Source organism: Porites lutea, chromosome 13 (assembly GCF_958299795.1).
Source record: "Porites lutea chromosome 13, jaPorLute2.1, whole genome shotgun sequence".
Classification (NCBI taxonomy): domain Eukaryota; kingdom Metazoa; phylum Cnidaria; class Anthozoa; order Scleractinia; family Poritidae; genus Porites; species Porites lutea.
In genome coordinates, this window is record NC_133213.1 from 11,313,038 (window position 1) to 11,370,018 (window position 56,981).

General features: G+C 40.2%; 3 protein-coding genes across 4 annotated transcripts in view; all 3 read left to right on the plus strand.

The window, feature by feature from the left end:
* Positions 1-6,414, plus strand: part of LOC140923206 (uncharacterized) — a 25,746-nt gene extending 19,332 nt beyond the window's left edge. Inside the window, exons 2-3 of the mRNA XM_073373287.1 lie at positions 4,702-4,914; positions 6,121-6,414. Coding sequence (XP_073229388.1) covers positions 4,702-4,914; positions 6,121-6,278 — 371 coding nt within the window. The 3' untranslated portion in view covers positions 6,279-6,414. The remainder of the gene's footprint in view (positions 1-4,701; positions 4,915-6,120) is intronic.
* Positions 6,415-29,501: 23,087 nt separating this feature from the next.
* On the plus strand, positions 29,502-43,463 carry LOC140923223 (uncharacterized). 2 transcript variants are annotated; one of them, XM_073373306.1, is made up of 4 exons: positions 29,502-29,523; positions 35,043-35,150; positions 41,751-41,963; positions 43,170-43,463. In XM_073373306.1, the coding sequence occupies exons 2-4, from the start codon at positions 35,090-35,092 to the stop codon at positions 43,325-43,327; spliced, it is 432 nt and encodes a 143-aa protein (XP_073229407.1). In that variant the 5' UTR covers positions 29,502-29,523; positions 35,043-35,089; the 3' UTR covers positions 43,328-43,463. The 2 variants fall into 2 exon arrangements, with proteins under 2 accessions (XP_073229407.1, XP_073229406.1); XM_073373305.1 differs by lacking the exon at positions 29,502-29,523 and adding an exon at positions 33,901-34,038.
* Positions 43,464-47,485: 4,022 nt separating this feature from the next.
* Positions 47,486-49,754, plus strand: LOC140922365 (uncharacterized). The gene is made up of 3 exons (XM_073372355.1): positions 47,486-48,216; positions 48,342-48,376; positions 48,583-49,754. The coding sequence occupies exons 1-3, from the start codon at positions 47,486-47,488 to the stop codon at positions 49,752-49,754; spliced, it is 1,938 nt and encodes a 645-aa protein (XP_073228456.1).
* The last annotated feature ends 7,227 nt before the right edge of the window (positions 49,755-56,981 follow it).

The following is a 56,981-nucleotide window of genomic DNA, read 5'->3' on the forward strand; positions in this document are numbered from 1 at the left end:
ATACATAATTTCCCGTGGGCCTGTTCTTGCCACTGCATAACATAATGTGTCCCCCCTTCGAGTGTGCACGTGAAATAAGATGACCCGCCCTCAACCACAGAAACAGTTTTAATACAACTTAAATAAAACTTACCGAAATATTTAAAGCAAATAGCGAGTAGCCCTCCTCCCAGATCTAGTAGTTGTCAATGTGATCTGAGTATCATCCCCTTCCTCACCATCATCCTCTGAACTCGAGCCAATCTCGGCAAGGACATAGTCTGTTTGAACGCTTTCATCATCAGAAGATAAGTATTCCTCTTCATTTTCACTACTGCAGAGTGGACTTCCCTCTTCCTGTGTAAAACCGTATCTGTTGTTGAATAATGTGCCTTTTAACCTCCATTAGCTTAGCATGCTTGTTTGACGCAGTGCGGAGCCCGTGATGCTTCAAGTATTTATCGATAACTGCTATTATCTGCTTACTAAGGGAGCCATCTTTAAACATCGCATTTCAAGTATACTCTCAGTTTGTCTTGCCTGCCTCAGCTGACTTTTTAACCAGTCTTTCCAAACACTTCAGTTATAATAGCACACAAGCCATGATCTCTATGAAGTAAATGACCACGGAAGGAAGCTTCTCCAGGAGAGCTATTAAAGAAGCCACATTAAAGCCCATAAGCATCCTCAAAGGAAATGAAACCAATTGCTTTTCTCGAATGCTTACTTTGTGCAAGCAACTGATTTAAGATGTAAATCAAGCCATTCAATATCTTGCCCAGTAACTTGCTATTAGTACATGAGCAAACCCTCTAGCTTGTCCAAGTTGTTGCCCACTTTACACGATTCGAGAAAACCGTGAAGGTGTTTTCCTACACAAGACTCGAATCTTGCTTTGCTTCTTGATTCAGAGAACGAAAAGCTGCACTCTTGTCCAGTTGATATAAACCTGAATTCCTGTTCACAATGTTCATCCTTCTCTGACTTGTTGCCATTGATCTCGATATCCGCCATGTTTTATAGTTCCATGCTTTGAACCACTGAATGACTGGAACTTTTGTTCCCAGTACTCCTGGGATTCTTGTGTAAATCCAAAATGGCGGATGAAACGCAGGCTAATGAACACTCGTTGCAAGGATTCCTAGAATTTGCCTATTTACAGCATTTCCAAGGTAGCCTTTGCAGGGAAGGGGTTGTTGATTCCTTCAGTGGTGTTTCTTTTTTGTGGAAAGGAAATTGAAAGGCACAAAAATACATGGCCCCTCAGATATGGTTGCACAATTCTATGCAGCCCGCTATTTTCTGGTGCACAAAAAGGTATGACCCCCACCCCATTTGCACCAGCCCACAACCAGACTATTTTATTTTAAGAATGATCATTTCTTTATTATTTGAACCATTTCGTAATTCATCACGAGACCATTTGCATTTTGTCTGTGCTATTTGACATGATTGCATTTTTGTGGTAACGGCCGCCTATAACTTAGGCTTCGTTCCACAGTGCGAATACTGTAAAAGTACAGTGTTACATTGTGTGGGGGTAAAACGATCATTAAATTTGGAGGAAAAAGTGAATAGAAGTCAATGAAACCTACGCTGCAGTCAATTGTTTTTGTCCTTAATGCGCACACTGAATTTCGTGAAATATGCTCAAATTCTCCCTCCATACAATAAATAAACAACGTAAGTCGCAAGATGAGATCTCAGCCGTCATCGTTTCCCTTACAGCACGGCTCTTTCCCCAAAATTCGAACACCAAGGGAAGATAAACACGCTAGGCTCGTAGAAATAGGACTGCCCTTGATATAGAAACCAATAAAGCTTCCCCAGCTAGCGAAAGAGATCCAGCAGACTTTGTGAATCTGGAAGAACAGAATCCAAACAAGGCCGCTACCATAATAGAGAGATTATGAATCACGTTTACGCCAAACGGCAAACGTGAATTTGTGCCACGTGACCAAGTTTTCCCCTCATTTTTCGTTTAATGTTTATTGCTTCTACACAAAATAAGTAGTTTTATGCCAGTTTTGTCCACGAGAATCGTTCTGGACTGTTTTTATCTCCTTATTTTCTTTTCTGAGAAATTTTCAACTGACGTTTGCCGTATGCCGTAAACGTGAATCTTAATCTCTCTAATGTATTTCACAGATCACCGCGTGGCCAAGCAAACGAGGCTTGGGTTGGGCACTGTACGAAATCAAATCCACCCAGGGGTCCTTGGGGTGGCCTTCTGGACGTCACGAGCCCAGAGTTAATCTCCCCCGCACCCTGGAAAAATTTACTCGAGGAATATACACCTTAGTCAATCTGAAAACACTACTGGGCCTGGGTCACCTGCGATTAACCCTAGAAAATGGAATCCTCAGAAGCCCTATCTCGCATTGTTTTTATGCCAGCGCAAAAGCTACTCGCGGCGTTATGGTGTGAACATTGCCTCAGAATTTACGGTTACGGAGCACCCTGTCCTCAATTTATACTTCGACAAAACGTCGTTAGTTAGCCTAAATGAATGTTCTACTCAAGGGGGAGGGGGGGGGGGAAAGGAGGTGTCTCCAAGGAAATCTGTGGTACAGTCCGCCTGCCAGTATGACGTCACGTCTCGCGTCAGTAACTTTCAAAATGGCGAGCAAATCTTCATCGAAAAGACGGATAAAAATTTCGATTTTATCACGGAAATGCTGTTCCGATTTCTTGGATTTGGAGGTTTTAAGGTTGCCATTGTCTTAGAAAACTAGACTTAAGTACTTTTTTGGAATGAAATGTCCAGTGGTGTAATGAATTTTAAAGATTCCTTTCTATCGTCGAGCAAATTTAAGGAGCAATCATACCGACCAGTCACACTTTTGAGGGCCAGTGCACAGCAAGATTGAGGAGTTTAGACACAGCAATAGGAGATTCATCAAAGGATGTATTATACTTTACATTGTGCGTATTTTCAGCTCTTCAGAGCTAGTGGAACCCCATATCATTCTTCTCAAAGTTCGCTTAGCTGTAGCGTTGAAAGAGGAAGGTAAATGACAGGCATTTGTGAGAGACTGTGAGCATGGAATCTTGTTGCTTTATCGCATTTTAATACTGTATTGGGCATACACCTGTAATTTTGTAATTTAATCCCAAAAACCAATAAAAGGTTTCGTTTAATTATTTTTTGGGGCAAACCCAGTGGAGATTTTAGGGTAATGATATTGATTAGTTAAGACGATGTACAAAAGGCAAGCTAGGTTAACTTTCGCCAGTGGGTCACTGGTGGGTGTTGGATGTAAATTAGCCGGTACATTTTGTGGTGTACTGTGTGTTGTTTGTCATGATGTCAACTAACATTGAAAAAAATTCAGCTGTTTCAGAGGAGGGTCATGTCTTGACAGCTTATGGTTTTTTTCTGGTCGTAAGCTTGGCCAGTATATTGCAGATCAAAAGCTTTTGAAATCCCTTTTCCGAAATAAAACTCGGGACTTGAGCTTAAAATATACATTGATCCAAGTGCATGACCGGCACGGTCAGCAGTAAGAATAAAGCAAAAAAGGCCAATAGGAAAAATAGTGTTAAAATAAAAACGGTTCAAAGAAACAGAAAACAGCATCACCGGGAGTCGAACCCGGTTACTCTGCACGTTCAAGCAACTCCTTGACCACTTTACCATAGTGACACACATGATTTGCAAAATTAATTTTGTCACATCAAAACAATTTTTCTCTGCCATAGACGCTGTTTGAAGCTGGTGGAGCTGTATTTATCATGAGTTCAAATATACATTTGAGTAAAATTAGCTTAAGCGCGTTTTTCAAAGTCATTTCGCATTATTTCGGGTTCAACGGGCCGGGTTCGAACTAGCTTTACTGAATTTGGTGGAGAATTAGGAGATGAACAGAGGCCCGCACTCGAAAGATTGATATGAAGTTAGGCCCGTTTAATTAACAAAAGAATAGATGAAATATAAACATGTGTGATCTTTGAATGGAACCTCCTATTCTGGAGACTAGACCTTGCCTATTTTAGAGCAAAAAAAAAGATGACCTTGCCGGTCCCGTGAAATAGATGGCGATCCCGCAACACGGCCCGCAAAACAAATGAACAAAATTACACAATCACGGACACAAAATATCAAAACGGTTTACACAAGCAGATTATAGCAACACCAAAGCTCACGCACATTCAATCGAATAAGCGATATATAGCGATATTTGCTAGCTTCTTAGCTTTTCCTCGACCTCGCTCGTCCAAATAACTGTCGTATCCCTTGCTAATTTGCACAAGCGACCCGAGGCTCTTGCCCGTTACTATGTGACGTCATACTGGTAGGTGGAGTGGGTCAAGAAACTTAGGAGGAAAGCAATAGTTACCTCCCCTCCCCCCCCCCGCCCCCCCACCCTGGTTCTACTCGATACAAAAATCCTTAATGACTATGCCAGAAATTGAAATATTTCCTGGTCATATTTACCAATAATTTTATTGACTGAAATTTTCGCACTGATGAAGATCTATTTCTTAGTAATGAATGGACATCATTGTACAGTTGTGCTACCTTCAAAAACACTACAACCGCAGTCCCACTTTTCCCAAAGACCAGGAAGTATACATCTTACATTAGATACACAAGCAACGAGTCTTTTTTCTTTTTCCCTTTCTTGTATTTTATTTCCGAGCTAACACACTATGAAAATCAAAGGATACTTCTTTCACGACTGCCAAAAAATAATGATCCACGGTTTTATTTATTTCCAGTGTCTGGTATTGAGTGTCCAGTGTGTACCAATGTCCCGGGATTAGGAGCAGGCAGTTGCGACAGTGGCAAAGTCGCCAATGTTACCTGCCCCGATGGATTGAATCAGTGTATGAGCTTGAAAGGGAAGCTGATGAGTCCTGACTCTACTCGGGACATCAAACTAAAGAACTGTTCCAACAAAGTTTTGTGTGACTCAGCCAGCGACTACAACGGTAAGAACATAACAGCAACGAATTTGCCCCGCCCTTCCCAGCCCCCATCCGAGGGAGACTCCCATGTTCATTTATACGTCGGGGATGCGGGGCGTTTATGGTGTAAATCGTTCAGATTTTGGTCTCGGTTGGTGTGAGTGTTTTGGAGGTAGACGCCATTTTTTTGCCCATACAGATCTAGCTTATGGTGTGTAGGTATATAAAAATGTTTAAAAAAAATACACAAAGAAAAATCAAAACGCCGTCGTGCTGTATCGAAGACAGCATCAATTTCAACATCTTTCTTCGAATTATATTTAACTACAGCTGTTAGCTGGTTTGGAAATTTGGTTCCCTGCATTGCAATTGGTACAACCATGCCCAGATTAGTCTCTGATAAATAGGGGTTACAGCAAGACAAGGTCAAGCGTAGATGCCATTAATAAATCGATTATTTGAAAAATGAATCAGTTAGTCGTTGCCGCAACTACTATCAAGTTCAAATCTGCATTCCTGCATGCGTAATGAGCAGTAAAAATTTTCTTTTCTGTACCGTAAAATTCAGAAAATAAGCCCCGAAGCTTATATCTTTTAAAGGCCCCTTTTGAGAAGCTTATTTTTGGAGGGGCTTATCCACGGAGGGAAAAATCGATAGGGCTAGTCTTATAGTTGGAAGTAAATGTACTATTAATTGCTTTTTTTTACTTTGTATTTGAGGGCAATTTTCCAAGTACAAGCCCCCGGGGGGCTTATATTTGGAAGGGCGATTTAACGGAGGGTTTTTTGCGTTACCGGTTTACCGGTTTGGGGGGCTTATATTTGGAGGGGCTTATACATTGATGGGCTTGTTTTCGGATTTCACGTTATTTGGTCAGACTGAAAATCCTTGAATGGATAAAATTGCTTCGAAGACATTTACATCAAATTCGTGGAAACTGAACCAGAGGAAATTTCATAACTAACTCGAGTGTCAATTCACTGCTCATTACGCGTAAAAGGATGCAGTGATGAATCTGAAATCCTAGACTACTATTCAATTTTCTAATGATAATTATAAACGGTTTCAATTTTTGAATAATAAAATCATAAATGGATCTTGGGGGGTACGCTTGACTTTGAATTGCTTGACTGTTATAAATTCTAATCTTCCAAACAGGATCCCCATACTTCTCATATGGGTGTCACCTCCTTTATCTCAACAGAATAACTCCTCTCCTTCTTTTTCAGCGTGTAAGCTTCTTAACGTGTCGGGTGTTCTTCTTTCATGTTCGCTTACCTGTACCAAACCGGATACCACACCGGACACCAGTGGAGTGAAAGGACTGGAACCGAGTGCATTTTTGGGCGCCATATTTTTGTTGGCCCTAATCCTCAATGTTTTCTAACGATTTCACTCAATTTTTTTTTCTTTTTTAGTGTTAACCATGATTTAGTTTGAAAGTTGAAGCCGAAAGTTTTTGCACTCGTGTTAACGAGTTTGGAAGAAGAGTTTTGACTCAATAAAGTACATTGTGAACAAACCGTAGTATTTCCCTTTTATGAGTCTTAAACGTTCTTTCTTTAACCTTTGAAGAAATAGAATATCTTAACTGGACAGAGAATATCGCGGTGTCTTGAGGATCGCCATTACAGTTGACTCTCGATAACTCGAACCCTCGCTAACTCGAACCTTGAGCTAACTCGAACCAAAGTCGATTTCCCCTGGATTTTCTTCATAGCGGAGCTCCGCGAGCGGCGAAGCGCCGAGCGTGGGCGGACTCCCATAGCTAAGGAAATGTGGTAATCTACCCATCCGAGAAAATTTGGTAATCACCTGACCGTACACCGACCGACTGCCCGCCCACCCGACCGTCCGTCCGCACTACAGGCATACCAATGTAAAATAACTCAATCAACAGGTATGGCAACCCAAATGCAACTCAAGGTTTTATTGGGAAGGAAATCACATGGCCGCCGGGACTTTAAGAACGAAAAAACAACAGCAAAGTCGTGTCTTTTTCGGCGTTATAATTTTATGTTTACACTAACGTGGATAACAAAGAATAAGAGCTTGAGCGAGTTATTGAAAACAAAGGAGACGAATTTCGTAAAAGGAAAAACACGGAAATTCAAAGCGGCGGTGAGAAAATAAGAAATGCTAGCAGCCAGCAAGGTAAAAATGAGCGGCAGTGAAAATAAAAGCGAACATGAACACAGGAAACAGAATATTGGGTAAGCACATACGACAATTCCTCCATAAAAATAATGTGTAACTAGGAAGTTTGACGTTTTAGTCGTACAAAACAGCGTTGTAGTCGTGCAAAACAACGGCCAAAAAAAAAAACCGGCAAAAAAGCGTGCTGCACGTACAAATCTATCAGTCTTGAAGCCATTTTCATTGTCGTCCCCGTTTAGCATTACAGGATTTAATTTTTGTTTACACGTATTATTAACCAGAGCCTAGGTTTTAGTCCTGGTTAAATATATATGTTACATTTACTGTAACGTACTTTACCCTCATTCTACCCTCGATAACTCGAACAATGTTTTAAGCACGTGACAAGTCCAAAAAAAAAAGTGTACTGAACTCCCAGACACACTGAAAAACAAAACAAGAAGAAACAATCAAAGCAAGAATTATTTCGTGTTAATTCTTTGCTTTTACTTTTTTGTCGCTCCAGTTCAAAATCAGTGTTTATGTCAGTATAATATATAGATTTAGCCAGGGCTAAAAGCGAAGCTCACGTTAAGAAATCAATAATTTAAATAAAACAATAAACATTAATCAGTTAACTTTAACGTACATTCATGAAACTTTTGAGGGAAAGTGATTCCTTAGAAAAGAATAATTTGACAGTCCAAGTGTGAAACACATTTTACATCGAGTTAATAGTCTTATATGTACACCGAAAAATAGCAATCTTCTTCGATCACAGTAGATTAGGCCTATAAAACAAATTCTTCCCAAAGAAAAGAAGTTAAACCCAGTCACTCATCTACACTGCCTTTATTTTATAAGGTTAACTCATAGTCTCTCCAACCACTCTGTTGGAGAGACTATGGAGATAATGGATATCCCCGAAACATAATTTTATGCAACACACGAGAGTCCTCGCAATTTACACGTTGCATTCCTCTGTCTAAAAGGAAGGCCAAAATAATAAAAAATCAGGCCGGTCTTTTTGTGTTTCGAAAACGATTTGTGTTCTACAGGTTTACTTTACCAGTAAATCTTGGCGACAAATCTGGTGGTGTGTAAACCAATCTTTTAAATATACCTTTTATCAGTGTTTTTATACATATGGCCTGAAGAAAACAGTGCTATGCCTGTGTGCCTGTTTTTTCGCATACAGACCTCGAACAGAATTTATTTTTCCTTGCCCTATTTAAACCTATAATTCTGCAGTTTTTCACAGTTTTGCGAGACAAATTGCGCTCATTCAACACCCAGTACGATCGAAGCACGCGCCTCCTTTGAGCAAAAAGTCATAGAATTGACCACATTATAAAACGTTTTCATGAAGAGAATTTTCCATAATACTGGGACTGTTTAGTCGGAAAAATCTGCTCCTATGTGATATATAGGGCAATTATTATGGGCTTTTAGTGAAAACGATAAAAAAAATTCCCAAAATCACCTATACGGCCTGCTGGACGGGCTCTCGAGGCCCTGCCAGGGTAAATTCCGACAAGCAACATGGCCCAAAAAGTAGCGACAGCGCGTAAAATGAAATCGTCACAAGAGACAACCTCCCTCGGCCAAATTGCGACAGTCACGGCAAAACCGACAATAAGCGACAAGCATTTACAAACACCGACACGAGACGTTTTAAAATTCAGGCGGGCAACATGCCCCCTCCCCCTCCAAAAAAATATTAGAGTCTCATGTCTTATTGCTCAGACACGGTGCCTTACTAATGTGAATGAACATTAATAGAGCTAAGCTTCAACATGATAGAGAACTTACTATGTTTAGGTTTTATTTTCCTTTATTTATGGTTTTGTTATGTGTTACGCGGCATTTTGAGTAGTCTTGCGTGCGATGTTTTGTTGTTTTATTAAGGCCGGTTTACACGCTACGATTTGTCGGCCCGATCTGTCGGCCCGACAGTGTCGGAGCGCAAATCGTACGTGTATTTTGACACCCGATTTACGGCCGATTCGTGAAAACGAAAATCGGCCCGATTCAGAAAATCTGTTGCAGTGCAACAGATTTTTGTGTAGTCGGGCCGACACTTTCAAAGAAGCCGACATGTCGATCAAAATTTTGAGCAGAGAGCATGCGTATAAATCAGAAGCAATCAAAATGGCGGACAAGAAGACTCCGAAGAGGCCAAAGTCGCGCAGTTTCCAAGAGGAAGAAATCTCCCTTCTGATAAGTGAATGGTTTAAATATCCGTGTCTATTTGACAAGGGGAGTAAAGATTACAAAGACAAGAATAAAAGAGAGATTGCGAGAACTCATATAGCCAGATCACTGAATGAACAACTTGGATTTGACAAAGAGGTCGACAGCACCAAAGCAATCACCTTCAGTTCTGCCATAAGTTGGTGAAATGCCCCGGCTTCAGTTCGATGCCAATTTTTCACCCAAGCACATCGTGTTTTTCTTTTTCGTCTCTTTTTGTTTCTTAATAATGCTGCAGCGAGTAACAGCAGTGACGTTGTTGCTGCTGCTAATGATGAATAAAGCGCCCATAAATTGTGATAGTCAGCCATTTTTTTTCCTGAGAGCAACATTCAGTGCGCATGCGGATTAAAAACACCGCTTTAAGAAAGAACGAGGGCTACAAAACATTCTTCAAGTCGGGCCTTTGGATCGGGTGTTAAAATACACGTACGATTTGCGCTCCGACACTGTCGGGCCGACAAATCGTAGCGTGTAAACCGGCCTTTATATGTTCGACTGAAAACAACCCGTGCAGCGATTACATTGAGAAAGAGACTACTAACAATCATTAAAATAAGTATAACTCGGTGAAACATGTACAGAGACAACAATTTTCATTCATGACGATAAGTTTTGTGAGTAAGTGTCTATGAAATTTATGAGCGTAAGCTCATAAACTTCAAAAACCTTGCAGATTTAAGCCGGCTTCCGGGTGTTTACTTCAAGATGAACCGCAAGGCAACAATATAGCTCAGAGCTTTCTTTTTATAGCCAAAAGCATAACTAAATATATTGTATTCTTCGGAACGTTTACTTTGTATTTGTGGTCAGAAAATGTTAAGACTTTTTAAAAATCTGTAAGGTCATGTCAAACCTGATGCTATTGTAGGTCAGTTCATTGTCATGTAGTTTGACAGCTGTCAATTGATTGAACTTCATTAGAATGGCGAATTTTCGAATAAAAGGACTGTTGACTGCGAGTGTTAGAAAGACATCTCAGTCTGGCAGATCGTGTTTTTGAGCCGTCGTTGTTAGTGATCTGATAGTGGTCTTCACGAGTTCCATTTTGACAGCTGTCAATTGACCTTAATTTGGCTAGCGCGTATAACTTTAAACTTCTGGCAGCCTACCGACAGCCCTGGCCGGTCAAAGCGAAGTTTCATTTCATTTTCATTTTTATGTTTGTGTGACATATCAGCTTATATGTAGAGGAAAACGACTGGTCTTTCATCTGAGCCCGCGAGATGGTCATGTGATTACTGTCAGCGGAAGTCTGATTTTGACAGCTGTCAATTCATCCTTATACGGATGGCTTACAAAGTGTTAATTTCTCCAAGATGTGACATTTGACATCAGCTTATATAAAGTGTGTGTACGGGTGGGCGTACGCTACGTCATAACCAAATTTTCTCGGATGGATAGTTTACCAAATTTTCTTACCCATGGTGCTCCGCAGGCGCGCGCTTCGCGCGTGCGAGAGCTCCGCTAATAATAGAAACAGAAAACGGCGAATTCAAACTCCTTCAAAACCGCTCAGGCAAAAGGACGACTATATACCACAGGTAAGGTAATTCAACGTTAATTTAACATCGATTTAAATACATACTTAACGATATATCGCTATGGGTGAGGCAAACGGTAAATCCAGTACATTTTACTGTAAAATAACGGCGGTTACACACACAGATTGTGTGGGAGCCCTGTGGAGTAAATCATTCCGCATTACATTGAACCATTTGCGTATGACTTGAACCATTTGTAAATGTTTCCACGAGTTCTTATTTTAACAAACCATTACGCCATAGTGCAGCCGACCGTTCGTTATCATCCTCGTTCATTTCGCACATCGTATATATATATATTGATGGATTATAATTTAAACAAACTGATTCTTGTTTGGCCGTATCGTTTTAACGTCTACCAGTCAACAGCTTCTCATCTGACCAAATGGTTTGTAGTTTAGTTGAACCATTTCACACAAAACAACCAGACTATTTTAGGGACCGGTCATTTAATAGAAGGGGGTTGGGCTAATGCATTTTAATTTTCCTATACATAATTTCCCGTGGGCCTGTTTTTGCCAATTACTACGAAAAATTGTATTGCGTGACGTGCCTTTCTAGAAGCTTCGCGAGAGTTCATAGTTTGTTCATTTTAGGATCTTGTGTAAGCGTTTTTAAAGCGGTATATTTTGTAACTCTATAATTAGACTATTTAGAAAGTTATAGAATCTTATTGTGGAAGTATATAAGTAGGCTAGTCCGAGTTAAGTTTTAACTAGTTTTTACAAGCGAAGAGAGTTTGACGTTAGTCGTGTTTAGTCAAGTGTGACGGAAGAAGTGTTTTTTCAAGTTGGCGGAGGCCGTGTAAGTTTAACGAGTTAAGTGCTGTTGTGGAGTTTCACTTCGCGGAAACTACGTTCATTTTTGGAATAAATCTTCTTGCTTCTTATTGCTGTTCCGACAACCCTGCGTTCAGTTTAGTTTGCAAGCTACCCGTCCTCTAAAAGATTACCCGCGTAACATTGGGGGCCTGTCTTGGGAGAGGAATTCAATTGTTTTCCGAGTGCGGTAACCAGGAAAGGACAGTTTAAGAAGAAGGAGCATACAGAGAAGTAAGAAGAACTGCTACAGGGAAGTGTATCGAGTGTGTTTACTGTGAACTACTGCTGTGAAAATGGATAAGTTTATAAAGATTGGAGTAAAATTCGGATTGGCGGGAGAAAAACTGCTCGAGTTTGTGCGAGAGAAACTGAAGTTAGAAGAGGAAAAAGAAGAAAAACGTAGACAATTGGAAGAGGAAAAGGAAGAAAAGCATAGGCAGTTAGAGGAAGAAAAGGAAGAGAGACGTCTTATACTCGAGGAAGACAGAAGAAAGGAAAAAGAAGAGAAAGAGGAAAGGCGTAGAAGAGAAGACCAAGAAAGAGAAACTAGGCGGCAAGAACACGATCTGAGAACATTAGAGCTGGAAGCGGAACTGTTGAAACAGAGAGAGGCTATTGAAGCTGCTAAGACAGAGCATGAACTAGAGCTCGCTCGTCTAGGACAAGGCCGTAACGATATCGAACGTGCTGACGTGAGAGAGGATAGGGCCAAGGCACCCAAGCTTCCCTCATTTGTTGATGGCAAGGACGACTTGGATGCTTACCTACAACGATTTGAGAGATTCGCAACAACAGCTAAATGGGAGAAGACAGGATGGGCTTCGAAACTTAGTGCTCTTTTGCCTGGACGTGCCCTAGAGGTTTATTCGCGATTATCTGAGGAAGCAGCCCAAGATTATGACCGAGTGAAGTTAGCTTTGATGAAGAGATATGACCTTACAGAGGACGGCTATCGTCGTAAATTTAGAGCATCAGAGCCGGAAGTTGACGAGAGTCCGGAGCAGTTTATAGTGAGACTGGATAGATACTTGTCGCGTTGATTAGAACTGTCGAACACTGAACGATCTTTTGAAGGCCTGAAAGATTTAATTGTGAAAGAACAGTTTATTGACTCTTGTCCAAAAGATTCAGCAATTCACCTTCGTGAAAGAGCCCCGGAAACGCTTGTTCAGATAGCGAAGATTGCCGCGATTATCTGAGGAAGCAGCCCAAGATTATGACCGAGTGAAGTTAGCTTTGATGAAGAGATATGACCTTACAGAGGACGGCTATCGTCGTAAATTTAGAGCATCAGAGCCGGAAGTTGACGAGAGTCCGGAGCAGTTTATAGTGAGACTGGATAGATACTTGTCGCGTTGCTTAGAACTGTCGAACACTGAACGATCTTTTGAAGGCCTGAAAGATTTAATTGTGAAAGAACAGTTTATTGACTCTTGTCCAAAAGATTCAGCAATTCACCTTCGTGAAAGAGCCCCGGAAACGCTTGTTCAGATAGCGAAGATTGCCGATCAGTACTTAGAAGCACACGGAAAGCATCTGTTTAGCTCTGCGAGCAAGAAGCCACAAGTACAACCCAAGGCGGAGGAAACAAAGACCACACAAAGTGACACAACAGCCCTCCAGTGTTATAAGTGTAATGCCCGCGGACACAAAGCTATTAACTGCCCAACTCTAGCTAAAAGGTGTTTCCTATGTGGCAAGCGAGGTCATGAAGCGAGGAACTGTCGATCAGGTGGACGAAAGTCAGGAGGCCAAGGTAAGGATGGCAACCCTGTGCAACGTGGTCAAGTTAATGCTGGCTGTTTGGTTAAGTCTCCCGATCTTAACGCTACCCCCGAGGAAGTCAAGTCGTGTATTCAAAATGACCAGCTTCTGTTAGCCTGTGGCAAGAAAGTCCCGTTGCTGAGTAATGCATGTGTTGAACCCTTAACTGGAGTAAGAAGTAAGATGCCTGTTGTAAAGGGCAGAGTTGGAGAGAAGACTGTCGACGTTTTAAGAGATACTGGTTGCAGCGGAGTAGTAGTCAAGAAGGACCTTGTCGGCAAGGATCAGTTCACCGGAGACTTTAACGTTATGTTGCTTATTGACAACACAGCAAGGAAGGTGCCTATAGCAAGAATTTATGTTGATACGCCTTATCTTAAGGACCATGTGGCAGCGCAGTGCCTTTCAGATTCTATCTACGACCTAATTATTGGCAACGTACCTGATTCCAGGGATGCACAAAATCCATACCCCAGTTGGCAAGACGCCTGTGCAGTAACTACAAGAAGTCAAGCTAAGCAAAAGGATGAACGCATGGCCTTGAAGGTGCCTAGTAGCAGTGAGAGTCCTATAGTGGATAGAGAGAAGCTCAAGCAGATGCAGCGCGAAGATGAGAGTCTGAACAAGTACTGGCATCGAGACGATGTGTTAGCAAAGGGTCAGGCGGAGATTTCATTTGAAGACTGTAGAGTACTGTACCGTCTGTCCAAGCACCCTTATGTGAATGGTGGTAAACCGCTTAAACAAGTCATGGTACCTGAAAAGTTGAGACCCCCAATATTGGAAGGAGCTTACGGATAGATCATGGGCGGTCACATGGGCATCAAGAAAACAACAGACAAGATCCAGAGTGCGTTTTATTGGCCTGGAATTCAAGGTGACGTAACTCGATTTTGCAAGTCCTGTGACGTTTGTCAGAAGACTGTAAGTAAGAGATCAGTGCCGAAGGTACCCTTAGAGAAGATGCCGCTGATTGAAAAGCGCTTTAAGAGAGTAGCAATAGATCTTGTTGGGCCTATCAGTCCTCCGAGTGAAGACGGACACAGGTACATACTGACGCTGGTACATTTTTCGACTTGCTACCTTGAGGTCGACCACTAAAGAACATTGATACGTAGCAGAGGCATTGGTAGATATCTTCAGCCGTCTAGGTGTACCCGAAGAAATCCTGAGTGATCTGGGTACACTGTTTTTTTCTGATTGCATGAGAGAAGTCACCCGACTGCTAAGCATTAAACATCTTGCAACAACACCCTATCTCCCGATATGTAACGGTTTGCCAGAGAAGTTCAACGGAACGATGAAGTCTATGCTGAAGAGACTGTTTAGTGAGCAGCCAAGACAGTAGCATCGCTACATAAACCCACTGTTGTTTGCTTATCGTGAAGTCCCCAAGAGTCCACTGGTTTTCGCCGTTCGAGCTTTTACATGGAAAAGTTGTTAGAGGACCACCGACTATACTCAAAAAGCTGTGGACAAAAGAAGTTGAGGAGCCTGAAGTAAAGAACAGTTACCAGTACGTTTTCGAGTTGCGAGAGAAGTTAGAAGATACCCTTAAGCTCGCCCACAGTGAATTGGAGAAAGGTCAGCAGAAAGGAAAGCACTATTACGGCCGCAAGTCTAAAGATAGGAAGTTTCAACCCGGTGAGAAAGTGCTTGTGCCGCTACCTACCGACCATAACAAGTTACTTATGCAGTGGAAAGGTCCCTTTGAAGTTAGTTCAGTAGTAGGTCTCAATGACTACAAAGTGAAGTAAAAAGGAAGGAGAAAGTTTACCACGCTAACCTACTTAAAAAGTATTTTGAGCGAGAGGAGACTACAGTCGAAGGAGAAGTAGCTGTTGGAGCAGGCGCTACGAGTATAGACGATGCTGTCGACTGTGCAGCTAAAGTTAATGAAGTAGAGGAAGAAGAGGTTGACTTCTTAGAGCTTGGTGGATATGTAGCCAAGGAGTCAGTCGAGGATGTTACAACTGGACCGAATCTTACGGACGAGTAACGGACTGAATTTACGGATCTGGCTAAACAGTTCACGAATTTGTTTACTGAAGCACCAGGTACCACAGATCTTGTTCAGCGTCATATTAAACTTACCTCAGACGAGCCAGTTAGATCAAGACCTTACCCTGTGCCTTACAGCATGAAAGAATCACTGAGAAAAGATATTGCTGACATGATCAAAATGGGAGTTATTAGAGAGTCCAGTTCTCCGTATGCGTTACCTGTTGTAGTGTGCGTTGATTATCGGAAATTAAATAAACTAACTGTATTTGATCCTGAGCCTATGCCAACTGCTGAACACTTGTTCCAGAAGCTTAGCGGAGACAAATTCTGACCTTAGCAAGGGATATTGGCAGTATAACTATACCAGAGGAGGACATACCGAAAATTGCGTTTGTAACACCTGACGGGTCGTACGAGTTCTTGAAGATGCCGTTTGGAATGATTAACTCGGCGGCAACACTGAAGCTTGCAATGAAGAAATTGATAGCAGATCTAGATGATGTCGACTTCTACTGGGATGATATATTGGTTCACACCCGTACGTGGGAAGAACATGTTAGAGCCCTCAGAGACCTGTTTTCGCGCCTTGCACAATGCAAGCAGGGTTGACTATTAGATCTACAAAGTGCTTATTCGGAGTAAACAGTGTGGATTTCCTAGGCCATGGACTGGAGCAAGGAGTGATTGGTCTACATCAGGATAACGTGGAGAAAATTAAAGATGCCCCAAGGCCAAACACAAAGAAACAGGTGCAGTCATTTATGGGTCTAGCAGGATACTACAGAGATTTCATTCCCAACTTCGCGGCGATCGCAGCGCCCTTATCTGATCTCACACGGAAAGGCCAACCCAACAAAGTAGAGTGGAGTGAAGCACAAGAAAAAGCATACCAAAAAATCAAGTCTTACCTAACAAGTGAACCTATTCTACGTCTCCCCGATCCAGCTAAAACCTATTTCTTACGGACTGACGCTTCCAACAATGGAATTGGCGCAGTATTGATGCGAAGGCACGATGAGAAATTATTCCCGGTTTGTTATGCAAGCAAGAAATTGTCAAGTGCGGAGCGCAACTACTCTACAATCGAGAAAGAGTGGCTAGCGATTGTATGGGGAATCAAGAGATTTCATGTATATTTGTACGGTGTACCTTTTGTGCTGCAGACAGACCACGAGCCGCTGAAGTACATGGACAGCGCAAAATATACCAACGCACGACTCATGCGATGGGCGATGTTTCTACAAAGTTACAATTTCAAGGTGGAAGCCATCAAAGGATTTGAGAATGTTGGAGCGGATTATCTTAGTCGAGTAGAAGAGTAACCTGAGAGACACCGGACTACCATTGTTGTATATTAGCTAACAATTTTTTTTTGTATTGGAAAATTTAGGAAATTTCTTCTGAAAGGGGGTTATGTTACGAAAAATTGTATTGCGTGACGTGACTTTCTACAAGTTTCGTGAGAGTTCATAGTTTGTTTATTTTAGGATCTTGTGTAAGCGTTTCTAAAGCAGTATATTTTGTAATCTTTCTATAATTAGACTATTTAGAAAGTTCTAGAATCTTATTGTGAAAGTATATAAGTAGGCCAGTCCGAGTTAAGTTTTAACTAGTTTTCACAAGCGAAGAGAGTTTGACGTTAGTCGTGTTTAGTCAAGGGTGACGGAAGCAGTATTTATTCAAGTTGGCGGAGGCCGAGTAAATTTATCAAAAAAAGTGAAGTTGGCGGACGCAGTGTAAGTTTAACGAGTTAAGTGCGAAAACTGCGAAACTTCATTTTTGGAATAGATCTTCTTGTTGCTGCTCCGACAACCCTGCGTTCAGTTTAGTTTGCACGCTACCCGTCCTCTAAAAGATTACCCGCGTAACACCACAGCAGAACATAATGCGCCCCACCTTCGAGTGTGTACATGAAATAAGATGACCCGCCCTCAACCAGAGGACCATTTAAAGCAAATAGAGAGTAGCCCTCTCCCAGATCTAGTAGTTGTCACTGTGATCTGAGTATCATCCCCTTCCTCATCATCATCCTCTGAACTCGAGCCAATCTCGGCAAGGACATAATCTGTTTGAACACTTTCATCATCAGAAGGTAAGTATTCCTCTTCATTTTCACTACTGCAGAGTGGACCTACCTCTTCTTGTGTAAAAACGTGTCTGTTGGTGAATAATATGCCTTCTCACCTCCATTTCTCTGCAGGAAGCTTCTCCAGGAGAGCTATTAAAGAAGCCACAATAAAGCCCATAAGCATCTTCAAAGGAAATGAAACCAATTGCTTTTCTCGAATGCTTATATTGTGCAAGCAGGTGATTTAAAATGTAAATCAAGCCATTCAATATCTTGCCCAGTAACTTGCTATTAGTACATGAGCAATCCCTCTAGCTTGTCCAAGTTGTTGCCCACTTTACACGTTTCGAGAAAACCTGGAAGGTGTTTTCCTACACAAGACTCGAATCTTGCTTTGCTTCTTGATTCAGAGAACGAAAAGCTGCACTCTTGTCCAGTTGATATAAACTTGAATTCCATCCTTCTATGACTTGTTGTCATTGATCTCGATATCCGCCATGTTTTATACTTTCATGCTTTGAACCACTTAGGTGAACCTAAGCACACAAAACAACATAATGAATTGTTTTTACTTCGAATAATGACAACAGCTGTGGAGGCCGAGCGAGGGAACTCGTAAGTGAGAAATTTATTTGAACGTATTTAGGTAAGGCAATATATCTTAAATATAGAGGAAATAAACTTTATATGGAAAACAGCTATCACATCAGAATGTCTCTTTTTCCAAATCTAAACTCTGACAAACACTCGGACTCGGTCGTCTCATTCGGGTTGAAAGTTGAATAATCTTTGTGCGGAAAGCAGGTGTTTTCTACTCGAAAAAGTCAGACAACACAAAAAATTCTCCATCGTCAATGAAATTAGACGTACGGCTTCAAAATTAGGCCTTGCATTGTTTTAAAAGACGCCATTACGAAAAACTTTGTTGCAAACGAACATTGTAGTTTTACATTTGTGTTTACATTCAGTGTCGTCGTCGACGACCTACCGACCGATTGCATCTTAAGTTTTCTTTTTCCTGCCGAAACTGACGTTCTCGTTCCAGTCTTTTCCCAGTCAACAGACGTCGTCGTCGTGAACTTCGTCGTGGTTCTTAAGTTCCCTATTTTGTCAAGAAAGGCAACATTTCTTTTCCTTTCTTGCTCGGTTTTGTTTCAGGAGCGCGGACTTCGGTTTCTGTGAGTTTCATTTATTTCTGATTGCACTTTGTCTTTCAAATTGTGTTGGTAGCCTCTGTACATCATCAACCATCAAGCGTTCTTTTGAATTTTGAAACACTTTCCTCAAACTCTTTTGACAAATCGGTGGGTGACAAGCCGCAAAATGTGTCCTGGAAGGTTTCCGTAGTCTTTACATCAAGGATAATTTTTTCGTTTAATCTTGTGCCTTTGTATACAACTGTGTCTAAAAACATTGTCTCAGTGAATTTCGGTGGTGAATTTAATAGTAGGATCATGCAAGTTTGCTTCTTCGAAGAAATTACGATGTCTGGTTTAAAGACGGTTTAGCTGCTTAGACTTTGTGTTTCAATATATGACATGAAAATGTTGGCAGAGGAAACTGCTGTCTTTGTGCCCATCGCGGTACGGTGGGTTTGGAGGTAGAGCTTTCCATTGAACGGAAAGAATTTTCTTTGAGGATTAATTTAAGCATTTTAACATATAATGTTTAGGACTAGGCGGGTTGTAGAAATTTTTGGCATATGCTCTGCAAACCGATTTCAATATCCTCGTTTTGTGGTACTGACTTGTAAAAAGACGTGTGACGTGGTCTCTTGGGTTACTTCCTAGAAAGGTAGGAAAAATTCAATATACTCTTCTTTCTGAAAAAAATATAGATAATGTCGGTAGTCGGTTAGTAATTTTCCTGTCGGTAGTCGGTAATTTTTTTCGCGTTTTGTCGGTAGTCGGTAATATTTTTTGCCCTTTGTCGTTAGTCGGTTAACCCCATTCGCACCCTCTTGCACAATGAAGTTTAAGTTCAATCAAATGATGCATTTTTACAAGTTTTACATGTTTTATAGGGATCAAAGTCTTGAAACTGATTGAAACACATAACAATTACTAATAACCCTAAATTAAGGAAAGCGATAGGTCCATTGAAAAGAGAGGACGGATCGCTCGCGGTTGATGACAAAGAAAAATCAAACCTAGTCAACAATTTCTTCTCTAACATCGGAGAGAAACTGGCTGACAGTTTCCAGCCCCAATATCTATCTCACCAGGCCACGTCAACTAAGATTGTTCCCTGTGTCAATAACATTGCACTATCGCCTTTGGCCATTGAGAGAAAATTAGCTAATCTCAAAACAAATAAAGCGACAGGACCCTACGACATCACCGAAAATAGTCAAGGAAGCTAGAGATGCATTGCTATCCCCATTGATGTTCCTTTACAATATGAGTTTGAAAGATGGTTACGTCTTTAGCCAGTGGAAGACTGCGAGAGTCAATCCTGTTTTTAAAAAGGATGACGAGACTGAAATCGGAAATTATCGCCCCATATCTCTTCTCAGTGTTCCGAGCAAAATACTCGAAACCATTGTTGCTGATTCGATCATTCACCATGCGTTTATTGAAAATAGATTAATTACAGACAAACAATGGGCTTACAGGAGAGGATATTCTACAGAGCTGTTGCTAGTACATATGACAGAAATTTGGAGGAGTGCCATTGATTCAAATAAAGTTGTTGGTATAGTGCTGGTAGATTTCCAGAAAGCGTTCGACTGTGTCTCCCATAATGTGTTATTACGTAAATTAGAAAATGACTTTGGAATTAATGGAATGCTACTCGACTGGCTGCGCAGTTACCTTGACAATAGAAAACAATATACTGTCCTAAATGGTATAGCATCAGATCTTAACACTGTTAAAACTGGAATACCGCAGGGTTCCGTTCTAGGACCGACCTTATTTTCTCTTTACACAAGTGATTTACCTGAAGCTATAACCACTGCGACAACCTACATGTATGCTGATGATACCACCCTATATTGCATTGGCGATTCTATCGACGCAGTAATTTCTGAACTTAACAAAGCTTTGGAAGAGCTTCTATACTGGTGCAAAACAAACTCCCTTGTGCCTCATCCAAAGAAATACGAAGCAATGATCCTCCATCGTGGAAAATTCACTGGCCCATTGAAAGAGTTAACGTTGGCCCAGCACACCATCAAATGGGTTACACACTCTCGTCTATTAGGCGTATTGATAGATGATCAACTAAACTGGTCTAAACATGTTAGTGTTGTTAAAAAAGGCTTTGTTGATAAGTTAAACTTGTTAAAACGTAGCAAATTTCTTCCAAAGAATATGTTATTAGACTTGTATTTTAGAGTTATTATGCCGTCGATCGTATATGGTATATCAGTATGTGGAGGCCTCACAAATAAGGAAGGTTTTAAGGCATTAGAAGCACTGCATTGTAGAGCTGCGAGAATTATCTTTGAGCTACCTTGGGAGATATCTAATGCAGATGTTATGAAAAAGGCTAATTGGTCTTCTTTAGCCTTTATGTATAAAATTAGCTTAGCTAAGCTTATGTATAAAATCCAGACGCTATGTCAGCTATTATTAAGAACAATGATAACATCAAGCGATATCAACTTAGGAAGAAACTGAAAATTGATGTCCCTCGTTTTAACACCAACTACATGAGGAACTCTGTAGCTCGTAGAGGAGCAATAGTTTGGAACACGTTGGTTCCTCAACTCAATGAAGACAGAGACAATGTTAAGAAATATGCGATTATGGCAAGACGGTCAAAGGCTCTGCTACACCTAGATTTCGACTGTATCTCCCCTCAAACATCAACCAGAAGGGAGGAAGATTTTAAGTATAATTAGTGTTGATAATTAGCCGATACTAGAGTACCACCTTGTACTTTAGAATTTTAAGCTTTTATCGTTTTAGACTTGTAAGTAGTAAGTAGCTATATGATTTTAGCTGGTGTATATCCTATTTATTTTCTTATTCATTAGTTATTTTATTTAATTATTTAGACACGACTCCACAAGCAAAGCGTCGCTTTAATACTTATCGTGTATAAATAAAGGTTATTGATTGATTGATTGAACCGACAAAGATCGAAATTTTTAACCGACTACCGACAAAGTAACTAAATTTTAACCGACAACCGACAAGTGGACCCCCCCCCCCCCCCCATTCAGACCCTCGATTAACTATGGAAGAGGTCAAGACGGTGCGTTATAGTCTGTTCACAGACCTTTTATTTTCTTCTTTATAGACATCGTCGAGCGCGACGAATATGAAAATAAAAACCAGGGGTGGGTTCATTGACCGACAGCAAAAAGGGGTGGAGGTTCTGAAAGGGGAAAATAGACGTTCACGCTGGTTCACGCCGTTTCGTACTTGCTCTAGGTTCATTATCAATCGAATGAGTCTGCGCGCTGTGTTCCATGTCAGTTTTTCTGCGGTAGCAATAAGGCATACATGACGGCTCCACAAGACACTGATATTCACTGTCCAGTTAAGAAATTCTATTTTTTATAGGTTAAAGAAAGAACGTTTAAGACTCTAATAAGGGAAATATTGAAATATTTCCTGTCGGTAGTCGGTAATTTTTTTCGCGTTTTGTCGGTAGTCGGTAATATTTTTTGCCCTTTGTTGTTAGTCGGTTAACCCCATTCGCACCCTCTTAATCGATAGCAACCGAGAAATAAAGGTTTGTTATAAAGGGAAATATAAGACGTTAATCTCGGGACCCTACCTAGTGTCCACTTAATAGAGGGAGTCTGCGTAATTGGGGGTCCCCTTAATAGAGGTTTCACTGTATTAATCTAAGTTTCAACTATTTTCTTTATCGATCTCTATCGATTGATATCAGAAATCGATATCATCGATGATTAATATCGTTTACTATCGGTTGCTATCGATTAAGAGGGTGCGAATTGGGTTAACCGACTAGCGACAAAGGGCAAAAAATATTACCGACTACCGACAGGAAAATTATTAACCGACTACCGACATTATCTATATTTTTTTCAGAAAGAAGAGTATATTGAATTTTTCCTACCTTTCTAGGAAGTAACCCAAGATACCACCACGTATATGAAAAATTGTGGAGGTCTTGGAGGGTGTTATCCCCCTCTGCCTACGGTCTCGACGGATAACACCCTCCTCGATCTCCATAATTCTCCATAAGATACTCAGCCTCGTTCACTGAAACCAGGATTGGCTCCTGCTGAAATGCAATAATTTTGAATTTAAAAAATTGTATATGGGGAGATAATTTAATAAAAGGGAAAGCAATAATACCATAAGGAGATCTCAGTACATTCTACAAGACAGTCCAATTGGTCCTCTTCCTATTCGGAGGCCAATAACTGTTTTAAGTCTTTCTCCACGTTTATCATCTTTAACACGGTTCCATAAATAGAAAGAGCCGGGAATTTGCTGGATTTCTGGTACCCAACAACCACAAAAACAGTTTATTTCTACTACTGTAGACAACTAAAAGAATTTACAAGAATATAATTATAAATAAATAAATAAATAAACAGTACATATAGTAGTGGGACACGCAAAATAACTAAAAAGCTAAACTAGTTGGGTGACCGTAATTATGATAATTAAAACGGTGAAAGTCAGAGAGGAGGCACATTGGTACACATCAATATCATAACTTGGCAAAAAAGTAAATATACAGAATAAAACAACAAATAAATAAATAAATATAAATCATCCAAAAAATCAGTAAAGATTAATAGAGACTAATGAAATGCGGAGTTAGTTATTTATATATTATATAAGTATGACACTTGAATCTTTCATCGAGTTATTTCCATAATTTAGGTCCATTAAATCGAATATTAAATTTGCTATACCCATACCAAACATGCATGAGGATCATGTCTGGCTCCGCATTCTTCGTGACCGGAAGTAGTAACGCGGCGAAGGGCGGTCTTATCAGGAATACACGCCTCAGGAGTTTCAAACTTCCGGTGGACTTGCATTGCAGGCTAACACAAAAAGCGTGTTTAACTGTGAGGCTTGATATTTATTTGTTGCTTTGTCGGTGTGAAGAGGTAAGTTTTAAAACAACCATTCATTACAAAACTGTTAAATAAATGTAAGAAATTCAGCAAATCGACATGAGTCAGAGACGCCCAACGACAGTTTCCTTCAAAATGCATTCAAAACTTTTTTTTAGACTATCTAGAGTACTTCGGCCCTATAAAATTCGTATCTGTTCGGTCATTCTAGGGGAACTTAAGAGCAAATGTCTGAAAAAATCGAGCAAAATCGAAATTTCGCGGCCATAGTCAAAAAATCATTTTCGCTCATATCTTGTCCATAGATAGGTATTAGTAAGTAACTAAACGTGATGTAGTTTGTTTTTTCAAAAGGCCGCTTGGATTTGGAGAAAATTGACAACATCAATTTTCGTGGTCGGCGACTTCAAAACAACCAAAATTTGAGGCTAAATGAGGCGGTCTCAAAACGTCGCTCGCACGCAAAAAGGAAGAAAGGGGGGTAAAATATTCTCTCAATTTATAAAGGGTTCTACTTCCGGCTTGGTGATAAATTCTTATCTTAGCGATAATCTGGAAGATAAACAATGTTATTTTAGTTTGGTTCTTTTTCAACTAAACGAAATTTAAATTTAGGCTGAAAGTTGCGTTTTGTACTTTAGGCATGTGCTACACCTTGGTTTTACCTGAAACTCAAGTCATAAGTTATTTACGTGTTGCGTGAAAATAACCTCATACACAGCATTTCTTGGTATTGCTGGCATTTCTTTTCCTCGGTTAAACTTTTACATCCATTGCCATTTAAAAATTCTAGGTCTCACAAAAACTGCGATTTTGAAAGTGAAACTTTCGGGCTGCCGATACATCTTTGGTCATAAAAGTCTGGTCAAAAGTGTGTGTGACAGGATTAACACAGGCTTCCCAATCTAACTATTTGAGTGTGCTTTTCTTTAATGTTCTTGCCACAAGTAGCATATTATGCTACTAACAATCCAAATCATGTTTTTTTTTTCTTTTTTTTTCTAATTTTTCCTAAAGTATGCTTCCATACAATACTAATTAAGTCCAAAAATATCGTTTTTCACGTTTTTACCTTGCCTTGTATTTGCCTTTGATTGACTTCAAGCTTCAAACCCTAGTCTAGCTATTTCACCGCGTTATCAGCCGGCTGTCTTTCCTCTCGCATATGCAAGTTCCATTGTTTTGGATAACAGTTTTCGTCAACATTCTGCAATTATCTTTCAGTATATATATTTTTTCTAATCTAATCATTGTTGTTCGTCAAACTCTTGATTTTGTTTATCTACAGAAGAACCCCGCCTTGAGATCACCCCTTTTATACGACCACCTCTTCTCCCACCTCTAGTCTTTCGATCCAGACGTGAAAATCTCCGAGTCATTTTATTGTTTTAAAGACCTCTTTAATGCGACCACCTCACCATTACGACCAGGGTTTTATGACCCAACGCTGGTCGCAACAACGGGGTTCCACTATATTTTTTAACTTCAGTTTTCCACATTAATTATAGAACAAAAAACAAAAAAATGTGCGTCAGCTGGACTATGGCAATTAATGTAAAAAACTAAAATTTAGGTCCCGCTTATGTGAAGAAAATGTGTCTCGAGCAGAAGGGTCACCCGCCAACCCGAGCTTCCCTGAAAGAGGTAACGTTTCAAACATTTCCTTACGAAACATGGCGAACCGTTTAAATAACAAAAAGTTGGCTCGGCTAGAAGGGTGACCCACCTTGTCCAGTCACCCTTTTGTAATGGTAGGATCAGCCTCCTAACAGGGCCAACATTTCTCTATAAACACTTTGCCCGCTTTCCATTCAACAAAAATTCCAGTTTAAAATTTCGGAAAATCCACGTAACCAATGGGACGGTGCATTACAGTCGCACAGACCAAACCAAAGCCATTGCGAGTTTGGCTATCGTGCTTGTAAGCAGGATACAGATGAGAGGTCCTGGGGTCCGACCGACCAGATCAAATCTGATCCGTATCGGTAAAGGGCTTGCATACATAGCCAAGTCAACTAGGTCAAGGCGAGACAATTACAACTTGCGTGAAGACTGGGAGGGTAGCCCTCCTACACGAGACAGGTTTTCTCCATATAAAGGGAATTAAAATTTTCGGGTACGAAATTGGGATAGGGAAGGAATCAGAAAAAATTTCAAAATTCTCGAAAAAAAATAATATTGTAGCTCTTGCAATTACGATCGAAAAGACTCAAGTTGGCCAGTGGATGACCGAACAGTTGTTATAATTATACGGCGCCGCATAGAATTTAGTAATTTGGAAAGCCTAAAAGTGTTTTCAATGTATTTAAGAGGAAACAGTTGTTGGGTGCCCCTATCAACTATCGCCTAACGCTTCCGACTACTTTCTTTACCCACATATATAGTTTTTTTCAGTTTTACTCTCGGTCATTTTGCCATGTTCTGAGTGTGCGCTTTAGTACCGGTCTAGAGTCTGAAACTTGATGGCTCGTCAGAAATTCACGATCATGATCAGAACTCTTGAAAAGAAAGTCTCCGACCATAACTTTCTCTGGCTGACTCATCAGTGAAACGAATATTGAGGCTGCATCCGCTTCTGGGCCCGTTTCTCGAAATCCCCGATAATTAACGGGCCCGTAAAGCTGTTGTTGTTTACATGCAAGGTGGAAGTTTCAATAGTTACGTGATAAAACCATCAGTTAATGAAACAAAATGGAGTATTTTGTTAGCCAGGGCCCTTATTCTTTTTATTTCGATTTGAATGTTTGATTTCGGGCCCGAAAAGTTATAGGGACTTTGGACAAACTGGCTCCTGGTCCGTTGAATAAGGCCTCAAGACAGAATTTACTGGAAAAGTAAACTTCATGCTTTTGCCTAAACATTGCCCTTTTAACGTGAATTTGAAGACGTCAGAGCCTAACCCATTGGTAAACACGTTTGATTCCAGCTTTCTAATTTCCCGTATCTACGTTATATCATCTTAGTGTCAGGTTTTAAGGCCTTTTTGAGTAGCCAAGCATCCTGTAGGGAGGAAATTGTCTGATATACTTTGACGAGTATCCTTTACTAGAAATCAAACTCGTACCTTAAGTCTTCACACTCAAGGAGTGGTTTTTAGACTTAAAAATAGCACTGCGTCATTTACCACTCCACAAGGACGCCCTGCCTGGAAAGCATTTCCCCATTTATTTTGCAATATTTTCTTAGTTGCGTGTGCTTATGTAAGTTTTCTAATGCTGGTTGGCCTGTGCAAGCATTTGCACAGGGCTTAGAGCAAATTGCTTAACCCTTTCGACGGATTCTTCTATCCCCTCAACGATCGTTCCATCGGAGTCTTAAAGGGTAGTACTCAACCTTCCTCATGAAATAACATTATTATTTCATTGTGATTCTTCACTCGAAACAAAAAAAAGCTTCCAAGATCATTTATGGAGTTTTTCCAAAATTTAAAACCTACTCAATGTTCGTGTCTACTGGCAGGGTGGATGATTTCGATGTTTTCCAAATCCCTTAGTGAATACTGTACTTTTATCGTGCAAGTGTCAAAAACTGACCACCACTGTACACTTTAAATCAAATACTGTTGGCAGCCAGACTATGCAACCTTTCAGTTGTTGTATCATTGAACAAATAACTTTGAAAACATAAAAGAAATGCATGAACATTTTTGTTTTCTGCTCGTTCTTTCTCAATTAGAAGGATGGTGTCGGTTGTTACGCAATACCATTCCTTGTCTTCTCACATTGTGACTGGCTGTATGTTGTAACTGATTCTATTAAATGGTAAGGACATCTTTCAAATCGCCGAAAATGTCTTAAAAACATATTTTTCCCGTGATATAGTTTTAAGAATTTAGATCATAACGCTCATTCGGTTTGAGTGTCATTTTAATAACCTGGCCCGTCTCCAATGACCTCTCGTTAGAGGTCAAATTACAAAATGCGTTAGCGCCGGAGGAATTTGGAGCTTGAGCGTAGAAAAAGATAAAAAAGTGCTACATACCATAAAGGTAAGTTAATTCCAATTGCATGTTAGCAAATTAATTATCGTACTATAGAAGTACATCAGAAAAAGCCAGTGATCCGTTTGGGCAACAGCAAGGCGTTGTTGAATTATGCAAATGTCTCAAATTTCACTCAAAATTTGTTCAAGTTCAGAAGGTTCGTCTGAAGCGCAAATTAAATTACCCAAGCCAGTTTTAACATATGTTTTAGCACAATGTTTAAAGAACTTATGGCTTGAGTTTCAGGAAAAATCAAGGTATAGCACATGCCTAAAAATTAAATCGCGACTTTAAGCCTAAACTTGAACTTTTTTCTATTGAAAAGGAACCAAAACTAGAATAAAATTGTTCTCCTTCCACATCATCGTTAAGATAAGAATTAACCGCCATACTAGGGTTAAAACCCTTTATAAATTGATTCATCGGGGAATATTTTACCACACTTTTTTCCTTTTTGCGTGCCAGCGAAGTTTTGAGACCGCCTTATTTTGCCTCAAATTTTGGTTGTTTTCAAGTCGCCGCCGACGAAAATTCGTTTTGTCGATTTTCTCCAAATCCGAGCGGCGTTTTGAAAAACAAACTACACCACGTTTAGTTGCTTACTGATACCTATCTATGGACAAGATATGAACGAAATTTAATTTTTGACCGTGGCCACCGATTGCTCTATATCTACAGACATTCGTTCTTAAGTCTTTTTCGAAATTGCAAGGGCTTCAGTATTATTTTGTCGAAAATCTTAGATGCAAATTAGCGCATTGCGAAAGTGAAATTTTTTCTTGATTCCTCTCTCCATCACATTTTTAAACGTGACAATTTTAGGTTTCCTTTTTCCTAAAATTAAAATAAAATAATTTAATTAAACTTAGACAATCGGAAGGAAATTTATTACATATTAAAGCTGCGAAATTGTACATGAATGGAACGGTCATTGGCTTAGAGCAGTGGTATCTCTGCTTAATTTGAAATACCTACATTAGGCTCAATTTCCGCCGTCTCCCGGGTCCGGTCTTTGATCCTCCCCGAAGAGAGACTCTTTTGGGGGGATGAGTGAGGGCTCATTTTCCTGAACAGCGGCTGCTAATCGAGCCTATACCTAAATGTGAAAATTACAAACCTTTTGCGAGTAGTAGTATAAACAAATAATAGCATGATTTGTACGTGATTGGCGTAAATACCACGAGTGAGATTTCAAAATTATCTCAAAATTCACTCGCCTAACGGCTCCTGAAATTACGTATAACAATTTTGAAATATCACTCGTGGTATTTATGCCAAATATCACTACAAATCATGCTATTACCTATACTAAAACCCGATTAAATACAACACTGATTAATTCTAATTATCTATATATCCCACGATATTTTTCTGTTACGATCTAAATATCTCTTTGAGCGGTAGCCAAATAGTGGCTTACTTAATCAACTACTGAAAAGTTAATGAAATAAAAAAACAGTTAAAAGCATTCTAACGTTTCACAACAAGAATGTTTATAGTGGTGTACAGGGTGCCATGAAAAAAGGGTAAGGAAAAAATAAACAGGAACCCTGTTTGTTTTTCACTCTTCTGTCCAATCTTCTCCCAACCCAAAAACAAAGAAAGAGCAACCGGATTATTAAATTCAGTTGCTGTTTGTTTAATATTATAACCCTGTCTGATAATCAATATATCGGCTTTATCTTTAATGCTTCATACATACACAGAATAAACCTCAAAACTTTACATCAGTACTTCATGGTTTTTCAACATTACTATTAGAACTTGACTTTTATTTTATTTTATTATTATTATATTTTATTATTTTGCCACACACAATGAACTACTGTGGCGAGGAAATCTCCGAGAAGCCGAGCTTATGAGGAGTAGAGATTTCCCCATAATCATAATCATAATCAGCCCTATAATCAAAACTCTATCAACAGTAGTGGAAATGTGTTAATGGTGTTAATAGTATGGCTGAATTCTAATAACGTACTACTCGTAAAATCGCGCAGATACTAAACCCGGCGAAAGACAGGATATTTCACAGACAGGAAGCTAGGTCAGTGCAGTGTTAATTGAAATTTCTCAGTCAGAGATATGACCTTATTAATCGAAATTGTCTATTATAGTTTCTCGAATCAGCGTAGCTTTCTTCGCTGTTTTAGAATTAGAATACTCGATGAGTACCTTAATAATGAGGTGCTTTCTTCATGCCTCGACCTTAACATAAGATCTTACTAAATTTTAAAAAATAATTAATCCCTCGTGACAATATCTTCATATTCCAGTCTCAACTTAAGCTTACTTGTTTATTCTCTGTTACAGAAGAGCTTTCATCGCCTCCCTCCTCTTTTGCCAAGCACACACACAACAACATGGATAAACACCATAAGTAGCTACTTTGAAATGCCATTCCCTGAGCCAAAACAAAAGAAAGGAAATTTCCCGTAATCTTTCATTGCGGTTGTGTGTTTATAATACAGATATACGCAGACGAGATTTTGCCCTAGATCCCGCGCGTGGTCGTCTGACGAGCCAAAATGCTCTGAAAAAAGTCGGGAGTCCAACAGCTAAAATATAAGCTGAGAAACCCGAGAGAATAAAATTGGCTAAATTCCTTTAAACTAAGTTTAGCCCTAAGCTAAGATAATGAATGTTGATATTCTAGAGGTGCATTTGGGATTTCTTTAATAATGTCAGAGTAATACAGAAAAAGGTTCCAAAATTACGGTTCATGGCCCAGTTCCTTAAAAGATGTTTGTTGTCTAAGTTTAACCCAGGATTAAGTACTTTGAGCACAGTTTTCTTGTCTAAGAACATGTAACTCGAGCTTACAAAAGACTGTTGAGCTTTAACCTCGAGATTCAGTGAGAGAATGTTACTCTAAGCAATACAAAGAAAAGTAAAATACAAAAATGGAACAAAATTTTTAATCCTGGATTAGCGCTAATCAGTCTTTCAGGAACTGGGGCCATGATTAGAGTCAAGTATATTTTGCGGCGTGGTCGTGAATTCAGATATAAGAGTATTTGTCGGCAGATTTTTATGCGTGCACAGCAAAGATAAAGCTGGCCGGATACTGTGCACATGAAGTCAATACAAAAGTAGATGTTCATCGCCCAGAAAGGCCATTGTTCTCGGGACATTGTACTTGCAGTCGAGTTTGAAGCATAGGTCTGTAATGTTACAGGTGAAGCGTGAACTGAATCGTTCTCATTGGTCAAAGTCTGCGCGGTCTTTCCTTTGCAGCGATTACCGCCTTGCAAAGAAACAAAGGCCATGGGAGCTTTTGTTTTTTCTTTTGTTTCCAAATATCTCACGTTTAACAGCGCGTGTTTATGAGCGTGACCACACCAACGTATAAGTCTTTAAAGGCCGGTAAATATTTTCGCATTAACTACAACAAGAAGCATGTCGTTTAAACTCGATCAAATCTTACGATGCTTTTACAACTGGGGTCGAACAACAATCTCCTGTACTGTGTTTTTTGAGTTTAGTCGAAAAAAATTGTCGCCTGTGAGCTGTAAAGAGCATGCTTGTGTCGTCACTGTCACGCGGTTAACGGAAAACAGTTTCGAGCTAATACGTTATTAGTGACTAAGTCATTTTTCACTGAGACTTCAAAGAGACAGTTATGTTTGCTATGCAACCCAAGGCACTAGATAATGTATTTGTAGAACGAGTTTTAGGCGTTTTCGTTCCAGTTCTTGTTATAATCCTTGTCAACGCTCGCTCAACTCGGTCATGTGTAGATTCTCCTAGATTGTTTCCAAACTGCCCAATGCCTTTTTGGACCAGACTCAAAGGCCGTTTCAGCTGCCTTTTACGCTAGTAAAACTTCTCCCCATTTTTATAGTTTCTCTCAATTTACCCACTAAGTAAACTTTTACTCGTTCTATTCATTTCCTAGTGAAGCGCATACGCTTGGATTCATGGGTTAATAACTTTAGTCGAGTGGTCTGCAGAGTGGAGAGTAGTTTGCAGCACCAGCGCTAGCTAATGGCTTACTTACGATTGCGTCAGTGGTTTCCAGAAAATCACGCTCAAAGTCAGCTTCCATACTAACCTGAGATCAGGCCCAATTTTAGGGGTTCTCATACATTCTCTCTAACGGCTACCGCTAAAATTGGGCCTGATACAAACTCTCTCACGTTTGTGCTCACTGCGGCCAGATTTGGGCCTTAACGCTGATTGGCTTTTGGAACAATGCCTCAGGATCTCATTGGCTGTTGAAATCAACGAAAGTTAAAGGGGGTGTTTCGTTTCGCCTTGCCCGCCGGAATGTCATTTTCAAAGCGAAACGAAAATAGAGCCTGATCTCAGGTTACTTCCATACAAAAAATGGCCTCTTTCTAGCAATTTTCAAGTACAGATGGATAGTCCTTCTGCTACGAAAAATTGTTATCTTTTGTGGTTAAATCGTAGATATATTATTCATTTTCAATATTCCATCTGGGGATTTGTCATTTTGGAGTTAACGAAGTGGCGCGAATGAGTTTTATCAACGCTGGTGGGCCAAAAGAGGCCGTTTCTTCTCTTAACAGGGCACCCAACGTCAATAGCGCTGCGCACCGTATTCTAAAAATACTCTACGTCTGATAAAACCCCTCGCATGACTCAGACAAACTTTGCTTCTCACTCGAAGGCTTTGTATGCGCGTTTACCGAGTGTTGAGTCAAAACATTGCTTTTTTCGCGTATTTTTATCGGGATATGGTAAACAACAAGCGTTGCAGCAGGGAAGAATGTGAGAGGAACTTAAGGATCCCTGAAAAAGTGGTCTCACCGCGAGAAATCCGGAAAGAAAGCGAAGTACGCTGTGTTTTGTGGCGGTGATCAGGCAACCGTAAAGTGTTTTGAAAGAGGTGGATATATGACAGTCTTAAATTTATTCCATTTTCAAGAATTCTCCGATTTAATTCTTCTAAAAACATCAAATGCTTCTTTAGAAATCTCAAGCGATTTCAAACATTCCCCGGCATCTTGTGATTCTCATTGTTTTCAACACATGACCGGCGTGACGCACGGAGTTAGTTTTCAGGATATCCAGAAAAATCGAAACCTCCCTGAAACTTATGATGTTTGTTGGCAAACGCCAAGCAATTCTAAAGCAGGTTTGGTCTTGTAGTGGACGAATTGCCTGAGCTTGAGCATATTCGAATCTCGAATCGCGGGGACGGTTTTTAGAATACTGTGGCCCGGAACTGCCCAGCAATATAAAATGAAAACTACGTAGGTCTCTATGTTTTTCACAAAACTCTAAACTTATCGAATATCTGGTACGACTACGACTCTTTGTACTCCAACTCAGAAATTGATATTTCTAAACAACTATCAAATTTTCTTTAAAGAATTTGATGAGAAATCTTTGAAAACATTTACCGGCTGGGCTGCAAATAGTATCAAGACACGGCGTTTAAAAGTTCTCTCATTTTCCGCTCTGCTTCAATCCTTTGTACTACATTATATTTTCCTGGACGTTCCTCGAATTTCAAAACTGGAATGCTCCTAAAAACCCCAAAGAGGGCGAGCAGAACTGATCGCAAACTGTGCGTTTGCTTACAGCGTTCTTGCGACCTCTAGTAGAAATGGCCAATGTTTGTCTGAGTCTCGGTTAGGGGTCACGATTCTGTGACGTCATCTGTGCGCAGCGCTATTTTCGGAAAATATCTATTCAGAAGACGATTTGAGATCTAAAATTTTTGGAACATTTGTTGTAAAATTTCTTGCTTACCTGCCTCTCCTAGGATTTTTGAACAACTAAAAAATGGTATAATTGCCCATTTTTATCGGATTTTTACCCTAACAAGGTCACCTAGAATTTTCTTAAGCCTTTTTACTGGCTGAAATTTAGGGAAAGGTAAGTTTTGATCCCTATAATTTTCGGATCACTACTGACTTTTAGCTAGGAAATCCGAACAGATGAAAAATTTCTAGGGGATAAAAATGTGCCTATATCTACCGATTAAATACTAAAATACGTTTAATAATGCTATGCTTAATTGGTTTTGAACTATATTCCCGTTGGGTGTCCCTGTCTTAATCAGAGCTTATCGAAAGCGCTCGAGAGTTCGCATTTGCTGCTTCGGCGGTCATGAATAGCTAATGATGTCCACTCATTCTGCGCGATGTCTGATCGCCTGTATTCCAGAAAAGTTGAATTTCAAGAATAATTAAAAAAACTCTTTAGGTATCATTTTGTTGGTTTTGAAACGAGATTTCTTTTCATTAATGCCCTATTAGAGCACGAACGTGCTAACCGCAGTTATAATATAACCGATCATCGCCTACGTAAACGATGATTTTTATTGATAAGCCCATGCACGCTACTTTCCCAGCCCTTTCCTGCTATGTTGGCAGGGGAAATACGTAGTAATTTCTAGATCGTTTCCAAGCATGTTTTGTTTATAACAAATTAAGCGTTTTCATCTTAGTTAGTTCAATTCTAGCGTAGACTTCATGGTCTTAACTTCTGTTAGCCATTGAGGTTTTATTTCTATTTACTCGTGCTCATCTTCTATCAAGCTCAGTTAGCTTTTTTAGTCAAGATAACATTGGTGCGTGTGTAAACCAAAGTGAGTAGAGTTTTTCTTTCTTTTAGTATCAATTTCATTCTAGGAATCCTATTGCGCTTAGTTTTGGTAAACAATTTGCTATCGTTGTTGCTATAAAATCCATTTATGCGAGGAATCTATTTAGTCTTGTCATCACTGAGCTACAGTGGTTTTATAATTCTTATGCGCTACTCTTCAACACGAGTATGCTGAGTGATTGATACCAGTAGTTTCATCGTCGTATTACTTTAATCGCTTTTATAGGCTAATGTAGTGTATGGCTAGTGGACTTTAGTTCTCTTTCACTATTTGGTATAATGATATACTTGTACTCTATGAATTCTTAGCTAAATAAGTTTTCGTTCGATTTTATCGTTTTCAGTTCTAACCGACTTTGTACAACTTTGTACCGATTTCACAACTTAGAGACCTATTGTCTTGTCAAGCGACCCCGTCGATTCTTCTCTACCAAGTTGTGATCTCTGTGCTTGGAACATTGATCTGTGGTTCGCTAAATCTGTTCATGTTATACTTCCTTCACTTCTCGTTGAGTTCGTTTTATGTCGCGCAACGTGTTAAGTGATTTCCATTTTTTCTTGTTCTGGCATTTTTTCTGTGTAAATTACAATCTTCACTTGAAGTATTTACTAGGTTCCTTGAAAATACTACATATTGCAAACCCTTATTTGAACAGCACCAGTTTTACTGCGCAGCAAAAAGGGTAAATATTTGCCGAGATAATTTAACTCACCTGAACATTACGGCGCCTTCTGCAACTGTTTCTCAAACTGTAAACCCGCCAAAAGTTACATTTCATAGCTGAAATGTATGGCTTTCAATGGGAATACTTTCGTTGTAAAAAAAATTAATAACAGCGCCACAAAAATTGAGGTTTAGTTTTGAGTGGTCGGATACTGGTACCGGCCGGATACTGGGCAACATAATGTAAGTGCTGTCATTATTATATCTTTAACGTCTAAATAATTTGGCATGCAATCCTAATCCTAACCCTAATCTCTTCACAGTCGGTCACATATCGATCCTGTCTTAAAGCGAGCATCAAACGTTGACTATGGTAGCCGCTTCACATTTTGTTTTTGCCTGCCTCCTGATCCTGAACATATCATCCATTGGTGATCCTTTCCCCATTGATTGCACTGACTAGAGACTTTAAATGGATGATCCTACATACATACATATACATAAAACTTTATTTCATATCGAATTAATGAGTGGCCAAAAATAGGCTAGTATCTCCGTGAAACAAATGAAATCCCAAAATGAAATAAGCCATGGTACTCATTAACTACATGTAAAGAAAATGTTTAACTCTTAATACAATTAATTAATTTATTACATCCACTTTGAAATCACTGGCTATCCGTGCAATCTGATTGGCTCTCAGCAGTGTGATTTATTCCTAAATCGCACCATTTTTTGCTCTAAATCGCATCTGTTCCAAATCGCGTCATTCATGTTCTAAAACGCATCATTTCTGTTTTAAATCGCATCATTTTTGTTTCGAATACAAAATGCGATGTAAAAGCCTTTTTGTCTCGGCTTTTTAACAAACCGGCTACTCGATCAGTAAAATATTAGTACTGACTAAATTCTGCGATTTCAAAATGGATGTAATAAAGTGGTAATTGAACTTCGTGTCGTGCAATTTTGGTCTGAAATCATACTTGTGATTTCCAATCGAACTCGCGCTGCCCGCTCGTTCGATTTTGAAATCACTCGTATGATTTCAGACCAAATTGCACTCCACTCAGTTCAATTACCATTATTAATCGGCATCGCCGATTTGCTGAAATAAAGCCATGTAAAGACGAAAGGGTTCTCTGTTTGTCAGGCAACGCGTTCGAGAAGTCAGCAGCAGTATACTAAACAAATTTAAGCCATAAAAAGTAGTAGCAGGTTTAGGAAGACTAAGGATATCAGTACCTCTCATCGAACAATCAACAGATCTCAGAGAAGGCAATTCTTTGAGATACTTCAGATATTGTTCAAAATGAAGACACTAGGTCACCGTATGATGAGACTTTGTCATTTATGATGACCCTAAGAATGCGTTTGTTCAACATTTCTAGCTTATCCTTATTTCGGGAGTCACAAAAATGTCATACGGTAGAACAATACAGGAAGTGTGGTAATATAAATGTTTTCTAGAGGCGTAATAATACAGTGGCAGGTATAAGCTTGCAAAATCTACTTATGACATTTAATTGATTAGTTATCTTTTTACATATGTTAGAGACGTGTTCATCAAAACAGAGTCTGTCATCCACAGTTATTCCAAACAATTCAATTGATTTTTGCACCTGAAAGGAAAACACGTGATCCGTGTTTCCTATTATCATGGCCTGGTGTTTGGTGGGTTTGACCAACATACCTTTGCCTCTTTACCATACGTTTGCAATATTAAGCTAATGCATGAGCCTCCTGTCATGATCAAGTAATTTAGGGTCAGTGTCGGAGTCATATCGGCATACGCATGAAGATTTATCTCCGTACTATGATAAAGTAAGCCATTGATAAAAATATTGAAAAGCAGGGGCCCAAGTGCACTGCCCTGAATTACTCCTCTCGAAACCGCTGCCCATTCAGATGTTACATCTCCAATTTTAACCTTCTGCAATCTTCCAGAGAGATAGTCCTTAAGCAGCGCACAAGCGCTGCTACTCGGGCCATATGCTTTTAATTTGACCAGAAGAAGAGCGTGCGGTATTGAATCAAACACTTTCGGTAAGTCCAATGAAACAATCCCAACAAGTTCTTTTTTGTCTCTACTCCTCCTCCAGTCCTCCGTGAGTCTCAGAAGCGAAGTCTCACGACTATGGAATTTTCTGTAGGGGGATAGCAAGTTTGATAGGAGCCCATTGTAAAGTTCTTCAAGCTGAGATGACAGTAGCGTATTCAGACATGGTAATACCTTTACTGGTCTGTAATTCTGTTTGACAAGTTCATCATCCTTTTTAAAGTGACAGGAAATGGTGTCCAAATGACTTTCTTGTATTTAATTTCCAATAGTAACTGCTCAATTATTTAAGTATTTTGTTCGTAATTTGGAAGCTGAAACAATCCTTGTCAGGCTGTTTAGTAGTGTTCTTGTGAATGGTAATTATACTTGGATGGGTGCCTTGGCAAAATTTTCTGCATAATTACCTGTGATTTCATTTCAATCCCTCGCATTGCTGACAAAATAATCATTAAAGACATTTGCGATGTCTGTCTTGTCCTTGATTACCACGTTGTGTTCCTTTAGTATTATATCATTTGGATGTTGATGTTTTTTTTAGTGTAGTAACGGCCGATACACATTCCAAAAGTCTCTTCGGTTTTCCTCTTCAGATCTCTTTGCGAAAAAGTTACGAATGGCCTTGCGTCTTAACGAAGTACACCGATTTCTCTGCAACTTGTATGAAGCATAGTTAGTGTGCGTTCCTTTGAGATGATCCGGATCAGGATCAGTGATCCGAGATCACTCGAATCATGTTAGATCAAATGAACCGATGAATCCACTCTGGACATGGATTCATCGGTTCATTTGATCTACCATGATCCGATTGATCTCGGATCACTGATCCTGATCCGGATCATCTCAAAGGAACGCACCCTCAATGTCTTTTAGTTAATTATTATTTATCCGCTACTTTATTTTCCTAACTGCGTACACTTGTGTAAATATCATATATAGTGTGTAATAAAGAATAGAATTGAATTGAATTAACAAACCATTACGCAACAGTGCAGCCGACCGTTCGTTATCAAGGTCGATCATTTCGCACATGGTATATATATTGATGGGTTATAATTTAAGCAAACCGATTCTTGTTTGGCCGCATCGTTTTAACATCTACCAGTGATCTGCATGAACAGCTTCTCATCTGACCAAATCTTTTGTAGTTTCAAGGGCACCCAGCGAGAATTAATATGGTTCAAAACCACTTAAACATAGCATTGTTAAACTTATTTTAGCATTTAACAGTAGATATAGGCATATTTTTATCCCCTAAAAATTTTTAATCTGTACGGATTTCCTAGCTGAGAGTTTAGTGATCCGAGACTTATAGGGATCAAAACTTACCTTTTCGAAAATTTCAGCCCGAAAAAAGGCTCCCAAAAGTTCTAGGTGACCTTTTAGGGTAAACATCCGTTTAAAATGGGCAATTACACCATTTTTCAGATGTTCGAAAATCCTTGGAGAGGCAGGCAAGCAAGAAATTTTCCGGCAAATGTTCCGAGAATTCTAGATCTCAAATCGTCTTCCAGACAGCTATTTTCCGAAAATTGACGTTGGGTGCCCCTGTAGTTTAGGTGAACCATTTCACACAAAACAACCAGACTATTTTATTTTAAGAATGATCATTTCTTTATTATTTGAACCATTTCGTAATTCATCACGAGACCATTTGCGTTTTGTCTGTGCTATTTGACATGATTGTATTTTTGTGGTAACGGCCGCCTATAACTTAGGCTTCGTTCCACAGTGCGAATACTGTAAAAGTACAGTGTTACATTGTGTGGGGGTAAAACGATCATTAAATTTGGAGGAAAAAGTGAATAGAAGTCAATGAAACCTACGCTGCAGTCAATTGTTTTTGTCCTTAATGCGCACACTGAATTTCGTGAAATATGCTCAAATTCTCCCTCCATACAATAAATAAACAACGTAAGTCGCAAGATGAGATCTCAGCCGTCATCGTTTCCCTTACAGCACGGCTCTTTCCCCAAAATTCGAACACCAAGGGCAGATAAACACGCTAGGCTCGTAGAAATAGGACTGCCCTTGATATAGAAACCAATAAAGCTCCCCCAGTTAGCGAAAGAGATCCAGCAGACTTTGTGAATCTGGAAGAACAGAATCCAAACAAGGCCGCTACCATAATAGAGAGATTATGAATCACGTTTACGCCAAACGGCAAACGTGAATTTGTGCCACGTGACCAAGTTTTCCCCTCATTTTTCGTTTAATGTTTATTGCTTCTACACAAAATAAGTAGTTTTATGCCAGTTTTGTCCACAAGAATCGTTCTGGACTGTTTTTATCTCCTTATTTTCTTTTCTGAGAAATTTTCAACTGACGTTTGCCGTATGCCGTAAACGTGAATCTTAATCTCTCTAATGTATTTCACAGATCACCGCGTGGCCAAGCAAACGAGGCTTGGGTTGGGCACTGTACGAAATCAAATCCACCCAGGGGTCCTTGGGGTGGCCTTCTGGACGTCACGACCCCAGAGTTAATCTCCCCCGCACCCTGGAAAAATTTACTCGAGGGATATACACCTTAGTCAATCTGAAAACACTACTGGGCCTGGGTCACCTGCGATTAACCCTAGAAAATGGAATCCTCAGAAGCCCTATCTCGCATTGTTTTTATGCCAGCGCAAAAGCTACTCGCGGCGTTATGGTGTGAACATTGCCTCAGAATTTACGGTTACGGAGCACCCTGTCCTCAATTTATACTTCGACAAAACGTCGTTAGTTAGCCTAAATGAATGTTCTACTCAAGGGGTAGGGGGGGGGGGAGGTGTCTCCAAGAAAATCTGTGGTACAGTCCGCCTGCCAGTATGACGTCACGTCTCGCGTCAGTAACTTTCAAAATGGCGAGCAAATCTTCATCGAAAAGACGGATAAAAATTTCGATTTTATCACGGAAATGCTGTTCCGATTTCTTGGATTTGGAGGTTTTAAGGTTGCCATTGTCTTAGAAAACTAGACTTAAGTACTTTTTTTTTGGAATGAAATGTCCAGTGGTGTAATGAATTTTAAAGATTCCTTTCTATCGTCGAGCAAATTTAAGGAGCAATCATACCGACCGGTCACACTTTTGAGGGCCAGTGCACAGCAAGATTGAGGAGTTTAGACACAGCAATAGGAGATTCATCAAAGGATGTATTATACTTTACATTGTGCGTATTTTCAGCTCTTCAGAGCTAGTGGAACCCCATATCATTCTTCTCAAAGTTCGCTTAGCTGTAGCGTTGAAAGAGGAAGGTAAATGACAGGCATTTGTGAGAGACTGTGAGCATGGAATCTTGTTGCTTTATCGCATTTTAGTACTGTATTGGGCATACACCTGTAATTTTGTAATTAAATCCCGAAAACCAATAAAAGGTTTCGTTTAATTATTTTTTGGGGCAAACCCAGTGGAGATTTTAGGGTAATGATATTGATTAGTTAAGACGATGTACAAAAGGCAAGCTAGGTTAACTTTCGCCAGTGGGTTACTGGTGGGTGTTGGATGTAAATTAGCCGGTACATTTTGTGGTGTACTGTGTGTTGTTTGTCATGATGTCAACTAACATTGAAAAAAATTCAGCTGTTTCAGAGGAGGGACATGTCTTGACAGCTTATGGTTTTTTTCTGGTCGTAAGCTTGGCCAGTATATTGCAGATCAAAAGCTTTTGAAATCACTTTTCCGAAATAAAACTCGGGACTTGAGCTTAAAATATACATTGATCCAAGAGCATGACCGGCACGGTCAGCAGTAAGAATAAAGCAAAAAAGGCCAATAGGAAAAATAGTGTTAAAATAAAAGAGACTAAACAGAAAAAAAAAAAAACGGTTCAAAGAAACAGAAAACAGCGTCACCGGGAGTCGAACCCGGTTACTCTGCACGTTCAAGCAACTCCTTGACAACTTTACCATAGTGACACACATGATTTGCAAAATTAATTTTGTCACATAAAAACAATTTTTCTCTGCCATAGACGCTGTTTGAAGCTGGTGGAGCTGTATTTATCATGAGTTCAAATATACATTTGAGTAAAATTAGCTTAAGCGCGTATTTCAAAGTCATTTCGCATTATTTCGGGTTCAACGGGCCGACTCGATGTAGATAATCGATCGAACTAGCTTTACTGAATTTGGTGGAGAATTAGGAGATGAACAGAGGCCCGCACTCGAAAGATTGATATGAAGTTAGGCCCGTTTAATTAACAAAAGAATAGATGAAATATAAACATGTGTGATCTTTGAATGGAACCTCCTATTCTGGAGACTAGACCTTGCCTATTTTAGAGCAAAAAAAAAGATGACCTTGCCGGTCCCGTGAAATAGATGGCGATCCCGCAACACGGCCCGCAAAACAAATGAACAAAATTACACAATCACGGACACAAAATATCAAAACGGTTTACACAAGCAGATTATAGCAACACCAAAGCTCACGCACATTCAATCGAATAAGCGATATATAGCGATATTTGCTAGCTTCTTAGCTTTTCCTCGACCTCGCTCGTCCAAATAACTGTCGTATCCCTTGCTAATTTGCACAAGCGACCCGAGGCTCTTGCCCGTTACTATGTGACGTCATACTGGTAGGTGGAGTGGGTCAAGAAACTTAGGAGGAAAGCAATAGTTACCTCCCCCCCACCCTGGTTCTACTCGATACAAAAATCCTTAATGACTATGCCAGAAATTGAAATATTTCCTGGTCATATTTACCAATAATTTTATTGACTGAAATTTTCGCACTGATGAAGATCTATTTCTTAGTAATGAATGGATATCATTGTACAGTTGTGCTACCTTCAAAAACACTACAACCGCAGTCCCACTTTTCCCAAAGACCAGGAAGTATACATCTTACATTAGATACACAAGCAACGAGTCTTTTTTCTTTTTCCCTTTCTTGTATTTTATTTCCGAGCTAACACACTATGAAAATCAAAGGATACTTCTTTCACGACTGCCAAAAAATAATGATCCACGGTTTTATTTATTTCCAGTGTCTGGTATTGAGTGTCCAGTGTGTACCAATGTCCCGGGATTAGGAGCAGGCAGTTGCGACAGTGGCAAAGTCGCCAATGTTACCTGCCCCGATGGATTGAATCAGTGTATGACCTTGAAAGGGAAGATGATGGGTCCTGTCTATACTCAGGACATCAAACTAAAGAACTGTTCCAGCAAAGTTTTGTGTGACTCAGCCAGCGACTACAACGGTAAGAACATAACAGCAACGAATTTGCCCCGCCCTTCCCAGCCCCCATCCGAGGGAGACTCCTATGTTCATTTATACGTCGGGGATGCGGGGCGTTTATGATGTAAATCGTTCTGATTTTGGTCTCGGTTGGTGTGAGTGTTTTGGAGGTAGACGCCATTTTTTTGCCCATACAGATCTAGCTTATGGTGTGTAGTTATATAAAAATGTTTAAACAAAATACACAAAGAAAAATCAAAACGCCGTCGTGCTGTATCGAAGACAGCATCAATTTCAACATCTTTCTTCGAATTATATTTAACTACAGCTGTTAGCTGGTTTGGAAATTTGGTTCCCTGCATTGCAATTGGTACAACCATGCCCAGATTAGTCTCTGATAAATAGGGGTTACAGCAAGACAAGGTCAAGCGTAGATGCCATTAATAAATCGATTATTTGAAAAATGAATCAGTTAGTCGTTGCCGCAACTACTATCAAGTTCAAATCTGCATTCCTGCATGCGTAATGAGCAGTAAAAATTTTCTTTTCTGTACCGTAAAATTCAGAAAATAAGCCCCGAAGCTTATATCTTTTAAAGGCCCCTTTTGAGAAGCTTATTTTTGGAGGGGCTTATCCACGGAGGGAAAAATCGATAGGGCTAGTCTTATAGTTGGAAGTAAATGTACTATTAATTGCTTTTTTTTACTTTGTATTTGAGGGCAATTTTCCAAGTACAAGCCCCCGGGGGGCTTATATTTGGAAGGGCGATTTAACGGAGGGTTTTTTGCGTTACCGGTTTACCGGTTTGGGGGGCTTATTTTTGGAGGGGCTTATACATGGATGGGCTTGTTTTCGGATTTCACGTTATTTGGTCAGACTGAAAATCCTTGAATGGATAAAATTGCTTCGAAGACATTTACATCAAATTCGTGGAAACTGAACCAGAGGAAATTTCATAACTAACTCGAGTGTCAATTCACTGCTCATTACGCGTAAAAGGATGCAGTGATGAATCTGAAATCCTAGACTACTATTCAATTTTCTAATGATAATTATAAACGGTTTCAATTTTTGAATAATAAAATCATAAATGGATCTTGGGGGGTACGCTTGACTTTGAATTGCTTGACTGTTATAAATTCTAATCTTCCAAACAGGATCCCCATACTTCTCATATGGGTGTCACCTCCTTTATCTCAACAGAATAACTCCTCTCCTTCTTTTTCAGCGTGTAAGCTTCTTAACGTGTCGGGTGTTCTTCTTTCATGTTCGCTTACCTGTACCAAACCGGATACCACACCGGACACCAGTGGAGTGAAAGGACTGGAACCGAGTGCATTTTTGGGCGCCATATTTTTGTTGGCCCTAATCCTCAATGTTTTCTAACGATTTCACTCAATTTTTTTTTCTTTTTTAGTGTTAACCATGATTTAGTTTGAAAGTTGAAGCCGAAAGTTTTTGCACTCGTGTTAACGAGTTTGGAAGAAGAGTTTTGACTCAATAAAGTACATTGTGAACAAACCGTAGTATTTCCCTTTTATGAGTCTTAAACGTTCTTTCTTTAACCTTTAAAGAAATAGAATATCTTAACTGGACAGAGAATATCGCGGTGTCTTGAGGATCGCCATTACAGTTGACTCTCGATAACTCGAACCCTCGCTAACTCGAACCTCGAGCTAACTCGAACCAAAGTCGATTTCCCCTGGATTTTCTTCATAGCGGAGCTCCGCGAGCGGCGAAGCGCCGAGCGTGGGCGGACTCCCATAGCTAAGGAAATGTGGTAATCTACCCATCCGAGAAAATTTGGTAATCACGTGACCGTACACCGACCGACTGCCCGCCCACCCGACCGTCCGTCCGCACTACAGGCATACCAATGTAAAATAACTCAATCAACAGGTATGGCAACCCAAATGCAACTCAAGGTTTTATTGGGAAGGAAATCACATGGCCGCCGGGACTTTAAGAACAAAAAAACAACAGCAAAGTCGTGTCTTTTTCGGCGTTATAATTTTATGTTTACACTAACGTGGAGAGCTTGAGCGAGTTATTGAAAACAAAGGAGACGAATTTCGTAAAAGGAAAAACACGGAAATTCAAAGCGGCGATAATAAGAAATGCTAGCAGCCAGCAAGGTAAAAATGAGCGGCAGTGAAAAATAAAAGCGAACATGAACACAGGAAACAGAATATTGGGTAAGCACATACGACAATTCCTCCATAAAAATAATGTGTAACTAGGAAGTTTGACGTTTTAGTCGTACAAAACAGCGTTGTAGTCGTGCAAAACAACGGCCAAAAAAAAACCCGGCAAAAAAGCGTGCTGCACGTACAAATCCATCAGTCTTGAAGCCATTTTCATTGTCGTCCATGTTTAGCATTACAGGATTTAATTTTTGTTTACACGTATTATTAACCAGAGCCTAGGTTTTAGTCCTGGTTAAATATATATGTTACATTTACTGTAACGTACTTTACCCTCATTCTACCCTCGATAACTCGAACAATGTTTTAAGCACGTGACAAGTCCAAAAAAAAAAGTGTACTGAACTCCCAGACACACTGAAAAACAAAACAAGAAGAAACAATCAAAGCAAGAATTATTTCGTGTTAATTCTTTGCTTTTACTTTTTTGTCGCTCCAGTTCAAAATCAGTGTTTATGTCAGTATATTATATAGATTTAGCCAGGGCTAAAAGCGAAGCTCACGTTAAGAAATCAATAATTTAAATAAAACAATAAACATTAATCAGTTAACTTTTTACCCAGTACGATCGAAGCACGCGCCTCCTTTGAGCAAAAAGTCATAGAATTGACCACATTATAAAACGTTTTCATGAAGAGAATTTTCCATAATACTGGGACTGTTTAGTCGGAAAAATCTGCTCCTATGTGATATATAGGGCAATTATTATGGGCTTTTAGTGAAAACGATAAAAAAAATTCCCAAAATCACCTATACGGCCTGCTGGACGGGCTCTCGAGGCCCTGCCAGGGTAAATTCCGACAAGCAACATGGCCCAAAAAGTAGCGACAGCGCGTAAAATGAAATCGTCACAAGAGACAACCTCCCTCGGCCAAATTGCGACAGTCACGGCAAAACCGACAAGCGACAAGCATTTACAAACACCGACACGAGAAGTTTTAAAATTCAGGCGGGCAACATGCCCCCTCCCCCCCCCAACTTTATTAGAGTCTCATGTCTTATTGCTCAGACACGGTGCCTTACTAATGTGAATGAACATTAATAGAGCTAAGCTTCAACATGATAGAGAACTTACTATGTTTAGGTTTTATTTTCCTTTATTTATGGTTTTGTTATGTGTTACGCGGCATTTTGAGTAGTCTTGCGTGCGATGTTTTGTTGTTTTATTATATGTTCGACTGAAAACAACCCGTGCAGCGATTACATTGAGAAAGAGACTACTAACAATCATTAAAATAAGTATAACTCGGTGAAACATGTACAGAGACAACAATTTTCATTCATGACGATAAGTTTTGTGAGTAAGTGTCTCTGAAATTTATGAGCGTAAGCTCATAAACTTCAAAAACCTTGCAGATTTAAGCCGGCTTCCGGGTGTTTACTTCAAGATGAACCGCAAGGCAACAATATAGCTCAGAGCTTTCTTTTTGTAGCCAAAAGCATAACTAAATATATTGTATTCTTCGGAACGTTTACTTTGTATTTGTGGTCAGAAAATGTTAAGACTTTTTAAAAATCTGTAAGGTCATGTCAAACCTGATGCTATTGTAGGTCAGTTCATTGTCATGTAGTTTGACAGCTGTCAATTGATTGAACTTCATTAGAATGGCGAATTTTCGAATAAAAGGACTGTTGACTGCGAGTGTTAGTAAGACATCTCAGTCTGGCAGATCGTGTTTTTGAGCCCTCGTTGTTAGTGATCTGATAGTGGTCTTCACGAGTTCCATTTTGACAGCTGTCAATTGACCTTAATTTGGCTAGCGCGTATAACTTTAAACTTCTGGCAGCCTACCGACAACCCTGGCCGGTCAAAGCGAAGTTTCATTTCATTTTCATTTTTATGTTTGTGTGACATATCAGCTTATATGTAGAGGAAAACGACTGGTCTTTCATTTGAGCCCGCGAGATGGTCATGTGATTACTGTCAGCGGAAGTCTGATTTTGACAGCTGTCAATTCATCCTCATACGGATGGCTTACAAAGTGTTAATTTCTCCAAGATGTGACATTTGACATCAGCTTATATAAAGTGTGTGTACGGGTGGGCGTACGCTACGTCATAACCAAATTTTCTCGGATGGATAGTTTACCAAATTTTCTTACCCATGGTGCTCCGCAGGCGCGCGCTTCGCGCGTGCGAGAGCTCCGCTAATAATAGAAACAGAAAACGGCGAATTCAAACTCTTTCAAAACCGCTCAGGCAAAAGGACGACTATATAGCACAGGTAAGGTAATTCAACGTTAATTTAACATCGATTTAAATACATACTTAACGATATATCGCTATGGGTGAGGCAAACGGTAAATCCAGTACATTTTACTGTAAAATAACGGCGGTTACACACACAGATTGTGTGGGAGCCCTGTGGAGTAAATCATTCCGCATTACATTGAACCATTTGCGTATGACTTGAACCATTTGTAAATGTTTCCACGAGTTCTTATTTTAACAAACCATTACGCAATAGTGCAGCCGACCGTTCGTTATCATCCTCGTTCATTTCGCACATCGTATATATATATATATTGATGGATTATAATTTAAACAAACTGACTCTTGTTTGGCCGTATCGTTTTAACGTCTACCAGTGAACAGCTTCTCATCTGACCAAATGGTTTGTAGTTTAGGTGAACCATTTCACACAAAACAACCAGACTATTTTAGGGACCGGTCATTTAATAGAAGGGGGTTGGGCTAATGCATTTTAATTTTCCTATACATAATTTCCCGTGGGCCTGTTTTTGCCAATTACTACGAAAAATTGTATTGCGTGACGTGCCTTTCTAGAAGCTTCGCGAGAGTTCATAGTTTGTTCATTTTAGGATCTTGTGTAAGCGTTTCTAAAGCGGTATATTTTGTAACTCTATAATTAGACTATTTAGAAAGTTATAGAATCTTATTGTGGAAGTATATAAGTAGGCTAGTCCGAGTTAAGTTTTAACTAGTTTTCACAAGCGAAGAGAGTTTGACGTTAGTCGTGTTTAGTCAAGTGTGACGGAAGAAGTGTTTTTTCAAGTTGGCGGAGGCCGTGTAAGTTTAACGATTAAAGTGCTGTTGTGGAGTTTCACTTCGCGGAAACTACGTTCATTTTTGGAATAAATCTTCTTGCTTCTTATTGCTGTTCCGACAACCCTGCGTTCAGTTTAGTTTGCAAGCTACCCGTCCTCTAAAAGATTACCCGCGTAACATTGGGGGCCTGTCTTGGGAGAGGAATTCAATTGTTTGCCGAGTGCGGTAACCAGGAAAGGACAGTTTAAGAAGAAGGAGCATACAGAGAAGTAAGAAGAACTGCTACAGGGAAGTGTATCGAGTGTGTTTACTGTGAACTACTGCTGTGAAAATGGATAAGTTTATAAAGATTGGATTAAAATTCGGATTGGCGGGAGAAAAACTGCTCGAGTTTGTGCGAGAGAAACTGAAGTTAGAAGAGGAAAAAGAAGAAAAACGTAGACAATTGGAAGAGGAAAAGGAAGAAAAGCATAGGCAGTTAGAGGAAGAAAAGGAAGAGAGACGTCTTATACTCGAGGAAGACAGAAGAAAGGAAGAAGAGAAAGAGGAAAGGCGTAGAAGAGAAGACCAAGAAAGAGAAACTAGGCGGCAAGAACACGATCTGAGAACATTAGAGCTGGAAGCGGAACTGTTGAAACAGAGAGAGGCTATTGAAGCTGCTAAGACAGAGCATGAACTAGAGCTCGCTCGTCTAGGACAAGGCCGTAACGATATCGAACGTGCTGACGTGAGAGAGGATAGGGCCAAGGCACCCAAGCTTCCCTCATTTGTTGATGGCAAGGACGACTTGGATGCTTACCTACAACGATTTGAGAGATTCGCAACAACAGCTAAATGGGAGAAGACAGGATGGGCTTCGAAACTTAGTGCTCTTTTGCCTGGACGTGCCCTAGAGGTTTATTCGCGATTATCTGAGGAAGCAGCCCAAGATTATGACCGAGTGAAGTTAGCTTTGATGAAGAGATATGACCTTACAGAGGACGGCTATCGTCGTAAATTTAGAGCATCAGAGCCGGAAGTTGACGAGAGTCCGGAGCAGTTTATAGTGAGACTGGATAGATAGTTGTCGCGTTGCTTAGAACTGTCGAACACTGAACGATCTTTTGAAGGCCTGAAAGATTTAATTGTGAAAGAACAGTTTATTGACTCTTGTCCAAAAGATTCAGCAATTCACCTTCGTGAAAGAGCCCCGGAAACGCTTGTTCAGATAGCGAAGATTGCCGTGATTATCTGAGGAAGCAGCCCAAGATTATGACCGAGTGAAGTTAGCTTTGATGAAGAGATATGACCTTACAGAGGACGGCTATCGTCGTAAATTTAGAGCATCAGAGCCGGAAGTTGACGAGAGTCCGGAGCAGTTTATAGTGAGACTGGATAGATAGTTGTCGCGTTGCTTAGAACTGTCGAACACTGAACGATCTTTTGAAGGCCTGAAAGATTTAATTGTGAAAGAACAGTTTATTGACTCTTGTCCAAAAGATTCAGCAATTCACCTTCGTGAAAGAGCCCCGGAAACGCTTGTTCAGATAGCGAAGATTGCCGATCAGTACTTAGAAGCACACGGAAAGCATCTGTTCAGCTCTGCGAGCAAGAAGCCACAAGTACAACCCAAGGCGGAGGAAACAAAGACTACACAAAGTGACACAACAGCCCTCCAGCGTTATAAGTGTAATGCCCGCGGACACAAAGCTATTAACTGCCCAACTCTAGCTAAAAGGTGTTTCCTATGTGGCAAGCAAGGTCATGAAGCGAGGAACTGTCGATCAGGTGGACGAAAGTCAGGAGGCCAAGGTAAGGATGGCAACCCTGTGCAACGTGGTCAAGTTAATGCTGGCTGTTTGGTTAAGTCTCCCGATCTTAACGCTACCCCCGAGGAAGTCAAGTCGTGTATTCAAAATGATCAGCTTCTGTTAGCCTGTGGCAAGAAAGTCCCGTTGCTGAGTAATGCATGTGTTGAACCCTTAACTGGAGTAAGAAGTAAGATGCCTGTTGTAAAGGGCAGAGTTGGAGAGAAGACTGTCGACGTTTTAAGAGATACTGGTTGCAGCGGAGTAGTAGTCAAGAAGGACCTTGTCGGCAAGGATCAGTTCACCGGAGACTTTAACGTTATGTTGCTTATTGACAACACAGCAAGGAAGGTGCCTATAGCAAGAATTTATGTTGATACGCCTTATCTTAAGGACCATGTGGCAGCGCAGTGCCTTTCAGATTCTATCTACGACCTAATTATTGGCAACGTACCTGATTCCAGGGATGCACAAAATCCATACCCCAGTTGGCAAGACGCCTGTGCAGTAACTACAAGAAGTCAAGCTAAGCAAAAGGATGAACGCATGGCCTTGAAGGTGCCTAGTAGCAGTGAGAGTCCTATAGAGGATAGAGAGAAGCTCAAGCAGATGCAGCGCGAAGATGAGAGTCTGAACAAGTACTGGCATCGAGACGATGTGTTAGCAAAGGGTCAGGCGGAGATTTCATTTGAAGACTGTGGAGTACTGTACCGTCTGTCCAAGCACCCTTATGTGAATGGTGGTAAACCGCTTAAACAAGTCATGGTACCTGAAAAGTTGAGACCCCCAATATTGGAAGGAGCTTACGGATAGATCATGGGCGGTCACATGGGCATCAAGAAAACAACAGACAAGATCCAGAGTGCGTTTTATTGGCCTGGAATTCAAGGTGACGTAACTCGATTTTGCAAGTCCTGTGACGTTTGTCAGAAGACTGTAAGTAAGAGATCAGTGCCGAAGGTACCCTTAGAGAAGATGCCGCTGATTGAAAAGCGCTTTAAGAGAGTAGCAATAGATCTTGTTGGGCCTATCAGTCCTCCGAGTGAAGACGGACACAGGTACATACTGACGCTGGTACATTTTTCGACTTGCTACCTTGAGGTCGACCACTAAAGAACATTGATACGTAGCAGAGGCATTGGTAGATATCTTCAGCCGTCTAGGTGTACCCGAAGAAATCCTGAGTGATCTGGGTACACTGTTTTTTTCTGATTGCATGAGAGAAGTCACCCGACTGCTAAGCATTAAACATCTTGCAACAACACCCTATCTCCCGATGTGTAACGGTTTGCCAGAGAAGTTCAACGGAACGATGAAGTCTATGCTGAAGAGACTGTTTAGTGAGCAGCCAAGACAGTAGCATCGCTACATAAACCCACTGTTGTTTGCTTATCGTGAAGTCCCCAAGAGTCCACTGGTTTTCGCCGTTCGAGCTTTTACATGGAAAAGTTGTTAGAGGACCACCGACTATACTCAAAAAGCTGTGGACAAAAGAAGTTGAGGAGCCTGAAGTAAAGAACAGTTACCAGTACGTTTTCGAGTTGCGAGAGAAGTTAGAAGATACCCTTAAGCTCGCCCACAGTGAATTGGAGAAAGGTCAGCAGAAAGGAAAGCACTATTACGGCCGCAAGTCTAAAGATAGGAAGTTTCAACCCGGTGAGAAAGTGCTTGTGCCGCTACCTACCGACCATAACAAGTTACTTATGCAGTGGAAAGGTCCCTTTGAAGTTAGTTCAGTAGTAGGTCTCAATGACTACAAAGTGAAAGTAAAAAGGAAGGAGAAAGTTTACCACGCTAACCTACTTAAAAAGTATTTTGAGCGAGAGGAGACTACAGTCGAAGGAGAAGTAGCTGTTGGAGCAGGCGCTACGAGTATAGACGATGCTGTCGACTGTGCAGCTAAAGTTAATGAAGTAGAGGAAGAAGAGGTTGATTTCTTAGAGCTTGTTGGATATGTAGCCAAGGAGTCAGTCGAGGATGTTACAACTGGACCGAATCTTACGGACGAGTAACGGACTGAATTTACGGATCTGGCTAAACAGTTCACGAATTTGTTTACTGAAGCACCACGTACCACAGATCTTGTTCAGCGTCATATTAAACTTACCTCAGACGAGCCAGTTAGATCAAGACCTTACCCTGTGCCTTACAGCATGAAAGAATCACTGAGAAAAGATATTGCTGACATGATCAAAATGGGAGTTATTAGAGAGTCCAGTTCTCCGTATGCGTCACCTGTTGTAGTGTGCGTTGATTATCGGAAATTAAATAAACTAACTGTATTTGATCCTGAGCCTATGCCAACTGCTGAACACTTGTTCCAGAAGCTTAGCGGAGACAAATTCTGACCTTAGCAAGGGATATTGGCAGTATAACTATACCAGAGGAGGACATACCGAAAATTGCGTTTGTAACACCTGACGGGTCGTACGAGTTCTTGGAGATGCCGTTTGGAATGATTAACTCGGCGGCAACACTGAAGCTTGCAATGAAGAAATTGATAGCAGATCTAGATGATGTCGACTTCTACTGGATGATATATTGGTTCACACCCGTACGTGGGAAGAACATGTTAGAGCCCTCAGAGACCTGTTTTCGCGCCTTGCACAATGCAAGCAGGGTTGACTATTAGATCTACAAAGTGCCTATTCGGAGTAAACAGTGTGGATTTCCTAGGCCATGGACTGGAGCAAGGAGTGATTGGTCTACATCAGGATAACGTGGAGAAAATTAAAGATGCCCCAAGGCCAAACACAAAGAAACAGGTGCAGTCATTTATGGGTCTAGCAGGATACTACAGAGATTTCATTCCCAACTTCGCTGCGATCGCAGCGCCCTTATCTGATCTCACACGGAAAGGCCAACCCAACAAAGTAGAGTGGAGTGAAGCACAAGAAAAAGCCTACCAAAAAATCAAGTCTTACCTAACAAGTGAACCTATTCTACGTCTCCCCGATCCAGCTAAAACCTATTTCTTACGGACTGACGCTTCCAACAATGGAATTGGTGCAGTATTGATGCGAAGGTACGATGAGAAATTATTCCCGGTTTGTTATGCAAGCAAGAAATTGTCAAGTGCGGAGCGCAACTACTCTACAATCGAGAAAGAGTGCCTAGCGATTGTATGGGGAATCAAGAGATTTCATCTATATTTGTACGGTGTACCTTTTTTGCTGCAGACAGACCACGAGCCGCTGAAGTACATGGACAGCGCAAAATATACCAACGCACGACTCATGCGATGGGCGATGTTTCTACAAAGTTACAATTTCAAGGTGGAAGCCATCAAAGGATTTGAGAATGTTGGAGCGGATTATCTTAGTCGAGTAGAAGAGTAACCTGAGAGACACCGGACTACCATTGTTGTATATTAGCTAACAATTTTTTTTTGTATTGGAAATTTAGGAAATTTCTTCTGAAAGGGGGTTATGTTAAGAAAAATTGTATTGCGTGACGTGACTTTTTACAAGTTTCGTGAGAGTTCATAGTTTGTTTATTTTAGGATCTTGTGTAAGCTTTTCTAAAGCAGTATATTTTGTAATCTTTCTATAATTAGACTATTTAGAAAGTTCTAGAATCTTATTGTGAAAGTATATAAGTAGGCCAGTCCGAGTTAAGTTTTAACTAGTTTTCACAAGCGAAGAGAGTTTGACGTTAGTCGTGTTTAGTCAAGGGTGACGGAAGCAGTGTTTATTCAAGTTGGCGGAGGCCGTGTAAATTTATCAAGTTAAGTGAAGTTGGCGGAGGCCGTGTAAGTTTAACGAGTTAAGTGCTGTTGTGGAGTTTTACTTCGCGAAAACTGCGAACTTCATTTTTGGAATAGATCTTCTTGTTGCTGCTCCGACAACCCTGCGTTCAGTTTAGTTTGGAAGCTACCCGTCCTCTAAAAGATTACCCGCGTAACACCACAGCAGAACATAATGCGCCCCACCTTCGAGTGTGTATATGAAATAAGATGACCCGCCCTCAACCAGAGGACCATTTAAAGCAAAGAGAGAGTAGCCCTCCTCCCAGATCTAGTAGTTGTCACTGTGATCTGAGTATCATCCCCTTCCTCATCATCATCCTCTGAACTCGAGCCAATCTCGGCAAGGACATAATCTGTTTGAACACTTTCATCATCAGAAGTTAAGTATTCCTCTTCATTTTCACTACTGCAGAGTGGACCTACCTCTTCTTGTGTAAAAACGTGTCTGTTGTTGAATAATATGCCTTCTCACCTCCATTTCTCTGCAGGAAGCTTCTCCAGGAGAGCTATTAAAGAAGCCACAATAAAGCCCATAAGCATCTTCAAAGGAAATGAAACCAATTGCTTTTCTCGAATGCTTATATTGTGCAAGCAGGTGATTTAAGATGTAAATCAAGCAATTCAATATCTTGCCCAGTAACTTGCTATTAGTACATGAGCAATCCCTCTAGCTTGTCCAAGTTGTTGCCCACTTTACACGTTTCGAGAAAACCTCGAAGGTGTTTTCCTACACAAGACTCGAATCTTGCTTTGCTTCTTGATTCAGAGAACGAAAAGCTGCACTCTTGTCCAGTTGATATAAACTTGAATTCCTGTTCACAATGTCCATCCTTCTATGACTTGTTGTCATTGATCTCGATATCCGCCATGTTTTATACTTCCATGCTTTGAACCACTTAGGTGAACCTAAGCACACAAAACAACCAGACTATTTTATTTTAAGAATGATCATTTCTTTATTACTTTAACCACTTCGTAATTCATTACTACACCATTCACCAGAACAAGATCAGTCAAATGCCCTACCCCAGGGCCAACAAAGACAAGCAAACCCCCACCCCATACCCTGTCTCCTCGACCCGCCCCCCCTCCCCCCCTCCGGCTTTACATTGATAGGTGCATAAATCCACTGTTTTAAGCGATTTTTGAAGTCCTTTGTTTTTTCTTATCCTCGTAAATCTACGTATCGTTGCTTTTTTCTCGTAACAAGCGATGTTGATTGAAAATTCGACTAAAAGTGTATTGTGAAAGGTTTGAAGCCAGGGCCGAGTTGTTCAAGGCTGGATTAAGATAACCCAGGGTTTGTGCGAGATTTGAATTAAGATTTGAAAGCTTAAAAAGCAATTCAGTTTTAATTCTTTTTGTCCACAATTTGATGATGGGAAGCTCTGAAAATAAGAGAGAAAATTATCCGAGAAAATGCTTTTGAATGCAAGAAAAAGAAACCAGGGTTAAATTTAACCCCACGTTAAGCGCCAACCGGCCTTCGAACAACTGGGCCCTGAGTCATTTCAAAAGTAGGTTGAGTTTGATCGTCCGGGTGACCGTAGTCCTGAATAGGACTGTTGTTGTTGACAGTGACTGACGTTTCGACAACCTGTGCGGTAGTCATCTTCAGAGTCAAAGTGAGTTGTATTACGTCAGTTGATATTATTATACTCTGGTTATTGATCTGATTAGTCAATTACGTCGCGACGTTAATGGTCGTCTGTCAGTTAAGCCGTGATGTTATTGGCTATGAAGACTAAAAGTATACTATAATGAATTGTTTTTACTTCGAATAATGACAACAGCTGTGGAGGCCGAGCGAGGGAACTCGTCAGTGAGAAATTTATTTGAACGTATTTAGGTAAGGCAAATCATATATCTTAAATATAGAGGAAATAAACTTTATATGGAAAACAGCTATCACATGAGAATGTCTCTTTTTCCAAATCTAAACTCTGACAAACACTAGGACTCGGTCGTCTCATTCGGGTTGAAAGTTGAATAATCTTTGTGCGGAAAGCAGGTGTTTTTCCACTCGAAAAAGTCAGACAACACAAAAAATTCTCCATCGTCAATGAAATTAGACGTACGGCTTCAAAATTAGGCCTTGCATTGTTTTAAAAGACGCCATTGCGAAAAACTTTGTTGCAAACGAACATTGTAGTTTTACATTTGTGTTTACATTCAGTGTCGTCGTCGACGACCTACCGACAGATTGCATCTTAAGTTTTCTTTTTCCTGCCGAAACTGACGTTCTCGTTCCAGTCTTTTCCCAGTCAACAGACGTCGTCGTCGTGAACTTCGTCGTGGTTCTTAAGTTCCCTATTTTGTCAAGAAAGGCAACATTTCTTTTCCTTTCTTGCTCGGTTTTGTTTCAGGAGCGCGGACTTCGGTTTCTGTGAGTTTCATTTATTTCTGATTGCACTTTGTCTTTCAAATTGTGTTGGTAGCCTCTGTACATCATCAACCATCAAGCGTTCTTTTGAATTTTGAAACACTTTCCTCAAACTCTTTTGACAAATCGGTGGGTGACAAGCCGCAAAATGTGTGCTGGAAGGTTTCCGTAGTCTTTACATCAAGGATAACTTTTTCGTTTAATCTTGTGCCTTTGTATACAACTGTGTCTAAAAACATTGTCTCAGTGAATTTCGGTGGTGAATTTAATAGTAGGATCATGCAAATTTGCTTCTTCGAAGAAATTACGATGTCTGGTTTAAAGACGGTTTAGCTGCTTAGACTTTGTGTTTCAATATATGACATGAAAATGTTGGCAGAGGAAACTGCTGTCTTTGTGCCCATCGCGGTACGGTGGGTTTGGAGGTAGAGCTTTCCATTGAATGGGAAAGAATTTTCTTTGAGGATTAATTTAAGCATTTTAACATATAACGTTTAGGACTAGGCGGGTTGTAGAAATTTTTGGCATATGCTCTGCAAACCGATTTCAATATCCTCGTTTTGTGGTACTGACTTGTAAAAAGACGTGTGACGTGGTCTCTTGGGTTACTTCCTAGAAAGGTAGGAAAAATTCAATATACTCTTCTTTCTGAAAAAAATATAGATAATGTCGGTAGTCGGTTAGTAATTTTCCTGTCGGTAGTCGGTAATTTTTTTCGCGTTTTGTCGGTAGTCGGTAATATTTTTTGCCCTTTGTCGTTAGTCGGTTAACAACATTCCCACCCTCTTGCACAATGAAGTTTAAGTTTAATCAAATGATGCATTTTTACAAGTTTTACATGTTTTATAGGGATCAAAGTCTTGAAACTGATTGAAACACATAACAATTACTAATAACCCTAAATTAAGGAAAGCGATAGGTCCATTGAAAAGAGAGGACGGATCGCTCGCGGTTTGATGACAAAGAAAAATCAAACCTAGTCAACAATTTCTTCTCTAACATCGGAGAGAAACTGGCTGACAGTTTCCAGCCCCAATATCTATCTCACCAGGCCACGTCAACTAAGATTGTTCCCTGTTTCAATAACATTGCACTATCGCCTTTGGCCATTGAGAGAAAATTAGCTAATCTCAAAACAAATAAAGCGACAGGACCCGACGACATATCACCGAAAATAGTCAAGGAAGCTGGAGATGCATTGCTATCCCCGTTGATGTTCCTTTACAATATGAGTTTGAAAGATGGTTACGTCTTTAGCCAGTGGAAGACTGCGAGAGTCAATCCTGTTTTTAAAAAGGATGACGAGACTGAAATCGGAAATTATCGCCCCATATCTCTTCTCAGTGTTCCGAGCAAAATACTCGAAACCATTGTTGCTGATTCGATCATTCACCATGCGTTTATTGAAAATAGATTAATTACAGACAAACAATGGGCTTACAGGAGAGGATATTCTACAGAGCTGTTGCTAGTACATATGACAGAAATTTGGAGGAGTGCCATTGATTCAAATAAAGTTGTTGGTATAGTGCTGGTAGATTCAGTCCAGAAAGCGTTCGACTGTGTCTCCCATAATGTGCTATTACGTAAATTAGAAAATGACTTTGGAATTAATGGAATGCTACTCGACTGGCTGCGCAGTTACCTTGACAATAGAAAACAATATACTGTCCTAAATGGTATAGCATCAGATCTTAACACTGTTAAATCTGGAATACCGCAGGGTTCCGTTCTAGGACCGACCTTATTTTCTCTTTACACAAGTGATTTACCTGAAGCTATAACCACTGCGACAACCTACATGTATGCTGATGATACTACCCTATATTGCATTGGCGATTCTATCGACGCAGTAATTTCTGAACTTAACAAAGCTTTGGAAGAGCTTCTATACTGGTGCAAAACAAAC

Coding starts and splice junctions, on each gene's coding strand:
- LOC140923223 (XM_073373306.1), top strand. CDS start 35,090: ATGGTAGCCGCTTCACATTTTGTTTTTGCCTGCCTCCTGATCCTGAAC. Junction 35,151..41,750: donor CCTGAACATATCATCCATTG/GTGATCCTTTCC, acceptor ATTTATTTCCAG/TGTCTGGTATTGAGTGTCCA. Junction 41,964..43,169: donor CTCAGCCAGCGACTACAACG/GTAAGAACATAA, acceptor CTTCTTTTTCAG/CGTGTAAGCTTCTTAACGTG.
- LOC140922365 (XM_073372355.1), top strand. CDS start 47,486: ATGGATAAGTTTATAAAGATTGGATTAAAATTCGGATTGGCGGGAGAA. Junction 48,217..48,341: donor ATAGTGAGACTGGATAGATA/GTTGTCGCGTTG, acceptor TTCGTGAAAGAG/CCCCGGAAACGCTTGTTCAG. Junction 48,377..48,582: donor TTCAGATAGCGAAGATTGCC/GTGATTATCTGA, acceptor GATCTTTTGAAG/GCCTGAAAGATTTAATTGTG.